Consider the following 61,850-nt stretch of genomic DNA (forward strand, 5'->3'; position numbering starts at 1 on the left):
GATTGGTCAGAAGGTGTTGATTAGTACTCTACAATAGCTGCTCTGACTCAAGCACAGCTTTATATTAATGCAGCTTATCGTTTCTATAGTAACAGCTCATTCACAAGGACACGTCGGATGGAAACTCCACATAAAGGCATAAAAAAGTAGGAGGAGTCTCCAGCGTCTTTTTCTTCTTTCTAAATGTTGATGTGCGCAAAGCATCATGGGATTGTAATATATTTATATGGTTTACTATACTATACACACACTGTGTGTATTACACACGCTCTTTCACACACACACACACACACACACACAGCTTCCTCCTCCTACAGCCCCTGTTTAATGCAAATCTGAAGAGATTCCTGAATAATTCATGAGGTGTGCGACTCAATTATCCCCACGCTGAAGAGAGATTGACTTTTTTAAACTTTCCAATTACACAGCATCGATGGAACAGAGTCAGAGCTGCGACAGACTGCGTTTCTGATCAAGAGCTACAAGTCTTCATGTTGGTGTACTCTGTAACATTCGCCTGTGTGTGTGTGTGTGAGATAAATCACAAGGGATGAGAGATCATTTATTATTAAAGAAAGATCCAAGGAGGTAGTGAAAATTTTAGCGCCCCAGTGTCATGTTTTACAAGAGCGCTAAGAGTTGTTGCTGTTGTTGTTTTGTTGTCATGGTGATGATGTAAACTCATGTTTAAGAGACGATCAGGATGGCACGGTGTTATTATCACACCATCATCATCATCATCATCATCATGCATACATTATTTTTCCCATGATTCACTGCTGCATCAGTCAGGCTGTGTAGAGAATCATGTGGTGTTTATATCTCACTCCAATAAAACAACAGAGTTGTGTACTAACTTGTTTCCACGGTAACAAGCTCAATGTGATATGATTTGTTTATGTTCTAGTCTTCACTTCTTTGGTTTATTATCTGATTGTGTTCTGCATTAGTTTTAGTTCTGTGTCTCAGAGCATTTCCTCATTTAAACCCTCACCCATTTATCCTCGTTTGGACCCTCACCTGTTTATCCTCGTTTGGACCCTCACCCATTTATCCTCGTTTGGACCCTCACCCGTTTATCCTCGTTTGGACCCTCACCCGTTTATCCTAGTCTGAACCCTCACCCGTTTATCCTAGTCTGGACCCTCACCCGTTTATCCTAGTCTGAACCCTCACCCGTTTATCCTAGTCTGGACCCTCACCCGTTTATCCTCGTTTGGACCCTCACCCGTTTATCCTAGTCTGGACCCTCACCCGTTTATCCTCGTTTGTACCCTCACCCGTTTATCCTAGTCTGGACCCTCACCCGTTTATCCTAGTCTGGACCCTCACCCGTTTATCCTCGTTTGTACCCTCACCCGTTTATCCTAGTCTGAACCCTCACCCGTTTATCCTAGTCTGGACCCTCACCCGTTTATCCTCGTTTGGACCCTCACCTGTTTATCCTAGTTTGGACCCTCACCCGTTTATCCTAGTCTGGACCCTCACCCGTTTATCCTCGTTTGGACCCTCATCCCTTTATCTTCATTAGTACCCTCACCCGTTTATCCTAGTCTGGACCCTCACCCGTTTATCCTAGTCTGGACCCTCACCCGTTTATCCTAGTCTGGACCCTCACCCGTTTATCCTTGTTTGGACCCTCACCCGTTTATCCTCATTTGGACCTTCACCCGTTTATCCTCGTTTGGACCCTCACCCATTTATCCTAGTCTGGACCCTCACCCGTTTATCCTCGTTTGGACCCTCACCCGTTTATCCTAGTCTGGACCCTCACCCGTTTATCCTCGTTTGGACCCTCATCCCTTTATCTTCATTAGTACCCTCATCCCTTTATCTTCATTAGTACCCTCACCCGTTTATCCTAGTCTGGACCCTCACCCGTTTATCCTAGTCTGGACCCTCACCCGTTTATCCTCGTTTGGACCCTCACCCGTTTATCCTCATTTGGACCCTCACCCGTTTATCCTCGTTTGGACCCTCACCCGTTTATCCTAGTCTGGACCCTCACCCGTTTATCCTAGTCTGGACCCTCACCTGTTTATCCTCGTCTGGACCCTCACCCGTTTATCCTCGTTTGGACCCTCACCCGTTTATCCTAGTCTGGACCCTCACCCGTTTATCCTAGTCTGGACCCTCACCTGTTTATCCTAGTCTGGACCCTCACCCGTTTATCCTTGTTTGGACCCTCACCCGTTTATCCTCGTTTGGACCCTCACCCGTTTATCCTAGTCTGGACCCTCATCCCTTTATCTTCGTTAGTACCCTCACCTGTTTATCCTAGTCTGGACCCTCACCCGTTTATCCTAGTCTGGACCCTCACCCGTTTATCCTAGTCTGGACCCTCACCTGTTTATCCTAGTCTAAACCCTCACCCGTTTATCCTTGTTTGGACCCTCACCCGTTTATCCTTGTTTGGACCCTCACCCGTTTATCCTAGTCTGGACCCTCACCCGTTTATCCTCGTTTGTACCCTCACCTGTTTATCCTCGTTTGTACCCTCACCCGTTTATCCTCGTTTGTACCCTCACCCATTTATCCTCGTTTGTACCCTCACCTGTTTATCCTCGTTTGAACCCTCACCCGTTTGTACCCTCACCCGTTTATCCTCGTTTGTACCCTCACCCGTTTATCCTCGTTTGTAACCTCACCTGTTTATCCTTGTTTGTACCCTCACCTGTTTATCCTCGTTTGTAACCTCACCTGTTTATCCTCGTTTGAACCCTCACCCGTTTGTCATTGTTTGTACCCTCACCCGTTTATCCTCGTTTGTACCCTCACCGGTTTATCCTCGTTTGAACCCTCACCTGTTTGTCCTTGTTTGTACCCTCACCCGTTTATCCTCGTTTGTACCCTCACCTGTTTATCCTCGTTTGAAACCTCACCCATTTATCCTCGTTTGTACCCTCACCCGTTTATCCTTGTTTGTACCCTCACCCATTTATCCTCGTTTGTAACCTCACCTGTTTATCCTCGTTTGTACCCTCACCTGTTTATCCTCGTTTGTAACCTCACCTGTTTATCCTCGTTTGAACCCTCACCCGTTTGTCATTGTTTGTACCCTCACCCGTTTATCGTCGTTTGTACCCTCACCGGTTTATCCTCGTTTGAACCCTCACCTGTTTGTCCTCATTTGTACCCTCACCCGTTTATCCTCGTTTGTACCCTCACCTGTTTATCCTCGTTTGAAACCTCACCCGTTTATCCTCGTTTCTACCCTCACCCGTTTATCCTCGTTTGTACCCTCACCCGTTTATCCTCGTTTGTACCCTCACCTGTTTGTCCTTGTTTGTACCCTCACCCGTTTATCCTCGTTTGTACCCTCACCCATTTATCCTCGTTTGTACCCTCACCCGTTTATCCTCGTTTGGACCCTCACCCGTTTATCCTCGTGTGTACCCTCACCCGTTTATCCTCATTTGGACCCTCACCCGTTTATCCTTGTTTGTACCCTCACCCGTTTATCCTCGTTTGGACCCTCACCCGTTTATCCTCATCTGGACCCTCACCTGTTTATCCTCGTCTGGACCCTCACCCGTTTATCCTCGTTTGGACCCTCACACGTTTATCCTCGTTTGGACCCTCACCTGTTTATCCTAGTTTGGACCCTCACCCGTTTATCCTAGTCTGGACCCTCACCCGTTTATCCTCGTTTGGACCCTCATCCCTTTATCTTCATTAGTACCCTCACCCGTTTATCCTAGTCTGGACCCTCACCCGTTTATCCTAGTCTGGACCCTCACCCGTTTATCCTAGTCTGGACCCTCACCCGTTTATCCTTGTTTGGACCCTCACCCGTTTATCCTCATTTGGACCCTCACCCGTTTATCCTAGTCTGGACCCTCACCCGTTTATCCTCGTTTGTACCCTCACCTGTTTATCCTCGTTTGTACCCTCACCCGTTTATCCTCGTTTGTACCCTCACCCATTTATGCTCGTTTGTACCCTCACCTGTTTATCCTCGTTTGTACCCTCACCCGTTTATCCTCGTTTGTACCCTCACCCGTTTATCCTCGTTTGTAACCTCACCCGTTTATCCTCGTTTGTAACCTCACCTGTTTATCCTCGTTTGTAACCTCACCTGTTTATCCTCGTTTGTAACCTCACCTGTTTATCCTCGTTTGTACCCTCACCCGTTTATCCTCGTTTGTAACCTCACCTGTTTATCCTCGTTTGTACCCTCACCGGTTTATCCTCATTTGAACCCTCACCTGTTTGTCCTTGTTTGTACCCTCACCCGTTTATCCTCGTTTGTACCCTCACCCGTTTATCCTCGTTTGTAACCTCACCTGTTTATCCTCGTTTGTACCCTCACCCGTTTATCCTCGTTTGTAACCTCACCTGTTTATCCTCGTTTGAACCCTCACCCGTTTATCCTCGTTTGTACCCTCACCGGTTTATCCTCGTTTGAACCCTCACCCGTTTGTCATTGTTTGTACCCTCACCCGTTTATCCTCATTTGTACCCTCACCTGTTTATCCTCGTTTGAAACCTCACCCATTTATCCTCGTTTGTACCCTCACCCATTTATCCTCGTTTGTACCCTCACCCATTTATCCTCGTTTGTACCCTCACCCATTTATCCTCGTTTGTACCCTCACCCGTTTATCCTTGTTTGTACCCTCACCATTGTGTCATTGAAGTGTTAGTTGCTACTCAGCGGCAGTCTAAAACACAGGAACATCAGGCCACGCGCAGGAAAGTACTGGTCTGACATTTAAGAGCTCAGGACTAAACTGGTACTGGTCCTTCATATCCTCTAGCAGTGTATCACTCTCTGACAGAAAGGTGTCAGAGCGCATGTTGGTCAGCGTCACGCTTGGTCCAGAGCTGATTAGTGATGTCCAGCAGTGGATAATTACAGCAGTGTAACACAGCTACAGCTTCCACTCAGTGTTAATCAAGTGTGTCAAATTAACCTGCATCTGACTGCAGGACATGAATTTCAATTTAAAAAACAACCAGCTTGAGTTTTCACATCTCCACCACCTCTGCAGTTACAGTGACGGAAGGATGGAGGGACAAAACAGACTCAAACTGGCAAAGCTTCCAGTCAGCAGGCTGTGAGGCTTGACACACAAATCTGTTCGGATGTTTCTTTAAAAAGAATTTGCTTCTTTAACCATTAGCAGGACAATCTCCATAACGCTTCAGTTAACAGCTTTCACAACAGATTTCAATATTTTTTTGCAAAAGTTAATAGTTTAGAAAAAACGTGTTAATTTTTTAAAACATTATATACATTGTTATTCTGCTAACAATTTTTTAAATTACTTTTTTTAATTTAAATATTTAATTTTAGTTGTCCTCTGCTTCCCAATCCATTAACATGTTGTTTAAAAATACATTCATTTTTAAAATTATTTATTACATTTCTATTACATTTTTTTCATTTCTTTATCCTAATATTTATCTGCATGTTATGTTGTTTTGAAACGCTTTTAGCTACATTTTAATGTATGAAATATTAATTAAATAAAAATTAATATATTTAATTACTGAGAGAGAGAGAGAGAGAAAGAGAGAGAGAGAGAAAGATGGGGGGTGTAGAGCACAATGACAGGGGAAAAGAAAGGAAAGCGCCTGAGAGAGGGAGAGAGAGGGAGGAGTGTGACACTTCCTGTGAAAAGTAGGACAGGACTCCACCATTTTGTCAGGAAAACCCCAAACACCTCCTCCTCCTCCTCCTGCACTAACCCTATTTATCACTGACCTTCAGCTAAGGAGTCAAGGACGAGGAGCTTCTCTCTGTCTTTGATTAATTAGCTGCTGTTAATTGTGTCCCAGCGTCAGACTGGTACGTTATCACCAGACGTCTCTGGACTGTGTGCTGAATTTAGATATTTAATAGATCAGATAAAGGGTTTGTTTCATTTCCTGCTCATGGTCCTGCTGAGTGATGACTCTGTGAATTAAAGTGATGAAACCAGACGATGATGTGCTCTGTGTTTGCTCAGGAATGTTTATATTCCTAATCTTGCGTTTGTTATAAAATCACTGGTGAATAAAATAAAAAATAAATAAATAAAGTGTCTAACCGGCAGCGCAGTCCTCTTCATCCGCTCCACTTTCGCAGTCTTTTTCTCCATCACACCTCCACGCTGGAGACACACAGGTCCCTCTGCAGTCAAACTTGTCTGGAGGACATGTCTGTTTCACGGCTGAGGAGGAAAGACACACACACACACTAATGTTTAATACACATCATCTGTCTGAAACACACACACACACATACACACACACACACTAATGTCTAATACACATCACCTGTGGAGCTGAATAACCTGTGAAACATAAGAGTAAATAAGACGCTTTCCTGGGACTCACTAGCAGGCAGTGAGACGAAGCGCTAGACGGCGTGGGAGGAGGAGGAGGAAGAGGAGGAGGATTATTACGGGAATATAAAGGCTGGACGAGAGCGTGGACGGCGCTGAAAGGTAAAACGCGGCTCGGATCAGCGTTGACGAGTCCCTGAACACATATCAGAGTGTTTACTAACGCTGTCACCAAGCTGGAGCCGGAGCTCAGGGACATGCTAACAGGCTACGTAGTGCTGCACCTCCTTTTTTTTTAGCTCCTAATAAATAAAACTCTGATTCCACTGGATAAAAAGGTGACCTTTAGAAAAATTACACCTTCAGCATCGTCCATGCTCTTGGCTTTTACACAAACTCCTGTATCATAGATAACATTTCTCTACAGATGCAACAGATGTTTATGGATTTTTCGGCATCGATTGAATATCCTACTCATAATTAATTAATGTGAGATGTCACCTGATATCACCACCTGTGTCTGTATCATTATACCGGTGTTCCTATTATAGTGGCCAGTGAGTGTATATGTGTCTCTATATATATATTTACTGTGTGTGTGTGTGTGTGTGAGAGAGAGAGAGAAAAACAGAGTGAGAGAGAGAGAGAGAGAGAGAGAGAGAGGGGGTATCTATGTGTCTGAGTGGTGTGTGTGTGTGTGTGTGTGAGAGAGAGAGAGAGAGAGAGAGAGAGGGGGTATCTATGTGTCTGAGTGGTGTGTGTGTGTGTGTGTGAGAGAGAGAGAGAGAGAGAGAGAGAGAGGGGGTATCTATGTGTCTGAGTGGTGTGTGTGTGTGTGTGTGAGAGAGAGAGAGAGAGAGGGGGTATCTATGTGTCTGAGTGGTGTGTGTGTGTGTGTGAGAGAGAGAGGGGGTATCTATGTGTCTGAGTGGTGTGTGTGTGTGTGTGTGAGAGAGAGAGAGAGAGAGAGTGGGGGTATCTATGTGTCTGAGTGGTGTGTGTGTGTGTGTGAGAGAGAGAGGGGGTATCTATGTGTCTGAGTGGTGTGTGTGTGTGTGTGAGAGAGAGAGAGAGAGAGAGAGAGAGAGAGAGGGGGTATCTATGTGTCTGAGTGGTGTGTGTGTGTGTGTGAGAGAGAGAGAGAGAGAGAGAGAGAGAGAGAGAGAGGGGGTATCTATGTGTCTGAGTGGTGTGTGTGTGTGTGTGAGAGAGAGAGAGAGAGAGAGAGAGAGAGGGGGTATCTATGTGTCTGAGTGGTGTGTGTGTGTGTGTGAGAGAGAGAGAGAGAGAGAGAGAGAGAGAGGGGGTATCTATGTGTCTGAGTGGTGTGTGTGTGTGTGTGTGAGAGAGAGAGAGAGAGAGAGAGAGAGAGAGAGGGGGTATCTATGTGTCTGAGTGGTGTGTGTGTGTGTGTGTGTGTGAGAGAGAGAGAGAGAGAGAGAGAGAGGGGGTATCTATGTGTCTGAGTGGTGTGTGTGTGTGTGAGAGAGAGAGAGGGGGTATCTATGTGTCTGAGTGGTGTGTGTGTTTGTGTGTGTGTGTGTGAGAGAGAGAGGGGGTATCTATGTGTCTGAGTGGTGTGTGTGTGTGTGTGTCTGAGTGGTGTGTATGTGTCTGAGTGGTGTGTGTGTGTGTGTGTGTGTGTGTGAGAGAGAGAGGGGGTATCTATGTGTCTGAGTGGTGTGTGTGTGTGTGTGTCTGAGTGGTGTGTGTGTGTCTGAGTGGTGTGTGTGTTTGTGTGTGTGTGAGAGAGAGAGGGGGTATCTATGTGTCTGAGTGGTGTGTGTGTGTGTGTGTCTGAGTGGTGTGTGTGTGTGTGTGTGTTGAACTCATCTGATGGTGAGAGGGAACACACTGAGAGTCATATCTCTGAGGTGAAGCAGGTGGTTACCATGGAAACTGAGAGCCGTGTTTCAGTGGCACTGAAGAACTCCGGCGTCATTAGTGAAAATCTCCAAATGTGTCATAACACCATTAATAACAACCTGCTGCCTAATAATACACACTTAATAACACTTCTGACACACAACAATATCTAATCAAATAAACAACAAATATTCAACTTTTCCATAAGATTTTTGTGGAAAGAAATATTGTTGTTTAAAAATCAGGTTTAAATTTACATTAAATTGTTTAAATTGTTTCATTTACATTTATTATAATTACATTTTTTATATTTTATTTTATTTATTTACATTTTTCTCACTTTAAAAATGATTAATTAATTATAATTAATGAATTTACATTAATATTTATATGAATTTATATTTGAGTAAGTAATATTAAAAAGCAAGTTGAAATAACATTTATGTTAAAATATTAAATGATGTAAATAATCTAAAATCTTTTAGCTGTACTATTATTATTTTACTGTTTTGGTAAAACTTCACATCTTTCACACACATCTACTGCTGATATCATACTCATCCCCACACGAAGTGCACTAGGTAGTGTGCTTACTGCAGGTGGACTCTGCCTCATCCGATCCGTCCGAGCACTCGGGTTCTCCGTCACAGAGCCAGCGGCTGGACACGCACTGACCGTTCTGACACGCAAACTCCGCCGGGTCACATGTGCTCTTCACTACAGAGAGAGAGAGAGAGAGAGAGAGAGAGAGAGAGAGGGAGAGAGAGAAAGGGAGAGGGAGAGAGAGAGAGAGTGAGAGGGGAGAGGGAGAGAGAAAGAATAAAATGTACATACACATGATTTGAGTGTCCAGTCCTGTGCACTAGGAACAAATAATCAGATCAGGTATAAAAGTCCAACATTGTGAACTGGTCATGTGACATGTGATTGGTCATGTGACATGATGTGTAGTTTGTTTATGGATTATTAGTTAACATCATATGATGATTTCACAGAGCTACAAAACACCTGAGAGGAGCTTCAACAACCTGTTTCTGTACGTCTGTCTGTCTGCCTCTCTCTCTGTCTATCTGTCTGTCTGCCTCTCTCTCTCTCTGTCTGTCTCTGATTCATCAGTAGGTCTGAAGGCTGTGAGGGAACATGGTCTCTGACTGATGGATCAGAAGTGTCACCTGGACAGCATCTGGACTCTCACCTGACCTACAGGACATGGGTCACTCCCTCATCACTGTGAAGTCCATCTCTCCGATTGCTGCTTTATGTGTTCCTTTTATTTTTCTGCTTTCTATTCAAGGCTCAGAAGATGTTCATGAGATCTGATCCTGGTGTGTGTCCTCCAGCTCCATCTCATTCATCACCTTACACCCATGAAGGAAATGTGCTCCGTTAGCATGGTGCTGTATATTAGCATTAGCGACAGATCAGCAGGATGAAGGGAAACGTCAGTGTGGGCGGTTCGGTCTGTCCTTTATGTTTTACTGGATAATCGATGTCTGGTCTCTCTGGGAATTTAAGGCTTTCACTCAGGAAATGACTTCATTAAGAACAACAAACAGAAGGAGATGCTTTGAACATATCAGGGGATATTTATATAAACAGGAAGCTATCCATTGTGATCACTTATCCTACATTTTTTTGTCTGAACATCACAAAAAGTTTCTCTAAAAATCTCAAACAGGAAGTGATGACATTTCTCACATACCGAAACCAAGCTTGTCACTTATTATTTAATAACATGGTGTGATGTTAACAAACAAACAACGAGTTCATGTGCAACTCAGACGTGCAGCGGAAAGCAGGACGTTATAGCCATTTTCTCAACATGTTGCCATCAAATTTATCATAACTCCTTATCTGCATCAGAGCCAGAAAGTGCTTGGCCCCCTTAACTGCTGCTTGTTGTCACTGTCAGCTTTAAATACCGTCGTAGTTTTCTGACCCTTGCTCTGTAATAATGGTCAGATGTTCTCTGTGGTCAGAGAGAGAGCACACCATCTCCACGACAGCAGACATGTCTCAGTCCAGCTCAGCACTCCATCCTGTGTGATTTAGGAAGAAATCGGCCCTGATCACACTCTGTGCGAAAGTGTCGGTTAACAGAGAGAGAGAGACAGGAAGTGGAGTTCAATGCTCTCTTCTCAACATTAGCAGAGGAACGGAATGATCGTCGCCGCTGGATTCTCGTGTCTCGTATCTACAGTAGGTGATCTCTCTAATCTGCAAAGCTGAATAACTTCATGTCCACCACATCACTGCAGAATTCTGGATTCTGATCAGTCAGAAGGACTCATTTTCTGTAACAGTTAGTTTCTATAGTAACAGCAGGTTCATGTGGAGTATTTCAATGGAAGGAGTGTCCAGTGTCCAGAGGTGATTTCAAGCAACCTGAAGCTGTGTTATTGAAATCCAGTCCATCAGCATCATGTCTGCTCTTTATATAAGAACTTCAGCTCCACGTTCTCCAGAAGATGAATCAGCTCAGTCCTGCTTTTTGATGTCACACTCATCCTCCTCCTCTCTCTCTCTCTGTCCTTCACATCGCTGCTCACTTAATAATTTATTAATCACGACGGCAGTTTTGTTCTCTGCAGTTAGACGATCACAAAAAGCCATATAATTAACGTATTCGGTGTTTTCACTCTGCGGCGTTCACCTGCTGCATCACAAACGAGTGGTTTTATTATTATTTCTTATTTCTTTATTTTTTTGACAAATCACATTTCCAGTGACAAACCTATGAGGACGCAGGAATCCATCAGACGTTTCAAGAAGGTTTTTATTCAATTAGAATAACGACCCTCCGGTAAAGCTGAGAAACATCTTCACAAAAATAAGACTGTTGAAGCTACAAGTTAAAGCTGTAAAAGTCAAGAAGACTGACCACTCACTGGGTTTTTAAGACTCTGAATATTCAAAAGTCATCCCTGTTATTTAATGCAGTGTGTGTGTGTGTGTGTGTGTGTGTTACATGTGGTGACTGTACTGTAGGTGGATTATACACGTGAAAGTGAAGTGCTCGGACTCAAGGACTCTCTAAATGCTTTTATATTTCTCTCTCTCCCGGTGATTTAGCATGAACAAAACATGAAGTCTACACACACACACACACACACACACACCAGGTATGTGCCTTCAGAATAACTGCTGCTCTCCCACTATCATCATCCACTCGATCTTTGTGATATCTGCTGGAGTAAATAATGCTCATTGTGTTCTTCAAAAAACAAACCCTCTATGTGTGTATGTGTGTGTATGAGAGATGTCATCCAGGGCTGCATTAAAGCCAATCTATTTATATCTCTGCATCTAGCCAGATCATTTCATTTCCTCTCTCTCTCTCTCTCTCTCGGATGAATGAGAATGAAAGATCGTGAGATTTTAAAAGAATTCTGAGGTGATATCCAGTGTGTCCTGTACTGAAATTCCTTTTTACTGTATGCTATCGGATCAGACGCCTTTCCTAAACCGACAATCAACAGAATACGGAAGAAGGAAATCTTCCAAGAGCTTTCCTGTTTCTTCTCGGCTTAGAAGCTGGTCCATCTCCTCTCAAGGTGTCTTCCTCTTACCATCTAAGGGAGTTTTTCCTTGCCACAGTCGCCTCAGGCTTGCTTACTTGGGATAACATCTAGGACTGTTTGTCTGATTATATGTTTATATATTTTCTTATGTCGTTTCTCATGTAAAGCTGAGACAATTGTCTTTGAGACAATGCTCTTTGTTAAAAGTGCTATACAAATAAAACTGAATTGAATAGAAGCTAACTTTGATATTGTTGAATCTGGTTTGCTGTTAAGAATCTGGTTAAGTTAAGAATTTAACTTAAGAATCTAACTTCTGAGTTAGCAAACATGCCTTTTAGCACCATGTCCTCTACGACTTGAACACAAACAAAGAGAAGCACATGTCTTCAATTCCTCTCAGATTTGTGTATATAATTCCGCTCTAATTCATCCCAAAGGTGTTCTATGGGGTTGAGGTCAGGACTCTGTGCAGGTCAGTCAAGTTCCTCCACACTAAACTCACTCATCCATGTCTTTATGAACCTTGCTTTGGTCACTGGTGTGCAGTCATGTTGGAACAGGAAGGGGTCATCCCCAAACTGTTCCCACAAAGAGCATGAAACTGTCCAAAATGTCTTGGTATGAAGCTGAAGCATTAAGAGTTCCTTTCACTGGAACTAAGGGGCCGAGTCCCACCCCTGAAACACAACACCTGAACTCAATGATTTGGAGGGGTGTCCCAATACTTTTGGCAATGTAGTGTATGTTCAGTGATTGCATGATTAGCATCATTGGTCCACTGACAGGACAGTGACCTATACGGCTCTTCAGGAGTCGTGTGTGTTGGTGTGTTTTGTGTGTGCAGGTCACCGCCACTGTGGTGATGAAGAGGAGGAGGAATGAAGCAGGCGTGGGCGATGAGAGAAGCGAATGCCAGGGGATTACAGCAGAAGGGAAATGTCAGCATTTTGTGTAACAAGCTACAGGATACAGATCTGTGCTGATAAACTGACCACAAATCAGAAATCCATCAGCGAGCAGAAGCTGCAGAGTCCTGTGTGCTGCTCACCTGGAGGCCTAATTAACCAGGCTGAAGAGACGAGCTAATGAAGTGTGTTAATAGTGAAGAGTGTGGAAAATGAATGCTGTGTGTGTGTTTGTGTGTGTGTGTGTGTGTGTGTGTGTCAGCACAGTGCTCACTCTCTCACACACCGATGTTCTCGTCTGAGTCGTGGTGTTGAGGTGTTACCAGAGTGACCCATAACAACGTTTACTTCACTAACGAGTTTTGGAAATATTGTCTATCATCTGTTTAATTAATCAAAACTCAAAAACTCTAACGAATTCTGGAAGGCATTGTACGACATTGAGGTTCGCTCGCTAACTAGAATAAAGGTAATAAAAAATATATCAATTGTTTTTCATTTATTTTATAGATTTTTATTACTAAAGGTAATAATTAATGGATAGAAAGAACAAATAAAGTGAGCAGAAATAAACACGTAAATTAAGACAAATAAAACTAAGTTTAGTTTAGTGCTCACTTATTATTCTATTACATTATTACAGTATAATAGCGTTATTATATTGTACATATATATATATATATAATGAAATATTTCTATTGATACAGAAGTGAGTCAAAATAAGTTCCCCTTGTGTTTTTCCGTCTATACCCAGATCTCTCATCTCTCTCTGAGAACTTTACCTTTCATGGACATACAGAACTTTTTTATTTTATTTCAGATTTTACAATCAGGAATCTACACGTTTGCACACGACGACTGAGAAAACACGTCTGTCTCCTGATGTCTGAATAGTTTGGGCTAGTCTCAGATGTTCTGTTGGGTTTTTGAGAAGAAACAGATTATCAGTTAAAGAAGATGTTCAGCTCCCTGTACTATAACAAGCTGAAAAGCTGAACGTTTAAATGTCCACAAAGAAAAACATCATTCCACAGCAACAGGCAAAACCACTGACTAATACACATTGATTATAAAGGTTTATAAGGCTAGTGTCAGTTTAATTGCTGAGATGTGGAAAAGTGTGGAAACTGATCCTGCATGAATAGGGCTTTTTCTTTAACTGATAATCTGTTTCTTCGCAAAACGTTCATTAAGAAAGCTATTAGCAATCTGATGAATATTCATAAGCATAAGGGGATCTAAAGTAGAACAAATTTATCATTTCAAAATGTTTTTTCAGAATAAAAAGTGTTTAAGATGTGTTTCAGAGACAAAGAGAAGCGTTAAAGAGTGAGGTTCTTCTCTGAATGAGCTCTCCTGACACTATAATTAATCCAGGCAAAAATAAATAATAAAATAATCTCAGTGTAATGAAGAGGTCTGTTCGAGCTCGGGAAGATTTCCGTTCTTTTGTTTGTTTTTGTTCCAGAAAAATGTAGGCCACGTGCTCCAGAGAGGGCGAGTAGACGCAAGGACGTCTGAGGCTGAGTGCAAAATCACACGCGTCGCAATTATCACTTCACAATTAACGCTTTTCACCCCGAGGCCAGGACCGGCATCACGCCGACGTGCGGCACAAACACGGTCAGAGTCGGGAGAATACTCTCTGACCCACCAGTAATAAAATCATACTCCTTCCCCTGACATGAGCAGCTGAAGAGTAAGCGTGATTTCCTCCATAGCATTAGAGCTAAATGAGAACAGAGTGAATGCCAAAGCCATTACCATGACATTTAGTTTGATGAAAGCTCTTTAAACGGTTAAATAAGACAACGTGATTAACTTTACTTTAGAGAGAAAACGTTAAAATAAACTGGGGACTGATCTTCAACAAGAACGATACAAAACCTTCACATCGAGAGCCAAAATATTTGCTCTCACTTTTTGGAGAAATCTCTATGTTAGCTGAATAGACGTGAGTCCCGGTGTATAATACAGGACTAATGGAGCATTTGAACGTTTCATGATGCCATTAACACGTGCATGAGGAAGGTAAACGACTAACCCAACTTGAGGTCATGACGTCATGAGCCGAAATCAAAAGCTCAGAGCTTACACACCTAAACATATTTACTGACCCAGAACATCCAGACGGCTGCTACACAAAACTAAGAAGCTATCAGTAAGTGTTAAATGTGACACGAGAGGACTTTCAGACACGGAATGTAACATGGACTAAAAAGAAGTGAACGGAAACGTAAAAGACACGTTTTAAGACGCGTCACGTAACAATTCATTAATGGATGCGAGCAGAAACAAACACATAAATTACACAAGACCAATAAAACTAATAATTCAGTAAACGAACACCTCAGCAGACTGAAGATGTAGTGCAGCTTCTGTTATTAAACTATACACACCCCAATCAGGCATAACATTATGACCCCCTGCCTAATATTGTGTTTTGCTGCTGAAACAGCCCTGACCCGTCCTGCACTGTGTATTCTGACCCCTTTCTATCAGAACCAGCATTAACTTCTTCAGCAGTTTGATCAACAGTAGCTCGTCTGTTGGATCGGATCACACGGGCCAGCCTTCACTCCCCATGTCCATCAATGAGCCTTGACCATCCATGACCCTGTCACCGGTTCACCACTGTTCCTTCCTTGGAGCACTTTTGATAGATACTGACCACTGCAGACCGGGAACACCCCACAAGAGCTGCAGTTTTGGAGATGCTCTGATCCAGTGGTCTAGCCATCACAGTTTGTTCCTTTTGGTCAAACTCACTCAAATCCTTACACTTGTCCATTTTTCCTGCTTCTAACATCAACTTTGAGGACAAAATGTTGACTTGCTGCCTAATATATCCCCCCCACTAACAGGGGCCATGATGAGGAGATACTCAGTCTGATTCACTTCACCTGGCAAAAAGACAAAAAGATATTGTGGAGCAGTATTTTACTGATGGATAAACACTGCAAAATGATCATAAAGCTCCCATGGTACTGCTAACAAGATGCTAATGCAAAGTGAGACTCAGCCCAGGGGGCGGGGCAAAGTTCTAGACAGATGTCATTAAACTGTGCCAGGAAGTGACGAACACAAAAACCTTTTTTCCTGTCACACTGTTATCCCTAACTCTAGATGAAAACCCAGATCGTCATTCCCCGAGTCCTACACGCCTTCTGCGATTCACGTCACTAATCACCAATTAACTAATTAACACTAAAACTGTACAGCAAGCCAAGGATTTCCGGTGAATAACTGATATCCTGATATGAGGACTGTTCTATCCAGAGGTGTAATCAGGTTAACGCACACATCCTGCGACACTTACGACAGTCTTCCTCGTCGCTGTTGTCGGAGCAGTCGTCGTCGTCGTCGCATCTCCATAAAGTCGGGATGCACCTCTTGTTCTTGCACTGAAACTGTCCGTCCTCGCACTCCGACTCGGACCCTGCTCATTCAAAAAAAAAAAAAAAATTACACACAAACCCCGAAGAACAATCAATATTTCAATCAATCAATCAATCAATCAATTCATTAGATAATTTAATTACGACGCGGTTTTTTTTAGACTGAAAACGAGCGCACGCGCAGGCGCACGCGCGCAGCTACGGCGCGAGACCTCTCCATTCCACTACATAACGGTTTAGCTAACAGGCTAACGGTCATAATTTACCTCAGGAGCCTTCAGCGTAACCCGGTTAAAACACATTCCCGTTAAACTCACGCGTGACGGTAGATTACTAAATCACGGTGACTAAATCAAAACATTATACAAGCTTACGGATGTCATTTTTTTTTTAATTTTGTACAAATCTTTCCAGAAATTTCTAAAGAACAATAAACGTTTTAAAGTGTCAAATCACGTCAGGTGCACGAGCCCTGGGTTCAAGCGCATTAAGCACTATAAATAAAATACATTCATAATTATTTTTTTAAATAATTGAAAAACATTTGTTTTAATCATCACGTGTGTTGCAAGAAGCCAAAAAATCATTTTTTAATTTTTATTTTTTTTAACAAATCCTCTCATGAATATATTTCTTTTCCTGTTGCCATGATGAAAACGAACCTTTTCCGAAATAAGGCTGCATGGTGAGGAGGTGAAAAAATATTATTCGTCCTATAAAGGTCCACATCGCGGTATCACGGCGTTCATCCACAAAACAAAGGGAGAAATCCCGGATAGAGTGGACCTCCGTCTCCTCCACCTCTCTCTCTCTCTCTCTCTCTCTCTCTCTGTGCCAATTTGAACCCAGTGACGAGTGCGCCCGTGGGCGTGGCTTATCCAAATTCTCAAATCCTACGTTTTCAACGCCAAACGGTCGAATCCCAAACACCTCCCTGCTCCCTACACTATTCGCACTACACAGAGTTACATAAAGACGGTTTCCGCGCCCTACATAGTGCCCTATTTCTCGATTTGGATTTCAGCCCTGCTGTTAATATCTCGGAGAGGATTTTTCCAATAATGCTGCAAATGAGATGTGTAGGACATCACCGTGGTGCTTTTCCCATTAAACAGCTGTGTGCACCTTTTCATACAGTATATTTATTTTGCATACCAGTTATAAGTTTCACGTTTAATGTCACGTGCATGCAGCGTCTACACTATAATGCCAAAAGTATTGGGACACCCCTCCTCGGACTCGGACCCTTAGTTCCAGTGAAAGGAACTCTTAATGCTTCAGCTTCATACCAAGACATTTTGGACAGTTTCATGCTCTTTGTGGGAACAGTTTGGGGATGACCCCTTCCTGTTCCAACATGACTGCACACCAGTGACCAAAGCAAGGTCCATAAAGACATGGATGAGTGAGTTTGGTGTGGAGGAACTTGACTGACCTGCACAGAGTCCTGACCTCAACCCCATAGAACACCTTTGGGATGAATTAGAGTGGAGACTGTGAGCCAGACCTTCTCGTCCAACATCAGTGTCTGAGCTGATATCTACAGTGGTGTATTTGGAGATATCTACAGTGGTGTATTTGGAGATATCTACAGTGGTGTATTTGGAGATATCTACAGTGGTGTATTTGGAGATATCTACAGTGGTGTATTTGGAGATATCTACAGTAGTGTATTTGGAGATATCTACAGTAGTGTGTTTGGAGATATCTACAGTGGTGTATTTGGAGATATCTACAGTGGTGTATTTGGAGATATCTACAGTAGTGTATTTGGAGATATCTACAGTAGTGTATTTGGAGATATCTACAGTAGTGTGTTTGGAGATATCTACAGTGGTGTATTTGGAGATATCTACAGTGGTGTATTTGGAGATATCTACAGTGGTGTATTTGGAGATATCTACAGTGGTGTATTTGGAGATATCTACAGTGGTGTATTTGGAGATATCTACAGTAGTGTATTTGGAGATATCTACAGTAGTGTGTTTGGAGATATCTACAGTGGTGTATTTGGAGATATCTACAGTAGTGTATTTGGAGATATCTACAGTGGTGTATTTGGAGATATCTACAGTGGTGTATTTGGAGATATCTACAGTGGTGTATTTGGAGATATCTACAGTAGTGTATTTGGAGATATCTACAGTGGTGTATTTGGAGATATCTACAGTGGTGTATTTGGAGATATCTACAGTAGTGTATTTGGAGATATCTACAGTGATGTATTTGGAGATATCTACAGTGGTGTATTTGGAGATATCTACAGTGGTGTATTTGGAAATATCTACAGTAGTGTATTTGGAGATATCTACAGTGATGTATTTGGAGATATCTACAGTGTTGTATTTGGAGATATCTACAGTGGTGTATTTGGAGATATCTACAGTGATGTATTTGGAGATATCTACAGTAGTGTATTTGGAGATATCTACAGTGGTGTATTTGGAGATATCTACAGTAGTGTATTTGGAGATATCTACAGTGATGTATTTGGAGATATCTACAGTGTTGTATTTGGAGATATCTACAGTGGTGTATTTGGAGATATCTACAGTGATGTATTTGGAGATATCTACAGTGGTGTATTTGGAGATATCTACAGTGGTGTATTTGGAGATATCTACAATAGTGTATTTGGAGATATCTACAGTGGTGTATTTGGAGATATCTACAGTGATGTATTTGGAGATATCTACAGTGGTGTATTTGGAGATATCTACAGTGGTGTATTTGGAGATATCTACAGTGGTGTATTTGGAGATATCTACAGTTTTGTATTTGGAGATATCTACAGTGGTGTATTTGGAGATATCTACAGTGGTGTATTTGGAGATATCTACAGTGGTGTATTTGGAGATATCTACAATGGTGTATTTGGAGATATCTACAGTGGTGTATATGGAGATATCTACAGTGATGTATTTGGAGATATCTACAGTGATGTATTTGGAGATATCTACAGTGATGTATTTGGATATATCTACAGTGATGTATTTGGAGATATCTACAGTAGTGTATTTGGAGATATCTACAGTAGTGTATTTGGAGATATCTACAGTGATGTATTTGGAGATATCTACAGTGATGTATTTGGAGATATCTACAGTGATGTATTTGGAGATATCTACAGTGGTGTATTTGGAGATATCTACAGTGGTGTATTTGGAGATATCTACAGTGGTGTATTTGGAGATATCTACAGTAGGGTATTTGGAGATATCTACAGTGGTGTATTTGGAGATATCTACAGTGGTGTATTTGGAGATATCTACAGTGGTGTATTTGGAGATATCTACAGTAGTGTATTTGGAGATATCTACAGTGGTGTATTTGGAGATACACTATATTGCCAAAAGTATTCGCTCACCCATCCAAATAATCAGAATCAGGTGTTCCAATCACTTCCATGGCCACAGGTGTATAAAATCAAGCACCTAGGCATGCAGACTGTTTTTACAAACATTTGTGAAAGAATGGGTCGCTCTCAGGAGCTCAGTGAATTCCAGCGTGGAACTGTGATAGGATGCCACCTGTGCAACAAATCCAGTCGTGAAATTTCCTCACTCCTAAATATTCCACAGTCAACTGTCAGCTGTATTATAAGAACATGGAAGTGTTTGGGAACGACAGCAACTCAGCCACGAAGTGGTAGGCCACGTAAACTGTCGGAGCGGGGTCAGCAGATGCTGAGGCGCATAGTGAGAAGAGGTCGCCAACTTTCTGCAGAGTCAATCGCTACAGACCTCCAAACTTCATGTGGCCTTCAGATTAGCTCAAGAACAGTGCGCAGAGAGCTTCATGGAATGGGTTTCCATGGCCGAGCAGCTGCATCCAAGCCATACATCACCAAGTGCAATGCAAAGCATCGGATGCAGTGGTGTAAAGCACACCGCCACTGGACTCTAGAGCAGTGGAGACGCGTTCTCTGGAGTGACGAATCGCGCTTCTCCATCTGGCAATCTGATGGACGAGTCTGGGTTTGGTGGTTGCCAGGAGAACGGTACTTGTCTGACTGCATTGTGCCAAGTGTAAAGTTTGGTGGAGGGGGGATTATGGTGTGGGGTTGTTTTTCAGGAGCTGGGCTTGGCCCCTTAGTTCCAGTGAAAGGAACTCTGAATGCTTCAGCATACCAAGACATTTTGGACAATTCCATGCTCCCAACTTTGTGGGAACAGTTTGGAGCTGGCCCCTTCCTCTTCCAACATGACTGAGCACCAGTGACCAAAGCAAGGTCCATAAAGACATGGATGGCAGAGTCTGGTGTGGATGAACTTGACTGGCCTGCACAGAGTCCTGACCTCAACCTGATAGAACACCTTTGGGATTAATTAGAGCGGAGACTGAGAGCCAGGCCTTCTCGTCCAACATCAGTGTGTGACCTCACAAATGCGCTTCTGGAAGAATGGTCAAAAATTCCCATAAACACACTCCTAAACCTTGTGGACAGCCTTCCCAGAAGAGTTGAAGCTGTTATAGCTGCAAAGGGTGGACCGACATCATATTGAACCCTATGGATTAGGAATGGGATGTCACTTAAGTTCATATGTGAGTCAAGGCAGGTGAGCGAATACTTTTGGCAATATAGTGTATCTACAGTGGTGTATTTGGAGATATCTACAGTGATGTATTTGGAGATATCTACAGTGGTGTATTTGGAGATATCTACAGTGGTGTATTTGGAGATATCTACAGTGGTGTATTTGGAGATATCTACAGTGGTGTATTTGGAGATATCTACAGTAGTGTATTTGGAGATATCTACAGTGGTGTATTTGGAGATATCTACAGTGGTGTATTTGGAGATATCTACAGTGGTGTATTTGGAGATATCTACAGTAGTGTATTTGGAGATATCTACAGTGATGTATTTGGAGATATCTACAGTGGTGTATTTGGAGATATCTACAGTGGTGTATTTGGAGATATCTACAGTGGTGTATTTGGAGATATCTACAGTAGTGTATTTGGAGATATCTACAGTGGTGTATTTGGAGATATCTACAGTGGTGTATTTGGAGATATCTACAGTAGTGTATTTGGAGATATCTACAGTGATGTATTTGGAGATATCTACAGTGGTGTATTTGGAGATATCTACAGTGGTGTATTTGGAAATATCTACAGTAGTGTATTTGGAGATATCTACAGTGATGTATTTGGAGATATCTACAGTGTTGTATTTGGAGATATCTACAGTGGTGTATTTGGAGATATCTACAGTGATGTATTTGGAGATATCTACAGTAGTGTATTTGGAGATATCTACAGTGGTGTATTTGGAGATATCTACAGTAGTGTATTTGGAGATATCTACAGTGATGTATTTGGAGATATCTACAGTGTTGTATTTGGAGATATCTACAGTGGTGTATTTGGAGATATCTACAGTGATGTATTTGGAGATATCTACAGTGGTGTATTTGGAGATATCTACAGTGGTGTATTTGGAGATATCTACAATAGTGTATTTGGAGATATCTACAGTGGTGTATTTGGAGATATCTACAGTGGTGTATTTGGAGATATCTACAGTGGTGTATTTGGAGATATCTACAGTGGTGTATTTGGAGATATCTACAGTGGTGTATTTGGAGATATCTACAGTTTTGTATTTGGAGATATCTACAGTGGTGTATTTGGAGATATCTACAGTGGTGTATTTGGAGATATCTACAGTGGTGTATTTGGAGATATCTACAATGGTGTATTTGGAGATATCTACAGTGGTGTATATGGAGATATCTACAGTGATGTATTTGGAGATATCTACAGTGATGTATTTGGAGATATCTACAGTGACGTATTTGGATATATCTACAGTGATGTATTTGGAGATATCTACAGTAGTGTATTTGGAGATATCTACAGTAGTGTATTTGGAGATATCTACAGTGATGTATTTGGAGATATCTACAGTGATGTATTTGGAGATATCTACAGTGGTGTATTTGGAGATATCTACAGTGGTGTATTTGGAGATATCTACAGTGGTGTATTTGGAGATATCTACAGTAGTGTATTTGGAGATATCTACAGTGATGTATTTGGAGATATCTACAGTAGTGTGTTTGGAGATATCTACAGTAGTGTATTTGGAGATATCTACAGTGGTGTATTTGGAGATATCTACAGTGGTGTATTTGGAGATATCTACAGTGGTGTATTTGGAGATATCTACAGTAGTGTATTTGGAGATATCTACAGTGGTGTATTTGGAGATATCTACAGTGGTGTATTTGGAGATATCTACAGTAGTGTATTTGGAGATATCTACAGTGATGTATTTGGAGATATCTACAGTGATGTATTTGGAGATATCTACAGTGGTGTATTTGGAGATATCTACAGTGATGTATTTGGAGATATCTACAGTGATGTATTTGGAGATATCTACAGTAGTGTATTTGGAGATATCTACAGTGGTGTATTTGGAGATATCTACAGTGGTGTATTTGGAGATATCTACAGTGGTGTATATGGAGATATCTACAGTGATGTATTTGGAGATATCTACAGTGATGTATTTGGAGATATCTACAGTGATGTATTTGGATATATCTACAGTGATGTATTTGGAGATATCTACAGTAGTGTATTTGGAGATATCTACAGTAGTGTATTTGGAGATATCTACAGTGGTGTATTTGGAGATATCTACAGTGATGTATTTGGAGATATCTACAGTGATGTATTTGGAGATATCTACAGTGGTGTATTTGGAGATATCTACAGTGATGTATTTGGAGATATCTACAGTGATGTATTTGGAGATATCTACAGTAGTGTATTTGGAGATATCTACAGTGGTGTATTTGGAGATATCTACAGTGATGTATTTGGATATATCTACAGTGATGTATTTGGAGATATCTACAGTGATGTATTTGGAGATATCTACAGTGGTGTATTTGGAGATATCTACAGTGATGTATTTGGAGATATCTACAGTGATGTATTTGGAGATATCTACAGTAGTGTATTTGGAGATATCTACAGTAGTGTATTTGGAGATATCTACAGTAGTGTATTTGGAGATATCTACAGTGGTGTATTTGGAGATATCTACAGTGGTGTATTTGGAGATATCTACAGTGGTGTATTTGGAGATATCTACAGTAGTGTATTTGGAGATATCTACAGTGGTGTATTTGGAGATATCTACAGTGATGTATTTGGAGATATCTACAGTGGTGTATTTGGAGATATCTACAGTGGTGTATTTGGAGATATCTACAGTAATGTATTTGGAGATATCTACAGTGGTGTGTTTGGAGATATCTACAGTAGTGTGTTTGGAGATATCTACAGTAGTGTATTTGGAGATATCTACAGTGGTGTATTTGGAGATATCTACAGTGATGTATTTGGAGATATCTACAGTGGTGTATTTGGAGATATCTACAGTATTGTATTTGGAGATATCTACAGTGATGTATTTGGAGATATCTACAGTGATGTATTTGGAGATATCTACAGTGATGTATTTGGAGATATCTACAGTAGTGTATTTGGAGATATCTACAGTGGTGTATTTGGAGATATCTACAGTGATGTATTTGGAGATATCTACAGTGATGTATTTGGAGATATCTACAGTAGTGTATTTGGAGATATCTACAGTAGTGTATTTGGAGATATCTACAGTAGTGTATTTGGAGATATCTACAGTGGTGTATTTGGAGATATCTACAGTGCTGCATTTGGAGATATCTACAGTGGTGTATTTGGAGATATCTACAGTAGTGTATTTGGAGATATCTACAGTGGTGTATTTGGAGATATCTACAGTGATGTATTTGGAGATATCTACAGTGGTGTATTTGGAGATATCTACAGTGGTGTATTTGGAGATATCTACAGTGATGTATTTGGAGATATCTACAGTGGTGTGTTTGGAGATATCTACAGTAGTGTGTTTGGAGATATCTACAGTAGTGTATTTGGAGATATCTACAGTGGTGTATTTGGAGATATCTACAGTGATGTATTTGGAGATATCTACAGTGGTGTATTTGGAGATATCTACAGTATTGTATTTGGAGATATCTACAGTGGTGTATTTGGAGATATCTACAATAGTGTATTTGGAGATATCTACAGTAGTGTATTTGGAGATATCTACAGTAGTGTATTTGGAGATATCTACAGTAGTGTATTTGGAGATATCAACAGTAGTGTATTTGGAGATATCTACAGTGGTGTATTTGGAGATATCTACAGTATTGTATTTGGAGATATCTACAGTGGTGTATTTGGAGATATCTACAGTGATGTATTTGGAGATATCTACAGTGGTGTATTTGGAGATATCTACAGTAGTGTGTTTGGAGATATCTACAGTGGTGTGTTTGGAGATATCTACAGTGGTGTATTTGGAGATATCTACAGTAGTGTATTTGGAGATATCTACAGTGGTGTATTTGGAGATATCTACAGTGATGTATTTGGAGATATCTACAGTGGTGTATTTGGAGATATCTACAGTAGTGTATTTGGAGATATCTACAGTAGTGTATTTGGATATATCTACAGTGATGTATTTGGAGATATCTACAGTAGTGTATTTGGAGATATCTACAGTAGTGTATTTGGAGATATCTACAGTAGTGTATTTGGAGATATCTACAGTGGTGTATTTGGAGATATCTACAGTGATGTATTTGGAGATATCTACAGTGATGTATTTGGAGATATCTACAGTGGTGTATTTGGAGATATCTACAGTGATGTATTTGGAGATATCTACAGTGATGTATTTGGAGATATCTACAGTAGTGTATTTGGAGATATCTACAGTAGTGTATTTGGAGATATCTACAGTGGTGTATTTGGAGATATCTACAGTGATGTATTTGGAGATATCTACAGTGATGTATTTGGAGATATCTACAGTGATGTATTTGGAGATATCTACAGTAGTGTATTTGGAGATATCTACAGTGGTGTATTTGGAGATATCTACAGTGATGTGTTTGGAGATATCTACAGTGATGTATTTGGAGATATCTACAGTAGTGTATTTGGAGATATCTACAGTAGTGTATTTGGAGATATCTACAGTGGTGTATTTGGAGATATCTACAGTGGTGTATTTGGAGATATCTACAGTGGTGTATTTGGAGATATCTACAGTAATGTATTTGGAGATATCTACAGTGGTGTATTTGGAGATATCTACAGTGATGTATTTGGAGATATCTACAGTGGTGTATTTGGAGATATCTACAGTGGTGTATTTGGAGATATCTACAGTGATGTATTTGGAGATATCTACAGTGGTGTATTTGGAGATATCTACAGTAGTGTGTTTGGAGATATCTACAGTAGTGTATTTGGAGATATCTACAGTGGTGTATTTGGAGATATCTACAGTGATGTATTTGGAGATATCTACAGTGGTGTATTTGGAGATATCTACAGTATTGTATTTGGAGATATCTACAGTGGTGTATTTGGAGATATCTACAGTGGTGTATTTGGAGATATCTACAGTATTGTATTTGGAGATATCTACAGTGGTGTATTTGGAGATATCTACAGTAGTGTATTTGGAGATATCTACAGTGGTGTATTTGGAGATATCTACAGTGGTGTATTTGGAGATATCTACAATAGTGTATTTGGAGATATCTACAGTAGTGTATTTGGAGATATCTACAGTAGTGTATTTGGAGATATCTACAGTGGTGTATTTGGAGATATCTACAGTGGTGTATTTGGAGATATCTACAGTGATGTATTTGGAGATATCTACAGTAGTGTGTTTGGAGATATCTACAGTACTGTATTTGGAGATATCTACAGTGGTGTATTTGGAGATATCTACAGTGGTGTATTTGGAGATATCTACAGTGGTGTATTTGGAGATATCTACAGTGATGTATTTGGAGATATCTACAGTGGTGTATTTGGAGATATCTACAGTGGTGTATTTGGAGATATCTACAGTATTGTATTTGGAGATATCTACAGTAGTGTATTTGGAGATATCTACAGTGGTGTATTTGGAGATATCTACAGTAGTGTATTTGGAGATATCTACAGTGGTGTATTCGGAGATATCTACAGTGGTGTATTTGGAGATATCTACAGTAGTGTATTTGGAGATATCTACAGTGGTGTATTTGGAGATATCTACAGTGGTGTATTTGGAGATATCTACAGTATTGTATTTGGAGATATCTACAGTGGTGTATTTGGAGATATCTACAGTGGTGTGTTTGGAGATATCTACAGTAGTGTGTTTGGAGATATCTACAGTAGTGTATTTGGAGATATCTACAGTGATGTATTTGGAGATATCTACAGTGATGTATTTGGAGATATCTACAGTGGTGTATTTGGAGATATCTACAGTGGTGTATTTGGAGATATCTACAGTGGTGTATTTGGAGATATCTACAGTGATGGATTTGGAGATATCTACAGTGGTGTATTTGGAGATATCTACAGTGATGTATTTGGAGATATCTACAGTGGTGTATTTGGAGATATCTACAGTGGTGTATTTGGAGATATCTACAGTGATGTATTTGGAGATATCTACAGTGGTGTATTTGGAGATATCTACAGTGATGTATTTGGAGATATCTACAGTGGTGTATTTGGAGATATCTACAGTGATGTATTTGGAGATATCTACAGTAGTGTGTTTGGAGATATCTACAGTACTGTATTTGGAGATATCTACAGTGGTGTATTTGGAGATATCTACAGTGATGTATTTGGAGATATCTACAGTGGTGTATTTGGAGATATCTACAGTGATGTATTTGGAGATATCTACAGTAGTGTGTTTGGAGATATCTACAGTAGTGTATTTGGAGATATCTACAGTGGTGTATTTGGAGATATCTACAGTAGTGTATTTGGAGATATCTACAGTGGTGTATTTGGAGATATCTACAGTAGTGTGTTTGGAGATATCTACAGTAGTGTATTTGGAGATATCTACAGTGGTGTATTTGGAGATATCTACAGTGATGTATTTGGAGATATCTACAGTGGTGTATTTGGAGATATCTACAGTAGTGTGTTTGGAGATATCTACAGTGGTGTATTTGGAGATATCTACAGTGGTGTATTTGGAGATATCTACAGTGGTGTATTTGGAGATATCTACAGTAGTGTATTTGGAGATATCTACAGTGGTGTATTTGGAGATATCTACAGTGATGTATTTGGAGATATCTACAGTGGTGTATTTGGAGATATCTACAGTGGTGTATTTGGAGATATCTACAGTAGTGTATTTGGAGATATCTACAGTGGTGTATTTGGAGATATCTACAGTGGTGTATTTGGAGATATCTACAGTAGTGTATTTGGAGATATCTACAGTGGTGTATTTGGAGATATCTACAGTAGTGTATTTGGAGATATCTACAATGGTGTATTTGGAGATATCTACAGTAGTGTGTTTGGAGATATCTACAGTAGTGTGTTTGGAGATATCTACAGTAGTGTATTTGGAGATATCTACAGTGATGTATTTGGAGATATCTACAGTGATGTATTTGGAGATATCTACAGTGGTGTATTTGGAGATATCTACAGTGGTGTATTTGGAGATATCTACAGTGGTGTATTTGGAGATATCTACAGTGATGTATTTGGAGATATCTACAGTGGTGTATTGGGAGATATCTACAGTGATGTATTTGGAGATATCTACAGTGGTGTATTTGGAGATATCTACAGTGGTGTATTTGGAGATATCTACAGTGATGTATTTGGAGATATCTACAGTGGTGTATTTGGAGATATCTACAGTGATGTATTTGGAGATATCTACAGTGGTGTATTTGGAGATATCTACAGTGATGTATTTGGAGATATCTACAGTAGTGTGTTTGGAGATATCTACAGTACTGTATTTGGAGATATCTACAGTGGTGTATTTGGAGATATCTACAGTGATGTATTTGGAGATATCTACAGTGGTGTATTTGGAGATATCTACAGTGATGTATTTGGAGATATCTACAGTAGTGTGTTTGGAGATATCTACAGTAGTGTATTTGGAGATATCTACAGTGGTGTATTTGGAGATATCTACAGTGATGTATTTGGAGATATCTACAGTGGTGTATTTGGAGATATCTACAGTAGTGTGTTTGGAGATATCTACAGTAGTGTATTTGGAGATATCTACAGTGGTGTATTTGGAGATATCTACAGTGATGTATTTGGAGATATCTACAGTGGTGTATTTGGAGATATCTACAGTAGTGTGTTTGGAGATATCTACAGTGGTGTATTTGGAGATATCTACAGTGGTGTATTTGGAGATATCTACAGTGGTGTATTTGGAGATATCTACAGTAGTGTATTTGGAGATATCTACAGTGGTGTATTTGGAGATATCTACAGTGATGTATTTGGAGATATCTACAGTGGTGTATTTGGAGATATCTACAGTGATGTATTTGGAGATATCTACAGTAGTGTGTTTGGAGATATCTACAGTACTGTATTTGGAGATATCTACAGTGGTGTATTTGGAGATATCTACAGTGGTGTATTTGGAGATATCTACAGTGGTGTATTTGGAGATATCTACAGTGATGTATTTGGAGATATCTACAGTGGTGTATTTGGAGATATCTACAGTGGTGTATTTGGAGATATCTACAGTATTGTATTTGGAGATATCTACAGTAGTGTATTTGGAGATATCTACAGTGGTGTATTTGGAGATATCTACAGTAGTGTATTTGGAGATATCTACAGTGGTGTATTCGGAGATATCTACAGTGGTGTATTTGGAGATATCTACAGTAGTGTATTTGGAGATATCTACAGTGGTGTATTTGGAGATATCTACAGTGGTGTATTTGGAGATATCTACAGTAGTGTATTTGGAGATATCTACAATGGTGTATTTGGAGATATCTACAGTAGTGTGTTTGGAGATATCTACAGTAGTGTGTTTGGAGATATCTACAGTAGTGTATTTGGAGATATCTACAGTGGTGTATTTGGAGATATCTACAGTGATGTATTTGGAGATATCTACAGTGGTGTATTCGGAGATATCTACAGTGGTGTATTTGGAGATATCTACAGTGGTGTATTTGGAGATATCTACAGTGATGTATTTGGAGATATCTACAGTGGTGTATTGGGAGATATCTACAGTGATGTATTTGGAGATATCTACAGTGGTGTATTTGGAGATATCTACAGTGGTGTATTTGGAGATATCTACAGTGATGTATTTGGAGATATCTACAGTGGTGTATTTGGAGATATCTACAGTGATGTATTTGGAGATATCTACAGTGGTGTATTTGGAGATATCTACAGTGATGTATTTGGAGATATCTACAGTAGTGTGTTTGGAGATATCTACAGTACTGTATTTGGAGATATCTACAGTGGTGTATTTGGAGATATCTACAGTGATGTATTTGGAGATATCTACAGTGGTGTATTTGGAGATATCTACAGTGATGTATTTGGAGATATCTACAGTAGTGTGTTTGGAGATATCTACAGTAGTGTATTTGGAGATATCTACAGTGGTGTATTTGGAGATATCTACAGTGATGTATTTGGAGATATCTACAGTGGTGTATTTGGAGATATCTACAGTAGTGTGTTTGGAGATATCTACAGTAGTGTATTTGGAGATATCTACAGTGGTGTATTTGGAGATATCTACAGTGATGTATTTGGAGATATCTACAGTGGTGTATTTGGAGATATCTACAGTAGTGTGTTTGGAGATATCTACAGTGGTGTATTTGGAGATATCTACAGTGGTGTATTTGGAGATATCTACAGTGGTGTATTTGGAGATATCTACAGTAGTGTATTTGGAGATATCTACAGTGGTGTATTTGGAGATATCTACAGTGATGTATTTGGAGATATCTACAGTGGTGTATTTGGAGATATCTACAGTAGTGTGTTTGGAGATATCTACAGTAGTGTATTTGGAGATATCTACAGTAGTGTATTTGGAGATATCTACAGTGGTGTATTTGGAGATATCTACAGTATTGTATTTGGAGATATCTACAGTGGTGTATTTGGAGATATCTACAGTAGTGTATTTGGAGATATCTACAGTGATGTATTTGGAGATATCTACAGTAGTGTATTTGGAGATATCTACAGTGATGTATTTGGAGATATCTACAGTGATGTATTTGGAGATATCTACAGTGGTGTATTTGGAGATATCTACAGTGATGTATTTGGAGATATCTACAGTGGTGTATTTGGAGATATCTACAGTAGGGTATTTGGAGATATCTACAGTGGTGTATTTGGAGATATCTACAGTAGTGTGTTTGGAGATATCTACAGTGGTGTATTTGGAGATATCTACAGTAGTGTATTTGGAGATATCTACAGTAGTGTGTTTGGAGATATCTACAGTAGGGTATTTGGAGATATCTACAGTGGTGTATTTGGAGATATCTACAGTAGTGTGTTTGGAGATATCTACAGTAGGGTATTTGGAGATATCTACAGTGGTGTATTTGGAGATATCTACAGTGGTGTATTTGGAGATATCTACAGTATTGTATTTGGAGATATCTACAGTGGTGTATTTGGAGATATCTACAGTAGTGTATTTGGAGATATCTACAGTGATGTATTTGGAGATATCTACAGTGATGTATTTGGAGATATCTACAGTGGTGTATTTGGAGATATCTACAGTAGTGTATTTGGAGATATCTACAGTGGTGTATTTGGAGATATCTACAGTGGTGTATTTGGAGATATCTACAGTAGTGTATTTGGAGATATCTACAATGGTGTATTTGGAGATATCTACAGTAGTGTGTTTGGAGATATCTACAGTAGTGTGTTTGGAGATATCTACAGTAGTGTATTTGGAGATATCTACAGTGATGTATTTGGAGATATCTACAGTATTGTATTTGGAGATATCTACAGTGATGTATTTGGAGATATCTACAGTAGTGTATTTGGAGATATCTACAGTGATGTATTTGGAGATATCTACAGTGATGTATTTGGAGATATCTACAGTGGTGTATTTGGAGATATCTACAGTGATGTATTTGGAGATATCTACAGTGGTGTCTTTGGAGATATCTACAGTAGGGTATTTGGAGATATCTACAGTGGTGTATTTGGAGATATCTACAGTAGTGTGTTTGGAGATATCTACAGTGGTGTATTTGGAGATATCTACAGTGGTGTATTTGGAGATATCTACAGTAGTGTGTTTGGAGATATCTACAGTAGTGTGTTTGGAGATATCTACAGTGGTGTGTTTGGAGATATCTACAGTAGTGTGTTTGGAGATATCTACAGTAGTGTATTTGGAGATATCTACAGTAGTGTATTTGGAGATATCTACAGTATTGTATTTGGAGATATCTACAGTGGTGTATTTGGAGATATCTACAGTAGTGTATTTGGAGATATCTACAGTGATGTATTTGGAGATATCTACAGTGATGTATTTGGAGATATCTACAGTGGTGTATTTGGAGATATCTACAGTAGGGTATTTGGAGATATCTACAGTGGTGTATTTGGAGATATCTACAGTGGTGTATTTGGCGAAATCTACAGTATTGTATTTGGAGATATCTACAGTGGTGTATTTGGAGATATCTACAGTAGTGTATTTGGAGATATCTACAGTGATGTATTTGGAGATATCTACAGTGATGTATTTGGAGATATCTACAGTGGTGTATTTGGAGATATCTACAGTAGTGTCTTTGGAGATATCTACAGTGGTGTATTTGGAGATATCTACAATAGTGTGTTTGGAGATATCTACAGTGGTGTATTTGGAGATATCTACAGTGGTGTATTTGGAGATATCTACAGTAGTGTGTTTGGAGATATCTACAGTAGGGTATTTGGAGATATCTACAGTGGTGTATTTGGAGATATCTACAGTAGTGTGTTTGGAGATATCTACAGTAGGGTATTTGGAGATATCTACAGTGGTGTATTTGGAGATATCTACAGTAGTGTATTTGGAGATATCTACAGTGGTGTATTTGGAGATATCTACAGTAGTGTATTTGGAGATATCTACAGTGGTGTATTTGGAGATATCTACAGTGGTGTATTTGGAGATATCTACAGTAGTGTGTTTGGAGATATCTACAGTAGGGTATTTGGAGATATCTACAGTGGTGTATTTGGAGATATCTACAGTGGTGTATTTGGAGATATCTACAGTAGGGTATTTGGAGATATCTACAGTGGTGTATTTGGAGATATCTACAGTGGTGTATTTGGAGATATCTACAGTAGGGTATTTGGAGATATCTACAGTGGTGTATTTGGAGATATCTACAGTAGGGTATTTGGAGATATCTACAGTGGTGTATTTGGAGATATCTACAGTGGTGTATTTGGAGATATCTACAGTAGGGTATTTGGAGATATCTACAGTGGTGTATTAGGAGATATCTACAGTAGGGTATTTGGAGATATCTACAGTGATGTATTTGGAGATATCTACAGTAGTGTATTTGGAGATATCTACAGTAGTGTATTTGGAGATATCTACAGTAGTGTATTTGGAGATATCTACAGTAGGGTATTTGGAGATATCTACAGTGATGTATTTGGAGATATCTACACATAGATAGCAGATTCATTTGGTTTATTGATTTTTTTTTCACAGTGGATCTGGAGAATATTCATTCCTGTCTGTCTTGTCCAGAGCTTCCTGTTCTTGTCGTGTCTGTAATATCCTATACATTTCCTCCTGTCCACTCTCCTGACCTCTCTGTTATACTCTCCATAACCGCTTGTCCACATCCTGTTTGTTCCTTCACGCCTTTATTTTGTTGTCCAGTCTGTTGTATCTGTCCGGTCAGTCTTGTCCAGTCTGATCTGTCCTGCAGCGAAGGCGGTGAGATCTGAGCTGTGTGTTGATTACAGACTGAACAGCAGGTTCGACAGAGACAGACAGAACATCACACATCTGGATCTGCTCATCTGTTAAAGTGTTTATTCCTCCATATGGAAATGCCACGCTCACGTTCTTTTCACATCATGGCACTTTAAGGTTCGCTCCACTGAACAAACCATCATCTCCAGGCTCGGTTAATTGGGCTGGTCTGTGGTTTGGGAAATGAAATCTCCTGCCCTTTAAATCGACCATGCAGAAAGTACACTCAAAAGTTTGTGCACCCCATTGTTGGTGGAATGGACAAATAAATGGGTTTAAACTAAAATAAATAAGTTTGATCGTCAGACGTGAAATATATAAAGAAGTGTATGTTACATGTGTTTTATACTTAAGAGTGAGCTACTAAAATGGTGAGTGCATGTAGATAGTACGGTTAACCAAGCTAGTACGGGATTGTGGTCAGGATTATGGTCAGGATTGTGGTCAGGATTACGGTCAGGATTACGGTCAGGATTATGGTCAGCATTGTGGTCAGGATTACGGTCAGGATTACGGTCGGGATTGTGGTCAGGATTGCGGTCAGGATTACGGTCAGGATTGTGGTCAGGATTGTGGTCAGGATTATGGTTAGGATTGTGGTCAGGATTATGGTCAGGAGTGTGGTCAAGATTACAGTCAGGATTATGGTCAGAATTACAGTTAGGATTGCGGTCAGGATTACTGTCAGGATTATGGTCAGGTTTGTGGTCAGGATTATGGTCAGGATTATGGTCAGGAGTGTGGTCAAGATTGTGGTCAGGAGTGTGGTCAAGCTTACAGTCTGGATTGTGGTCAGAATTACAGTTAGGTTTGTGGTCAGGATTACAGTTAGGATTGTTGTCAGGATTACGGTCAAGTGGTGTGTGTTTATTGGTTTTGATAGAGTACACTTGGTATCCTTCTCCATGTTAGAAAGATGCTCAGTGTGTGATGTTTCTGAATGTTGTTGTGTTACTGTACAACAGTTTATTTAATCTCATTAAAATCTCTTATTTTATTTTTATTAGCACTTTTTCTCTCTTTAGAGAGGTGCCATGAAGCTGGAAATTCCCCTCAAATCTCTTAGACTGACCACACACACACACACACACACACACACACACACACACACATATATATACACACACACACACACACACACACAAACACACACACATATATATACACACACACACACACAAACACACAAACACACACACACATATATACACACACACACACACACACACACACACATATATACACACACACACACACACATATATACACACACACACACACAAACACACACACATATATATACACACACACACACACACACACACACACACACACATATATACACACACACACACACACATATATACACACACACACACACACACATATATACACACACACACACACACCTGGAGTTTAATTGCCCTGGGAATTTCAGCCCCTCAGTGGTCTCTCAAGCTCGCGCGCGAAAAACCGATACAATGTTTAGTGTGACGTCACGTCTCGACGTTAACCGTCGCGTGACTAAGTGATTGACAGGTCGCTTTGGGGGAAAAAAGAGTGATCCGACTTTAAACTCTAAACTGTCTCAAGCTTCATTCACTTTAAATGGAAACCGTCTCCAGCCAGAAGGTCTCGCGGAGCCCCAAGTGCGCGCGCTGCCGCAATCACGGCTTCGCGGTGGCGCTGAAGGGTCACGCGGGCCGGTGCCGCTTCACGCAGTGCAGATGCTGGAAGTGCACGCTCATCGCCGAGCGCACGAGGATCATGGCCAGGCAGAGGGGGGTCAGAAGGGGTCTGCGCGCAGAGGAGCACGAGAGAGGGGCAGGACACGGGGTCGGTGACCCGGCACCGGGTGTCAGACAGCGCGCGACGCGCAGATCGCGCGCGGAGAGTGACACGTGCACCGAGCTCGAGGTGACGGAAATAACGGAGAGCGGCGCGTGCGCTCCGACTGCCGATCCGGAGGTCGTCCAAACGTCCTCTGATCACCGCGTAGTACCTCGAGATAGCGCCATGTTCAGAGGTAAAGATTAGAGCAGAATACATCACCGATAAAGTCGATTATAAGTGTGGAACTTTAAAGAAAGCCAGACGAACGGGCCGGTTGGGTCACGCGCGCACACGCTTTAAATACAGCTAGCATACAGGCTAATCCGTCAGTCATGAGCTCACGACGCTTTCTGACTGAACTCGACTTCATTTCCTTTTTTACTCTCTAACCAGATTTATGAAATAATTTTATCTTATTTTGTTAGGATTACTATTTAATTCTCATCCAATGATAAAAAATATTGATTAAAAAAATTATTTATATATATATATATATCAACCGACTTGTTTTTAGTGAGCCACGTAACACACACACACACATTTAGAACTTTATCTAAGTCTATGAAACTGAATTGAATTGTTTTTGTAAACATGTTTTAAATGATTCTTTAAATTATTGTTTTATTCAGAGCCTCTTTTCATCAAATCTAATTTAATATTGAATATAATTTCAGTTCAGATGTGTTTTTTCTAGCAGTTTGTTTACATCATTATCTGTATGAGATTCTCTGTATTATTTCTCAGAGCCTTTGCCGTGGGAACACTTCGTAACAGAAATACCCCAAAACACGGTGTACTCAGGTGATCTGCCCATGGCGACGCCCTTCTACCTGCACCCTCACTACCCCAACGCTTACCCACCTCCACCGGTCCTGTACGGCTTCGGAGCGCCCCCACTCGGACCCCTGGGCTTTCCTCAGGTTACTCAGGCGGCGCTGATGGAGAACAGACAGGTGAAGGAACTTTATATCACAGTTTATGAAACATTCTGTACCTCTCACTTACCTTATAGCAGCTGTAAACAGTCGTTCCCTCACCAGCCTCATGCTCTTTCTCTCTATTGACGTTAATAAGACAAAAAAATCCTACAGTATGTCCATGTTACCCAGAAACCACACAACTGTCAGAGGTGCTGTTAGAGACAACTAATCAACACCTTCTGACCAATCAGAGAGTCCAGAACTCTCCAGATTAACGGCTCAATCACTGAAACACACCAATCGGCCATAACTTTATGACCACCACCAGGTGCCGTGAATAAGACTGAGTATCTCCTCATCATGGCCCCTGTTAGTGGGGGGGATATATTAGGCAGCAAGTCAACATTTTGTCCTCAAAGTTGATGTTAGAAGCAGGAAAAATGGACAAGTGTAAGGATTTGAGTGAGTTTGACCAAAAGGTCCAAATTGTGATGTCTAGACCACTGGATCAGAGCATCTCCAAAACTGCAGCTCTTGTGGGGTGTTCCCGGTCTGCAGTGGTCAGTATCTATCACAAGTGGTCCAAGGAAGGAACAGTGGTGAACCGGAGACAGGGTCATGGGCGGTCAAGGCTCATTGATGGACGTGGGGAGTGAAGGCTGGCCCGTGTGATCCGATCCAACAGACGAGCTACTGTTGCTCAAACTGCTGAAGAAGTTAATGCTGGTTCTGATAGAAAGGGGTCAGAATACACAGTGCAGGACGGGTCAGGGCTGTTTCAGCAGCAAAAGGAGACCAACACAATATTAGACAGGTGGTCATAATGTTATGCCTGATCTGTGTATATAGTTTAATAACAGAAGCTGCACTAAATCCTCAGTATGCTGAAGTGTTTAAAAAGCGTTAATTGTGAAGTGATAATTGCGACGCGTGTGATTTTGCACTCAGCCTCAGACGTCCTTGCGTCTACTCGCCCTCTCTGGAGCACGTGGCCTACATTTTTCTGGAACAAAAACAAACAAAAGAACGGAAATCTTCCCGAGCTCGAACAGACCTCTTCATTACACTGAGATTATTTTATTATTTATTTTTGCCTGGATTAATTATAGTGTCAGGAGAGCTCATTCAGAGAAGAACCTCACTCTTTAACGCTTCTCTTTGTCTCTGAAACACATCTTAAACACTTTTTATTCTGAAAAAACATTTTGAAATGATAAATTTGTTCTACTTTAGATCCCCTTATGCTTATGAATATTCATCAGATTGCTAATAGCTTTCTTAATGAACGTTTTGCGAAGAAACAGATTATCAGTTAAAGAAAAAGCCCTATTCATGCAGGATCAGTTTCCACACTTTTCCACATCTCAGCAATTAAACTGACACTAGCCTTATAAACCTTTATAATCAATGTGTATTAGTCAGTGGTTTTGCCTGTTGCTGTGGAATGATGTTTTTCTTTGTGGACATTTAAACGTTCAGCTTTTCAGCTTGTTATAGTACAGGGAGCTGAACATCTTCTTTAACTGATAATCTGTTTCTTCTCAAAAACCCAACAGAACATCTGAGACTAGCCCAAACTATTCAGACATCAGGAGACAGACGTGTTTTCTCAGTCGTCGTGTGCAAACGTGTAGATTCCTGATTGTAAAATCTGAAATAAAATAAAAAAGTTCTGTATGTCCATGAAAGGTAAAGTTCTCAGAGAGAGATGAGAGATCTGGGTATAGACGGAAAAACACAAGGGGAACTTATTTTGACTCACTTCTGTATCAATAGAAATATTTCATTATATATATATATATATGTACAATATAATAACGCTATTATACTGTAATAATGTAATAGAATAATAAGTGAGCACTAAACTAAACTTAGTTTTATTTGTCTTAATTTACGTGTTTATTTCTGCTCACTTTATTTGTTCTTTCTATCCATTAATTATTACCTTTAGTAATAAAAATCTATAAAATAAATGAAAAACAATTGATATATTTTTTATTACCTTTATTCTAGTTAGCGAGCGAACCTCAATGTCGTACAATGCCTTCCAGAATTCGTTAGAGTTTTTGAGTTTTGATTAATTAAACAGATGATAGACAATATTTCCAAAACTCGTTAGTGAAGTAAACGTTGTTATGGGTCACTCTGGTAACACCTCAACACCACGACTCAGACGAGAACATCGGTGTGTGAGAGAGTGAGCACTGTGCTGACACACACACACACACACACACACACACACACAAACACACACACAGCATTCATTTTCCACACTCTTCACTATTAACACACTTCATTAGCTCGTCTCTTCAGCCTGGTTAATTAGGCCTCCAGGTGAGCAGCACACAGGACTCTGCAGCTTCTGCTCGCTGATGGATTTCTGATTTGTGGTCAGTTTATCAGCACAGATCTGTATCCTGTAGCTTGTTACACAAAATGCTGACATTTCCCTTCTGCTGTAATCCCCTGGCATTCGCTTCTCTCATCGCCCATGCCTGCTTCATTCCTCCTCCTCTTCATCACCACAGTGGCGGTGACCTGCACACACAAAACACACCAACACACACGACTCCTGAAGAGCCGTATAGGTCACTGTCCTGTCAGTGGACCAATGATGCTAATCATGCAATCACTGAACATACAAATACACCGATCAGCCATAACATTATGACCAGTTCCAGGTGAAGTGAATAACGCTGATTATCTCATCATGGCACCTGTTAGTGGGGGGGATATATTAGGCAGCAAGTCAACATTTTGTCCTCAAAGTTGATGTTAGAAGCAGGAAAAATGGACAAGCGTAAGGATTTGAGCGAGTTTGACCAAAAGGAACAAATTGTGATGTCTAGACCACTGGATCAGCTAATTATTTGCACTTCGAAATGCACTTCTGGTTAGATGCTAAATGTACTTTGTTGCCTTGTACCCACATGTGCAGTGACAATAAAGTTGAATCTAATCTAATCTAATCAGAGCATCTCCAAAACTGCAGCTCTTGTGGGGTGTTCCCGGTCTGCAGTGGTCAGTATCAAAAGTGGACCAAGGAAGGAACAGTGGTGACCCGGTGACAGGGTCATGGGCGGTCAAGGCTCATTGATGGACGAGGGGAGTGAAGGCTGACCCGTGTGATCCGATCCAACAGACGAGCTACTGTTGATCAAACTGCTGAAGAAATTAATGCTGGTTCTGATAGAAAGGGGTCAGAATACACAGTGCAGGACGGGTCAGGGCACTAACACCATATTAGGCAGGTGGTCATAATTTTATGGCTGATCGGCGTATAATCATGAATCCTAACTGGGAAATTTCCACTCACTATTACTATTAATATTTTTGTTTATTTATTTATTTATCATAGGAAGGTCCCGGTTTCTTCTACATGCCGTATCTCCTTCATCCGAGACCCGATTACTACCAGCACCACCTGAGGGTGGACAACGGAGGCGAGGTGTCTCCTCTACAACACGAGCGTGACTCGGGTCCGAGTGATCAGTCAGTCAGACGTCACCTGAACCCTGCATTCTCTCTAGAATGAATGACGATGAACGAATATTCACGTCATGAATCTTCCTCATTTTTATGCAAATTAGTTACGATATGAACCCAAATGATGGGCTTTAGTAAATTCCTCATGCTTTGAAATATAATCTATAATAAACAATCCGGCGCTGTGTTCATTAGAAGCGAGGGAACTGGTTTATTATTACTGCAAACTCTGGAAGTCATGAAATCTATCACCTAAAGCTCTGCAGTGCTGATATTTCTCCCAGAAGAAAATTTGATCATTATTTGCAGGAAGTAAAGATTAGGCTTGGGTTTTCTGTTGTTCCTGTTATTTCTACACTAATATTTTAGAGTTTGTTGGTAAACATCTGTTGATGACCAGTTAAGGGGATTTAGTGCAAATGTTTTCTATTACAATGTTAAGCACTGTGAGTTTATAAAGTTGTTCTAATAAATTTTTCATTTTGCTTCATGCGTTGTTCTGAGTTTTAAACACATTTCCTCTTAAAGTGAAGTTACAGCCATCTTCACAGCAACTTTTACAGCTTCACAAAACCTAAACAAAGTGTACTGTCAAACATGTAGCCCCCCAAAAACCACACACTCATCAGATCAGATTTAATGTTCAAGACTAATCGCTTCACCTTTTTGACCACCAGATGTCGCTAACGTGCTCGATTCAGTGAATCAGGTCATTTGACTCACCGAGACGAACCGACTCTTTCGCTCTTAAACGGCTCATTGGCTTCTAATTTTTCACCTGGGATTAATTTTCACTATTTTCACTTATGCTGCTTCTTTTTATCTATGAATTGTTACTAGAAATGAATTAAAATAAGATTTATACACATTACATTTTTATGAAAAGTCAAATGGATCCTACGTGAGTCGTTTCCATGTTAATATCATGATGAAATAACACCTAAACATCAAAAAAAGAAAAAAATGAAGATATTCCAAATACATTCCTACAAGACGACTCTTATTGTTCACTGAAAAGAGTCGACTCGTTCGTGAAGAGTCGACCCTGCTTATATGAATCATTCATTCTGATGTTTATTTTTTTAAATTATAATATATATAACATAATAAGCTATTTCTAGCTACAGTCAGAGAAGGAATAATAATAACAAACAATAATAATAATGATAATAACAACTAGTTAATGATATTGGTTTCTGAAGAAAGGGGGTATTGATTCATTTAGGAGTCAAAAGGAGTCGATTCTTAGTAGTGAGCTGAGTCAAATAACTAAATCAGTTAAATAAAATGTGTGCAGTTTCATTTGAAAACCTCATTTTATTTCATTTCTCGTGGCCATCACTGGTCACCAGAGAAACACTGTGTACAGTCACAGGACACGCTACGACACTGACCGAGCGAGTCCTCGGTTCTGATCCGTCTGAGTCGCTGTGTTCTGTGGAACATCTCTGTAACTGGAAAACCACACAAACGGCGGCACGTAGAACAAACAGTGGAGAGTTACAAAAATCCTGGATAGAAAATTAACCAACCAACAAAACCTTTATCCAATCAGAACATCATTCACACATCTCAACAAATCATGAAACATAAAAATATTAAAAATCCAAAAGCTTTTTCTGTGAGATTCACCAGAAAGAATCACCACCACGAGTCCCTGTTTAAAGTCCTCCTCAAAAATCACGCACACTGCAGTCGGCTTCCACTGTGTGTGTGTGTGTACAGTGGAGCAGCTCATGCCAACATGCAGATCCATGTAAAGATGTTCATCACGACTCATTTCCGCGCCTTCATCTTACGCCGGGTTTCCTTTCCCGGCCGCTTCTGTTAGAAACATGGAGGACAAAAGTCAGCTTTCTGACCAATCGAGTGGTCAACGTTAAACACATCATCCTCCTGAGGGATAATATATAATATAAATATTCACATTCATGCTGTTACAACTAAATAAATAAACAGCAACCAGGAGTCTTATTTATCCGTGTGTAAGCTGTTTCTGTGTAGAGAATGAGATTTATCAGCTTTAAACCCAAAATCTAACATGTTCCTGTGATTAACAGCTCTGTAGTGTTATACAGGGTCTACAGAGGTATTATAGAGGGTCTATAGAGGTGTTCTACAGGATCTGTAGAGGTATTATAGAGGGTCTATAGAGGTGTTATACAGGGTCTACAGAGGTATTATAGAGGGTCTATAGAGGTGTTCTACAGGATCTGTAGAGGTATTATAGAGGGTCTATAGAGGTGTTATACAGGGTCTACAGAGGTATTATAGAGGGTCTATAGAGGTGTTATACAGGGTCTACAGAGGTATTATAGAGGGTCTATAGAGGTGTTATACAGGGTCTACAGAGGTATTATAGAGGGTCTATAGAGGTGTTCTACAGGATCTGTAGAGGTATTATAGAGGGTCTATAGAGGTGTTCTACAGGATCTGTAGAGGTATTATAGAGGGTCTATAGAGGTGTTCTACAGGATCTGTAGAGGTATTATAGAGGGTCTATAGAGGTGTTCTACAGGGTCTGTAGAGGTATTATAGAGGGTCTATAGAGGTGTTCTACAGGATCTGTAGAGGTATTATAGAGGGTCTATAAACGTGTTATAGAGGTGTTCTACAGGGTCTATAGAAGTGTTATAGACATTAGACACTTTATACTGTCAATAAAATTCTACACACACTGGACGGTTTACAAACACTTGTTCAAACAGGACATGTTTCAGCGTTACATACGCAAACTATTTCAATCCCACACTGTTTACACTTTACAGTCTTATTGCACTACTCATACTGCTGCTATTGTACATGCTGTTCTTTTTGCATCTAACTTTTTGAACGTTTACATTTATCTTCATGTATACCTTCATGTTTACATCTATCTTCAGCTTATTTGCACCTTAAAATATATTTGTATATTTAATAGAATTCACTGTTTACACTTACTCAGATATATATTCATTCAGACATATATCCATTCTATTTATTATAAGTATACTGCTGGTACCGTCACAAAAATCTGTTCTTTGTTGCACAGACTGAGATTATAACTAATACTGACGAGAAACGGTATTTCGATTCCTCTGTACGTCTGCACATATGGTGGTATTGACAAAGAACCTTGAACCTATAGAGGTGTTATACAGAGGAGTTATAGAGGTGTTATAACTGGCTAAAACCTATACATTGTTAGGATATCACATCACAAGCTCAAATTTTCTTTAACACAAATTTTCTTTAACATAATGTGTAAATAACAAGAAAGTAGAACATTCGAGTCACTGATGCAGTGAATACGGTCACCTAGAGGGAGAAAAGTTTCGGATTTTTTGCTCAATCAACTTATGCCGCATTTTTATTCTGAACCAAACCAGGTGAAAAGCTCCTTACATTCTTCCCTCCTTTGCTGAACTTCTTGCCCGCTTTGCCGTGAGCGACTTTGGCCCGGAATCCCGACACGTCGTCGTAGCTCTCCTTCGTGTTCCACTTGGTGCCTTTCTTTTTGCCGCCGAACCCGAACTTCGAGTCCTTGAACTTCCTCTTAGCGTTAGGGCTAAAAACAGAGCGCGGGATTTTTAATTTAGAGTCAAAATTTTTTTTGGGATTTTAAAGCAACAGGACTGGAGAAATAAAAAAAAAAATCTGAAACAATATACACATTTATTTTTAAGCCCCTCCTACTTTAGGCCCCGCCTCTAAAAGTTACAGTATCTCGGCCTGCTGTGACTGACCCTTTCTTGTTAACGTGCGGTTTGGATGGTGCTCCTGCTCCTGCTCTCTTCCCCTGATCATCTCCCTCCAGGAAGTCCAGTTTATCGCTCATACCTGAGTAAACATCATCACTCCATCACTCTACTGGATTATAACACAGAGAGAGAGATAAAGAGGAGGATAAATCAGAGGAACAGAGACGGGACCTTTCTGATATTTCTTCACCGCCGTCATCATGTTCTTCTTCTCCTTCTGCCTCTTCTGAAGAACCTGGACCTGAACCTGGAGAGACAGATCACAAATGATGACATGATGACCACCTCACTCATATCTGATATCATCAGAGCTCACATAAATCATGAATAAATAGAGAGAGAGAGAAACAGAGAAGGAGAAAGAGAGAGAGACAGAGAGAGAAAGAGAAGGGGGGGGGAGAGAGAGGGAAAAAGAGAGACAGACAGACAGACAGACAGACATATAGATAGATAGATAGATAGATAGATAGATAGATAGATAGATAGATAGATAGATAGATAGAGATGTGTTTGGAGTAAACAATCACCTTCTTGCTGAACTTCCTCTGTTCTCTCAGCTTCTTGGCTTTCTCTGATTTCTCCATCGCCATCTGCTTCTGGATCAATTTCTTCCTGATCTACACACACACACACACACACACACAGATAAGTGAATACACTTTAAACTCTATCGCCAGAGCTGTAATTTCTAATTGTGCTGATTTAAAACGAGCTAATATTACTAATAAAATACACACACACACACACACAGACACACACCTTCTGCATGTGCTGGTCAGATTTGGCCATCTCTGCGAAGTAATCCTCTGGCCGTTTGGTGGGAATCTGTAACTTGTTTAATTTGGGCAGTGCAGCGAGGACAGTGGCCTGGGCCTGACGATAACTGCAGCACATCAACAACAACAACATCCAGAGTCAGAGAGAGTTGAGAAGTGTCTAATGACCTTAATAACCCAGTTGTACTTCACATTTCACATCACATTTCCTCTCCACTAACTGATTCAGATGGACAGGCATATAGAGAGAATTACTGACAGCCAATCAGATCACAGTGTTCTGGAGTGGAGGTGAGGTGTATGCTACTAGAGGCTCATTCTAATGGACTAACGCTGAGCAGCCTGAATGATAAACAAAAACAAGAGTTCTTTCCAGTGTTGAGGACGAATTTATTCGTATTTATCTTCATTTAGGATTGTTGTTAGCTCTGTCCAGAAGATCACAAGGAGCCACAACCGAGCTTCTGACACCAAATCAAACACTCACAAGAACATCTCCCTCTGAAAGTCGTCGTCTGCGTCGATCTGATCTCCGCCCTGGCTCAGCTCCGCCCTCCCCTCCGCTTTAGCCACGATATCTTCAGCAGGAGGATTGGTGAGGTCCAGCCTCTCCACCCAGGCCAGATTCCTCTTAAACTCCGCCAGACATTTCTTCAAACCCTCCTGGAGACATGGAACAGAGCGGTGTTAAAAAGCTCCGGCTCCGATTCGAGCTCCGGCACATCAAACATCAAAACATCTCCATTAACTCACCACATTGTTCGCGGCTTTCTTAGGTTCTTCTAGAGGAACGTTCATGCCGGGTTTGAGGAGCCCTTTGGTGAAGGCTTCTTGAAGCTTTTAGATTAAAAAAAAAAAAAGAGATCTCAGGTTTATACGCAAACTAGGAGCCATGTACCGTTTACAGAGAAAACACAGAGTGTGTTATAGAGTATACAAATGTCTAAATGAACGGTTTTAAATCGTGACAGAAATGATGACAGGGTTTATAATAAAGTTTATACATTACACCCATTGTGTTGGAGATGTGGAAGACTTTAATGAGATTCAATGTGAATGTCATCAATTACAAAAGAAAAGAAAAAATGCTGAAGATTGATTCTAACACACCACGACACTACTATATAAGACATTATAATCTAACACAACAACACGATATAACGCGTTAATAACACAAAGTGAAGTTTATAAAATAAAACCAATGACCCCCCCCCCACCGAGAGGCACTAAATGTTCACCTCTCCATCAGAGAGCTCACAATCCTCCTCTTCTGATTCCGCTCCCAGCTGACAATCCTCTTCTAAATCCGACATCTTTAACAAAAACTAAAAAATATATATATTATTATTAAAGTTTTCTCCCCCTGTTTCCGATTCTCACGTGCGTCTCCTAGTCGTGGCTTGCTCTGTGCACGCGCAAAACAAACCTCCGGGTAGCGCACTATTTTGTCGAACAAACGTTCCGGCCAACAGCGCGTCACACTTATTATCGATTTAATCGTTTATAAACGTTATTAACAAAATAAAGACGATTGTAAAAAAAAAGTGATAAAACGTTTTACATACATTCTAAGATTAAATATTCGTATTCTGATTTTATTTTAAGATTAAACAGCGAGTAATATTATTATTTTAGCTACCTGTAATGGCGGTGGGGGTGGAGTTACACACGGTTTGCCGTAACCATGGTTACTGTACACTTTGGAGGGATTTGTAAAAGAACACGGGTTCTATCGTCTATGTAAAGAAATTATCACGAACAACAAACTAGACCTAATTATTTTAGTAGTTGCAGTTAATCGAACTATTCGAGTCTTTAATATTAATAAATATATGACTTTATAATTTATTGTGCAGTTGTTTATTTCCTCCTCTGGCGTTTCCTTGGAGTTTGCCAGAAGATTGAGGACTAATGGCTGAAGTGGAGGTTCACCTGCACCACGTTTTCGGTCTGCGAGCTGCGGTGAAGAATAACTTGTTCTTCCTTGACGAACAGACGGTGGTGTTTCCGTGCGGCAACAACTGCGCGCGCTACAACCTGCACCAACGATCCTACAAGTTCATTGCAGGTGTGTGTGTGTGTGTGTGTGTGTGTGTGTGTGTGTAATAAGCAACTAATAAAACAAAGTGTTTGATGAAAACACTATACAGAGTATTTGTTGCCAGTGGTGTTTTATTCCTTTTATACCGCAGCATCATTAAACACGACAATGTTTCTTTTATCCGATTATAGTTCCATTTAACGTTGTGAATTGTGTGGAAACAGTCATTTTCCCTCACCAGACTCTCGTTTATGTCTCCGTGTTTAATAAGTGAAGTTACTGAGAAATCACAAAGAAGCGTAAACTTGAGACGAGACGCTGACACTGGAGACTCCTTCTCTAAATCAATAACAGAAACTCGTCATAGCAGCCAACTGCTACACACCTGTCTTAATCCGTTCGTGTGGATCGTCGGCCCCGTGACTCAGCTGTTGCCATAGAAACAATTACGTATTAGTATATGTTCTGGGGTTTAACGTCACCGTTTAATTGTAGAAAGTCCTGGAAAACTTTTTTTTTTCTGTTAAAACCACTTCCCAGGTCTCGGTGTCCACTTTTGCTGTTGGCTAACAAAGTGTCCACGAGATAGCAGAAGTATGAGAAACTGTAGACATTCAGAGATGTGTTAGAGAAAATTTACAGAAATTATGATGCATTTAGTGAGAAAATGAAGGTGGGAGAAAATTTAATGGAATTGTACATTAAAGATGTTTTTGTATGTTGCCCCCCCCCCACAAAAGGAACGGAGAGGAGCCGGGGCATGCAGGCCCTCGCCATCAGCCCCAACTGGAGATATCTGGCCGTGTCAGAGCGTGGTGAGAGAGGGACCATCACCATCTACGACCTTCAGCACGAACAGAGCCGTAAGAGGAAGGTGCTGACCGGCGGCGACACCAGTGTGCAGGAGTTTGTGTCTATTACTTTCTCTCCAGACACAAAGTACCTGCTGGGCCAGGGTGGTGGACCCGAGTGGACCCTCATATACTGGCTGTGGGAAAAGAATAAAGTCATAGCTACAGTGAAGAGCACAAACCTTGGCCCTGTCCATCAGGTATCAGAGATATTGTATGTCTAGACACCCAAAGTCATTGTGAGTAGACTTGTGTTACAGCTCTGCTGCTCATCCAAACTTCTTTATCAGTTCTGCTGAAGTTCTCTGATGTTTAAACAATGATGCATGTCATGTGAGTACCTTGAAATGTGGTGCATTGAATTTACCCCCCTTTTCAGGGATGGTTCTTCAAAGATGAACAAAGATCTCAGCCTTAACATATCATTTAAACACATTTTTACCTATAAGAGTGCCCTCCTTGCCTTTTTGGACCTGATAGACCACAACCTTAGCAAGTAATGTGACCTGTCAGTCATGGGAAAAGAGCTGTGACCGCTGTATCTGTCAGCTCCAATGAAGTACGTGTGGCCTTTCTGATTGTCAGTCATGGTTAAGTAGGTGTGGCTGTTGGTCCTCTCAATCTCAATGATCTGAAGGTGACATGGCCACAGTCCTGATGAAAGAGGTGTGGCTTCTGTGTCTGGGGAACTGGGTTACCTAAACCTTACACATTTGAACAAACACTGCAGACTCTTGAGTCTTGAGTGTCATTAAGTCTTTAAAAAAATCAAGCATTTGTACAGATCATTTTCTTTTCCCACTTGTCCAGGTCAGCTTTAACCCACTGGACAGTACACAGGTCTGCGTCAGTGGGAATGGCGTGTTCAAGCTTTTCCGCTACGTTGACGGTGCTCTGAAACAGACCAACTCTGCAAAGCTGGAGACTCAGAACATCCTGTCTCATGCGTGGATGTCTGAGGAGCGCATCATCGCTGGAACGGAGACAGGACGACTGCTGGTGTTCGAGTCAGGAGACCTGCGCTGGGAGATGAGCATGACCAACAAGATAGCTGAACAGGAGAAAAAGAGGTAGAGAATCAAGATGTCCTGTAGTTTCTATTTATCTTTGGCAGAAACTCTCTTTCTTTTTGTCATGTTTACGGGGCTTTCATTTCCTCACAGACAGACGGAGGACGAGACCCAATCAGCTCCAGCCTCGATGCCACGAGTGACTGTCATCAAGGCTTATTCTAAAGGTTTTGCATGTTCAGCTGGTCCAGGAACTGTGTATCTGTTTGAGAAAACAGAGGAGAAGGAAAGCTACAGACAAATCAGGGAAATAAGGGTGAGGACAGACTAATTCTATCACCTCAAAAGAATCTGGTCAGTGCTGGTCACGCAGTGGGTAGTGGGGGGTGACTAATAGTGTACGATTGCAAAATGAGTCTGTATAAAATTTACCTGATAAAACTACAAATACATGAATATGTTCAGCTGTCTGGTTGGCCTCTGGTGCTCGAGACATAGAGGTAGAGTTAACCCTGTTCACCACAGGCTAGGAGAATGTTAGCATGTGGCTCAACATTAAATTGTGTTTAAATCCTGTCCTGCTGCTGGAGATTTTTTATTTAGTTCTCAATGAGCTGCCAGCTGGGGTCAGTCCTATAGATCACATCCTTCCAACTGTGTTTGTTCTCAGATCCCGCTTGTTGTAATCCAGATGTTCCTTTGCCGAGGCAGTCCACTAGTCCAGAGGTGGTATTGAAAGTCCTCTGTTCACTTAATGATAGTTACTGCTACTGTTTAGACCTGAAAGTTGGGGAGGCTAAGGAGAACATATTGAAGATAACATGTCTACACCATAGTCCAGGTCTGTCCAGTTGTCTCCAGAAAGGGCCACTGTGTGAGCAGTTCCTCTGGTCTATACTAACACCTAATCCAAGACATGCACATGTATGGTTCTTTTTAGTTGAGGAAACTTCCTGATAATCTCCTCCTGCAACAAGCTGCAGCCAGTTTTAAACTTCGAGTGTTGCCTTCACAGTGCAGTACAGTGTTTGTACCCAGCTCTTTAAGTGGAGGGTCATGTCATCTGTGTAGGTTGCAGCATGTCTGAAGATGCTATGAGGTATTGGAAGTAACCACCAGTAGATTCTATGGTGGTGGAAGTTGTTTTGAACCGAGCCTTCCTTTCAAGCAAGATGTCAACCTTCTTTTGTGAGGTCATGCTCAGTGCTTGACTAGCTTGTCCACTTGAAGCACTGGGTAGAGCTTGGGTCCGGGTTACTGAATAATCCACATCAGAAGGCACAAGTATAGTCAGAAAAATATCCAAGGAAAAAATATGACAGATCTAAGTGGAACATCCTGGATGAAGGAGAGAAGGAAAAGATAAACCAGAACGAATGATTAGAATCAGAAACAACAAACCAAACCTCACAACACACATGTGATCGTGACAGTGGAATAATAAGAGGGAAACAGGAAGAAGGCGGATATTTTAGCAAACAACCAAACAACCAATGAAAGGCCAGAGGCGGAGACAAGACCAGGAATCACAACTGACAGTACAGTTTTAGGATGTTAATGATATTTTATTTCCCTCAGATACCTCCGGACCCGTGCAGCAATGAGCCAGGTCAGTTGGAGCAGCAGGAGATCACCTGCATGTGTATCAGCCCATCAGAGGAGACTCTGGCCACCACCACAGACCGGGGTCAGATCTACCTCATTGCTCTCGCCTCGGCTGAGATGAGCAAGGTACCTCCATGAGGTCGTTAAGTTGTCTTTATTTGTCACATATACATCACTGCACAGTGAAATTCTTTTTTCACATATCCCATCCTTGGGGATTGGGGTCAGAGGGCAGGGTCAGTCATGATACAGTGCCCCTGGAGCAGGGTGGGTTGGGGGCCTTGCTCAAGGTCTTAAAGGTACCCAAAGGTTCCTCAGGGACCCAAAAGCAGTAGTGCCCCAGGTGTGGAGGATTTAACTCTTATGAAGTTCACTCTACTGATGATGGTTCCTATGCTGTGTGTGTTATCAGGGCATGCAGGCTCACTTTGAGTTTCTTTCCCATTCTTTTCACTCGGACATCATCACTGGACTGTCCGTCTGCGTCCGCAAACCGCTCATCGCTACCTGCTCCATGGACCACTCCATACGCATCTGGAATTACGAGACCGGGTAATTCCATCCTTTATGTGTATCCTTCTCTTTGTGTTTACAGCAGACCACACATATACCACCAGACTGTATCATCATCATCATCATCATCACTGTTACAGTGCTGTGAATGTTTTGACCCTGAATGACCCTGAATCATATAGTATGTTTTTTTTTTTACCTCAGTGCTCTGGAGCTGTATAAGGAGTTTCAGGAGGAGTTACACAGTGTGGCCCTGCATCCGTCCGGCCTCTTCATCCTGACCGGCTTCTCTGACAAACTCCGCCTCATGAACCTGCTCATCGACGACATCCGCACCTTCAAGGAGTTCACCGTACGCAGCTGCCGAGAGGTGTGTGTGTGTGTGTATGTGTGTGTATGCAGCATACATCAAATTTAAAACCTTCTCCACTTATAATGCCTGTTCTCTTTAATAAAAGAGATTTAATGTGAAAGCTGCGTGTGAAAAATTGTATGTAATTGTATCAGTTCTGTCACTATTTGAGATTTCTGTATAGATATTACATCTGAATTATGTACACATTAATGCAAAAAAAGAAAGAAAGAAAGAAATGGAGGTGTTGTTTGCAGTCGTGTTCTGCAGTAAAACACTGGTTAGTAGAGGAACCTCTTAGATCTAATGTGAAGAAATAGTGTGTGAAATAAAGTGTGTGACGGTGTGTATCCTCAGTGTGTGTTCAGTCACGGAGGTCACATGTTCGCTGCTGTTAACGGTAACGTGATTCATCTCTACTCCACCACAACCTTCGACAACATCCTGAATCTGAAAGGTCACAGTGGCAAGGTCAGTGCAGCTCGAGTGTCCCCTGTCAGCATGCTAACTAAAAACATTCTTCTGTAAAAGATTGCCACGTGATTACATGAGGTCATGATGATAAGTAACAAACCGAGGAGTGACCGCCTGTGTCCGGTCAGGTGCGGTCAGTGGTGTGGAGTGCTGATGACAGTCGTGTGGTGTCGTGTGGGATGGACGGAGCCGTGTACGAGTGGAATGCCCTGAGCGGCCAGCGCGAGTCCGAGAGCGTGTTGAAGTCGTGCAGCTACACCAGCGTGGCACTCTCGCACGACACCAGGAGCATCCTCGCTGTGGGCAACGACTGCACACTGAAGGAGATCCAGGACTGCCAGGTGAGTCCAGATGAGTGACACCTATACTTCAGTCATAGCTGTCTGATAGGTGACAGTTTTTTCATTTGGTAGAGTAGTTTATAATTGAAAGGGGCGTGGCAAGTGCAGCTCGAAGTGTGGGCAGAAACCAGTGCACAAGAATTGAGTCCTTTGTGTAGAAAGCTCCATATTTGCTGTTGTCTGAATGTGAATGAAGGCTACTTGTATTGTTATTTTTTGCATTTAGGTCCTGAGGGAAGTCTCCTCAGATGATGTGATCTACACAGCCATCATCATGACTCGCTCAGGCCGAGCACTCTTCACCGGGACCTCCAGCGGCACCATAAGGGCCATCAAGTACCCTTTACTTATGCAGAAAGACTGGACTGAGTACCAGGCCCATTCTGCTCCCATCACTAAAGTATGTATGAGGTGATGATATGCTGAAATAAAGATAGTTTCACTGTTAATGATATTTTATTAAGAGAGGGAGAGAGAGAAAATTTGAGAAACCAGAAAAAGTAAACTCCTCTGTCCTGAAACTTTACATCTGACAGTTACAAAGCTCTGGTACCGGAGACTCCTTCCACATATATAAAACTTCACCGTTTCAGCAGTTAGACATCCTGCTCTTTGTTAGATAAAAGTGTCGATTAGTTTAGGATGACTAGATTAGCTGAGAAAATGAGAACAGTAATATTCCTACTCATCCACGCTGGTGTGTGTTCCTTTAACACCTCCACAGATGGTGATCACGATCGATGATCAGTACCTCGTGAGCGCTTCAGAAGATGGCTGTCTCTTCATCTGGAAAATCTCTGAGCAGGAAGGACGAGTGCTGAAGAGGGACAGAGAGATCTGCTATGCTGAGGAGATTCTCATCACCAGGTCTGATCTGGAGGAAAAGGTAAAAACCTGAGCAAGATATTCTCTATATATTCTACACAAATGTACGATAAGTGCTAATGTTTTTCACATTCTCAAAATCACACACACCTAATCTGATCCGTAACCCAAACCTGGTGGACAGCTTCATTTATCCCTCATGCTCCATTTATTCTGGAGCTCAGCTCCTGAGTCGCTCAGCAGAAAAGCTCTCACCGTGACATATGTTAACTCATGTCTATTTTATAAATCAGCCACAAGAGTTTACTGTGATAAACCTCCATCACCATCTAGAACCAAGTCATGCTGGAGCTTAAGAGCCGGGTGGAAGAGCTGCAGATGGAGAACGAGTACCAGCTGCGTCTTAAAGAAATGAACTACAACGAGAAGATCAAGGAGCTCACTGAGAAGTTCATCCAGCAGATAGAGTCGCTTACCAACCAAAACCAGGTCAGAGCTTCTGGATTCCTCTCCTTACTGATAAAACATGAACGATTTTACCTTTCTCTTTGTTTCATCTCATATCCCTCGATTGTCATGATAGTGATAGTGAGTTAAGATCAGATGTGTTTTTAATGTAAATAATGTCTTAAATATCTTGATGATTGATGGAAAATAAATAAGACTGGAGTTATAGATGCTGTATCTCACACTTCAGGTGCTGAAATCAGAGAAGGAGAAGCAGGAGATCACACAGCAGGGGGAGCTAAAGGACATTACAGAGAGAAATACTAAAGAGCTGCAGGATCTGGGTAAATACATTTGGTGTCGTCCTCCGGTTATTGAACCACATTCAGGATACAAACATAAATATTTTAATATTCCCTACTAGTTGTATATTTGTATGTACTTTAAGGATTCTTAGCTTGGCCCTCTAAATGAACTCTGAAAGTTCTCATCATCTAATTCTTAGCATTACCCCAGAACCTTTCAGTATGAAAGACAAAGAATGTAGTTTACATTCAAGCACAACTGCTGTGGCCTTTGATGACTCCACCCTTTTTCTTTCTACGACAGCAAACATTAATACTAAGTGACACCATGCTGTATTTTAACAGTGAGACTGTCTGAACTTGCTCTCAGAATCCACCAACAACCAAAAGCTGTTGCTGGAGTATGAGAAGCACCAGGAGATGCAGCTGAAATTGCGTAAGGTGCAGGAGAGCTATGAGGAGAAGCTGCAGGATCTGGAGGAAGGGCATGTACGTGCCCTGGAGGACATGATGCAGTTCTACGAGGCCAAGCTGCAGGAGAAGGTGCTCGAGCTGGGCCAGGTGAGGAACCCTAACCAAGCTGCTAAACTTAAGCTATAAGGTCAAACATAAACTCGTTGCTTTAAGAGCAGAGAGGTATAGTCAGAGATTTACAGTCTGTTTTTATCTCGTCAGTGTCAGGACGAGTCTCAGCAGCAGCTGCGAGAGTTTGAGGAAATAAAAAAGCAGATAGAGGAGGATGCTGATCTCGAGCTCCATGACATCCGAGCCAAATACGAACGCAAGCTCTGGGAAGAAAAGGAGACCAACTTGAAGCTCAACGGAGAGACGAGAGTCATGAAGAAGAAGGTGTTCATTCCCTCCAACACCATCATCACTCCATCCAGAGCTCTAACTCGGGTTATAACGGAGTGACGTGTTTACGTGTGTCTGCAGTTCACCAGCCTGCAGAAGGAGATTGACGACCGCAACCTGGACATTGAGAAGCTGAAGGTGGAGCAGCAGAAGCTGCATGGGGTCATCAAGGCTCTGGAGAAGGACATCATAGGACTGAAGAGGGAGACCCAGGAGAGAGATGAGACCATCCAAGACAAGGTGGAGTCTGGATCTGTGTAAAGATCAGTGTGGCTCTGTGTTTTACAATATTCCCTAAACTACTCCGTAAATAAACTACTCCATAAGTTTTTGATTAAATTAATCTAGAATGCATAAGAGGTTACATAAGTAGTGTAGACTTTGGGGGTTTTGTAATTATTGGTGCCCCAGCCCAATTACGATGCAGTGTTTGTGACTCACAGATTTTTCTGAAGCCAAAGATAAAAGCAAGTCTCTGGTATTGAAGGTTCTTTGGTGTTTCTCATGTCATTCTACTGATGGAGGAGAAACTACTTTTACATCTCTGCCGCTTCAAAGTTTTACCTCTTACCTTCTTGTGTCCTCTGGTGTAATCCATACATTAATTAAAGACGGATGGATCGGTCAGTACGATCAGATAGATGTCTGTTCTCTTCTCTGCAGGAAAACCGCATCCACGATCTTAAGAAGAAGAACGAGGAGCTGGAGAAGTTCAAATTCGTGCTGGATTATAAGGTGAATGAGCTGAAGAAGCAAATCGAGCCACGAGAGAATGAAGTCAAGGAGATGAAGGAGCAGGTCCATGAGGTGAGGAGTGTAGATTTACACCTACACACTGGGGCAGATGTACAGTCTGTATGGTATATTCCTTTTTGATCTTGGACAGGCCTTCTAAACTGACTAAGATCTGCATTAGGAGCAATCTGCTGCTTAATAAGTCAAGACTCTTATTTATATAAAGACTCTGGCTGAGTAGATAATAAACCACTGTAACTGAAATCCTTCTCTTTCAGTCATTTTCCTTGTGCTTCTAAAACATCTGAAAAACCGACATAGTTTTACTGTGTTTCAGTGTCAATTACACATTTTATATGGTTTCTCTAATGTGAAATACTTATTGAGAATTAGTTTTGCTATAGAACTAGTTTATGTTCTAAATCTGACACACTAATGTCGCAGATGCTCAGTGATTATGATGCAAATCTGATCAGAGGTTGTGCTTGATTCAGATGGAGGCTGAACTGGAGCAGTTCCGTAAGAAGAGCACTCAGCTGGAGCTCACCATCTCCCAGCTGAAGCTGAAGCTCAAAGCCACGGATAAGGAGAGGCAGAAAGAGACGCAGAGGGTTTGTCCGTTTCTCATCGTTATTCTTGTTTATTTAATAAGTAAAGCTGTTAAAGGTGTCAAGTGACATCAGATTTCACTTTTTTAAACCTCTGGATCAATGAGGTTGTGTGTATTTTTTTTGTGAGATTCATCTTTCCATCTGTAAGTGGACTTTAACAGCAGGACTTTATCAGCCAATCATTTTACAGGGTTAGCACTAAACAACTGGTATGAAGTAAAGGTGAGTCTGTGGACTCTCTGGTGTTCTGTGCAACTTGGAAGCTGGTCACTGGGGGTGCTGTTGGATAAGAGTGCTTGGACCCTGCAAATTGCACTGCTTGTTATTATCGTTATTGAGATTATAGTGTGATGGAACTGCTGTGAAATTGTTGTTGTTAGATCACCCACTTCCTGTGTGCAGCAGAAATAGCTCATTTCCATTAGAGGTAATGGCTATAAGAGCTAAACCGTAATCTTAGGGCTGTATCTGTGAAAACATGCTTGAACGCACACTCAGTCAAACAGAACCCCCCCCCCCTCTATTGCACATGCGCTGTCTCTCTATTAAGATTCTGTCATGTCATACAGCAGTCTACCACTAGGGGGCGGAAATGAAGTTCACCACACGCCAGCCAGTTTAAACAATTAAACCATGAAAATAATCAGTTCTTACAGCACTTAAACATTTTAACCTTTAACAATAGTTAACGTTAGTTAAGTTTAAAATGTAATAAACATGGTAATTGCAATATTTTTTTGCTCGTCAGAAGCATTTGAGATGATAGTTTATTGAATATAAATGAACAGCTCCGTAGATTTCCTGTGAGCTAACGCTAATGATCTGTAAAATCTCCCTGTCAGGGGTGTTGTCATGAATATATTCAGGCAATTATCGAGAATTAAATCCACAGTTTTACTTCGCTGACCGCTGTGTTTCTTCTCCCTCAGGTCCATGACGCAGAAGCTGTCCTGCACAGGCTGAAGACCGATCTTCACAACTGTGTGGCCTTCATCCAGGAGCCGAGGAAGCTGAAGGAGAGCATTCGAGAGATTTATGAACGTCATGTCCATCAGTCAGATGTGGTGAGATGGACACACACACACACACACACACACACACACACACACCTGACTGAGGATGATGAGTGTGACAGGTGGAGATAGCGGGAGTGGATGCTGATGTTCAGCGTGAGCACAGCAGGCAGCGGGAGCACATGGAGAGGAACATGGAAGCACTCAGAAGGAGACTAGCAAAGGACATCAAAGTGCCTGAAGCAAAGAACATCAAACTCATGAAGGTTGGGATTTATTTTTATACAACACGTTATCCACCTGGTCTGTATCTCATTTGTAATGTCACAAAATTTCTATTTATGTAGTGAAAATTAACTGCTAATATACTGTAGTGTGTAAATCTAATCTAAAAACCAATCCCAGTGAGGTGAAGATGTATAGCATGTCCACATGACCGGACCCATCTTCTGCCTGTGTGTGTGTGTGTGTGTGCTGTAGGAGAACGTCTCTCTTATCAAAGAGATTAATGACTTGAGGATGGAGATGAGGCTGATGCGAGTGCAGATCCACGACTACGAAACCCAGAGCAGCTTCAATAAGAACAAGTCCAAGAGTGCAATGTCCATCAAACGTGAGTCACAGACACTTTTATCCACTTATATTAACAACTCACTGTCTCTGTTCTATCAGCTATAAACACTCATCCCCTCAGCAGTCTCTCTTTATTCTCTCTCTCTCTTCAGCTATAAACACTCGTCCTCTCAGCAGTCTCTCTTTATTCTCTCTCTCTTCAGATATAAATACTCATCCCCTCAGCAGTCTCTCTTTATTCTTTCTCTCTTCAGCTATAAACACTCGTCCCCTCAGCAGTCTCTCTTTATTCTCTCTCTTCAGCTATAAACACTCGTCCCCTCAGCAGTCTCTCTTTATTCTCTCTCTCTTCAGCTATAAACACTCGTCCCCTCAGCAGTCTCTCTTTCTTCTCTCTCTTTATGTTAATAAGAGAAAAATCTCAGCTGCTCATGTTACTGAGAAACCGTAATGAAGTGTAAACTCCTCTGTCCTGAAGATGTGGAGAACTTCATGCTCCAGCTTCACCTCTGACTGATACACAGCACTGATACTGGAGACTCCTTACACACACACACACACACACACACACACACTGATACACAGCACTGATACTGGAGACTCCTTACACACACACACACACACACACACAGCACTGATACTGGAGACTCCTTACACACACACACACACACACACACACACACACTGATACACAGCACTGATACTGGAGACTCCTTACACACACACACACACACACACACACACTGATACACAGCACTGATACTGGAGACTCCTTACACACACACACACACACTGATACTGGAGACTCCTTACACACACACACACACACACACACACACACTGATACACAGCACTGATACTGGAGACTCCTTACACACACACACACACACACACACACACTGATACTGGAGACTCCTTACACACACACACACACACACACACACTGATACACAGCACTGATACTGGAGACTCCTTACACACACACACACACACACACACACACACTGATACACAGCACTGATACTGGAGACTCCTTACACACACACACACACACACACACACTGATACTGGAGACTCCTTACACACACACACACACACACACACTGATACACAGCACTGATACTGGAGACTCCTTACACACACACACACACACACACATACGCACTGATACACAAAACTGACACTGGAGAATCCTTCCTTACACACACACACACACATACACACACACACACACACACAAACATACACACACATACGCACTGATACACAGCACTGATACTGGAGACTCCTTACACACACACACACACACACACACACTGATACTGGAGACTCCTTACACACACACACACACACACACTGATACACAGCACTGATACTGGAGACTCCTTACACACACACACACACACACACATACGCACTGATACACAAAACTGACACTGGAGAATCCTTCCTTATACACACATACACACACACACACACACACACACTGATACACAACACTGATACTGGAGACTCCTTCCACACACACACACACACACACACACTGATACACAACACTGATACTGGAGACTCCTTCCACACACACACACACTGATACACAACACTGATACTGGAGACTCCTTACACACACACACACACACACACACACTGATACACAGCACTGATACTGGAGACTCCTTCCACACACACACACACACACACACACACTGATACACGGTACTGACACTGGAGACTCCTTCCACACACACACACACACACACACACACACTGATACACAGCACTGATACTGGAGACTCCTTACACACACACACACACACACACACACTGATACACAACACTGATACTGGAGACTCCTTACACACACACACACACACACACACACTGATACACAACACTGATACTGGAGACTCCTTCCACAAACACACACACACACACACACACTGATACACAGCACTGATACTGGAGACTCCTTACACACACACACACACACACACACACTGATACACAACACTGATACTGGAGACTCCTTCCACACACACACACACACACACACACACTGATACACAGCACTGATACTGGAGACTCCTTACACACACACACACACACACACACACACACACACACTGATACACAACACTGATACTGGAGACTCCTTACACACACACACACACACACACACACTGATACACAGCACTGATACTGGAGACTCCTTCCACACACACACACACACACACACACACACTGATACACAACACTGATACTGGAGACTCCTTCCACAAACACACACACACACACTGATACACAGCACTGATACTGGAGACTCCTTCCACACACACACACACACACACACACTGATACACAGCACTGATACTGGAGACTCCTTCCACACACACACACACACACACACACACACTGATACACAGCACTGATACTGGAGACTCCTTCCACACACACACACACACACACACACACTGATACACAGCACTGACACTGGAGACTCCTTCCACACACACACACACACACACACACACACACTGATACACAACACTGATACTGGAGACTCCTTACACACACACACACACACTGATACACAGCACTGATACTGGAGACTCCTTCCACAAACACACACACACACACACTGATACACAACACTGATACTGGAGACTCCTTCCACACACACACACACACACACACACACTGATACACAACACTGATACTGGAGACTCCTTCCACACACACACACACACACACACACACTGATACACAACACTGATACTGGAGACTCCTTTCACACACACACACACACACACACACTGATACACAACACTGATACTGGAGACTCCTTCCACAAACACACACACACACACACACTGATACACAACACTGATACTGGAGACTCCTTCCACACACACACACACACACACACACACTGATACACAACACTGATACTGGAGACTCCTTTCACACACACACAAACACACACACACACTGATACACAACACTGATACTGGAGACTCCTTCCACACACACACACACACACACACACACACACACACTGATACACAGCACTGACACTGGAGATAAATTGGAGAGTAAATGACAGAACGCTTCACCGGATCATCAATTACAAATTGATTTGCTCTGTACGTCGCACTGAATGAGCCGTTACTATAGAAACCGTAACATATTAGTACACATTAATCCTAAATAAAGCTGTGCTAGTGTGAGCTGCTGTTATAGAAAACTAATCAACCCCTTTTGACCAATCAGAATCCAGAACTCCACAGCTCTTTTAATTTAAGGCTGAGCTCTGGGGTGTTAAAATGTTTATTTAATTCTCTGTAAATCTCTGTTCTCTGTTTGTTCCGGCAGCTTCGTCCTCGGCGGCGTCACGGCTGAACTTCGAGGGCGAGGCCGAGCGCATCATCCAGCAGCAGCGCCTCGAGATCCAGCGGCTGAGGCAGGAAATATTCGCTCAAGGTCAAGATGAAGGACAGGATCAAAGCCTCGTCCTGCCGAGTCTGTCGAGCAACATCAAACTACCGGCCCTCACCACATAAACACTCATTACACCACATACACACTCATCACACACTCATTACACCACATACACACTCATCACACACTCATTACACCACATACACACTCATCACACACTCATTACACCACATACACACTCATCACACACACATTACACCACATACACACTCATCACACACTCATTACACCACATACACACTCATCACACACTCATTACACCACATACACACTCATCACACACTCATTACACCACATACACACTCATCACACACACATTACACCACATACACACTCATCACACACTCATTACACCACATACACACTCATCACACACACATTACACCACATACACACTCATCACACACTCATTACACCACATACACACTCATCACACACTCATTACACCACATACACACTCATCACACACACATTACACCACATACACACACATTACACCACATACACACTCATCACACACTCATTACACCACATACACACTCATCACACACTCATTACACCACATACACACTCATCACACACACATTACACCACATACACACTCATCACACACTCATTACACCACATACACACTCATCACACACACATTACACCACATACACACTCATCACACACACATTACACCACATACACACTCATCACACACTCATTACACCACATACACACTCATCACACACTCATTACACCACATACACACTCATCACACACTCATCACACACACATTACACCACATACACACTCATCACACACTCATCACACACTCATTACACCACATACACACTCATCACACACTCATTACACCACATACACAGTCATCACACACACATTACACCACATACACACTCATCACACACTCATTACACCACATACACACTCATCACACACTCATTACACCACATACACACTCATCACACACTCATTACACCACATACACACTCATCACACACTCATTACACCACATACAAACTCATCACACACTCATCACACACTCATTACACCACATACACACTCATCACACACTCATTAAACCACATACACACTCATTACACCACATACACACTCATCACACACTCATTAAACCACATACACACTCATCACACACTCATTACACCACATACACACTCATCACACACTCATTACACCACATACACACTCATCACACACTCATTACACCACATACACACTCATCACACACTCATTAAACCACATACACACTCATCACACACTCATTACACCACATACACACTCATCACACACTCATCACACACACATTACACCACATACACACTCATCACACACTCATTACATCACATACACACTCATCACACACTCATTAAACCACATACACACTCATCACACACTCATTACACCACATACACACTCATCACACACTCATTAAACCACATACACACTCATCACACACTCATTACATCACATACACACTCATCACACACTCATTAAACCACATACACACTCATCACACACTCATTACACCACATACACACTCATCACACACTCATTAAACCACATACACACTCATCACACACTCATTACACCACATACACACTCATCACACACTCATCACACACACATTACACCACATACACACTCATCACACACTCATTACACCACATACACACTCATCACACACACATTACACCACATACACACTCATCACACACTCATTACACCACATACACACTCATCACACACACATTACACCACATACACACTCATCACACACTCATTACACCACATACACACTCATCACACACTCATTACACCACATACACACTCATCACACACTCATTACACCACATACACACTCATCACACACTCATTACACCACATACACACTCATCACACACACATTACACCACATACACACTCATTAAACCACATACACACTCATCACACACTCATTACACCACATACACACTCATCACACACTCATCACACACACATTACACCACATACACACTCATCACACACACATTACACCACATACACACTCATCACACACTCATTACACCACATACACACTCATCACACACACATTACACCACATACACACTCATCACACACTCATTACACCACATACACACTCATCAC

The 61,850-nt window shown here is 41.3% G+C and overlaps 4 protein-coding genes across 5 annotated transcripts in view; 2 read left to right on the forward strand and 2 right to left on the reverse strand.

Annotated features, from left to right (window-relative positions):
- The window catches only part of LOC131355934 (low-density lipoprotein receptor-related protein 8-like), a 31,024-nt gene extending 14,239 nt beyond the window's left edge, over positions 1–16,785 (reverse strand). Inside the window, exons 1-4 of one of the 2 annotated variants that reach the window (XM_058394549.1) lie at positions 16,628–16,785; positions 15,887–16,006; positions 8,733–8,855; positions 6,036–6,158 (exon numbers count right to left, since the gene is read on the reverse strand). In XM_058394549.1, the coding sequence (XP_058250532.1) occupies positions 6,036–6,158; positions 8,733–8,855; positions 15,887–16,006; positions 16,628–16,694 (433 nt within the window). In that variant the 5' untranslated portion in view covers positions 16,695–16,785. Of the gene's footprint in view, positions 1–6,035; positions 6,159–6,264; positions 6,339–8,732; positions 8,856–15,886; positions 16,007–16,627 lie in introns of those variants that run through there. The other variant, XM_058394550.1, reaches the window with a different exon arrangement.
- Positions 16,786–34,482: 17,697 nt separating this feature from the next.
- Positions 34,483–39,311, forward strand: LOC131355878 (doublesex- and mab-3-related transcription factor 1B-like). Its single transcript, XM_058394427.1, has 3 exons — positions 34,483–34,900; positions 35,452–35,660; positions 38,986–39,311. The coding sequence occupies exons 1-3, from the start codon at positions 34,483–34,485 to the stop codon at positions 39,160–39,162; spliced, it is 804 nt and encodes a 267-aa protein (XP_058250410.1). The 3' UTR covers positions 39,163–39,311.
- Positions 39,312–40,410: 1,099 nt separating this feature from the next.
- On the reverse strand, positions 40,411–45,054 carry ebna1bp2 (EBNA1 binding protein 2). Its single transcript, XM_058393809.1, has 9 exons — positions 44,868–45,054; positions 44,383–44,466; positions 44,117–44,292; positions 43,613–43,736; positions 43,381–43,470; positions 43,025–43,100; positions 42,839–42,932; positions 42,498–42,660; positions 40,411–40,937 (listed from the first exon to the last, which is right to left on the reverse strand). Exons 1-9 carry the CDS (start codon positions 44,940–44,942, stop codon positions 40,890–40,892), a joined length of 930 nt encoding a protein of 309 aa, XP_058249792.1. The 5' UTR covers positions 44,943–45,054; the 3' UTR covers positions 40,411–40,889.
- Positions 45,055–45,331: 277 nt separating this feature from the next.
- On the forward strand, positions 45,332–59,838 carry cfap57 (cilia and flagella associated protein 57). Its single transcript, XM_058394131.1, has 22 exons — positions 45,332–45,697; positions 46,411–46,721; positions 47,332–47,591; positions 47,685–47,847; positions 49,110–49,262; positions 49,549–49,688; positions 49,854–50,019; positions 50,359–50,472; positions 50,604–50,816; positions 51,043–51,216; positions 51,541–51,702; positions 51,975–52,130; positions 52,339–52,432; positions 52,764–52,954; positions 53,069–53,242; positions 53,330–53,488; positions 53,912–54,055; positions 54,478–54,594; positions 55,524–55,658; positions 55,730–55,873; positions 56,088–56,220; positions 59,553–59,838. The coding sequence occupies exons 1-22, from the start codon at positions 45,541–45,543 to the stop codon at positions 59,738–59,740; spliced, it is 3,648 nt and encodes a 1,215-aa protein (XP_058250114.1). The 5' UTR covers positions 45,332–45,540; the 3' UTR covers positions 59,741–59,838.
- Positions 59,839–61,850: the final 2,012 nt, after the last annotated feature.

This window comes from Hemibagrus wyckioides, linkage group LG07 (assembly GCF_019097595.1).
Source record: "Hemibagrus wyckioides isolate EC202008001 linkage group LG07, SWU_Hwy_1.0, whole genome shotgun sequence".
NCBI lineage: Eukaryota > Metazoa > Chordata > Actinopteri > Siluriformes > Bagridae > Hemibagrus > Hemibagrus wyckioides.

Coding starts and splice junctions, on each gene's coding strand:
- cfap57 (XM_058394131.1), top strand. CDS start 45,541: ATGGCTGAAGTGGAGGTTCACCTGCACCACGTTTTCGGTCTGCGAGCT. Junction 49,689..49,853: donor ATCTGGAATTACGAGACCGG/GTAATTCCATCC, acceptor TTTTTACCTCAG/TGCTCTGGAGCTGTATAAGG. Junction 56,221..59,552: donor GAGTGCAATGTCCATCAAAC/GTGAGTCACAGA, acceptor TTGTTCCGGCAG/CTTCGTCCTCGGCGGCGTCA.
- LOC131355878 (XM_058394427.1), top strand. CDS start 34,483: ATGGAAACCGTCTCCAGCCAGAAGGTCTCGCGGAGCCCCAAGTGCGCG. Junction 34,901..35,451: donor AGATAGCGCCATGTTCAGAG/GTAAAGATTAGA, acceptor ATTATTTCTCAG/AGCCTTTGCCGTGGGAACAC. Junction 35,661..38,985: donor CGCTGATGGAGAACAGACAG/GTGAAGGAACTT, acceptor TATTTATCATAG/GAAGGTCCCGGTTTCTTCTA.
- ebna1bp2 (XM_058393809.1), bottom strand. CDS start 44,942: ATGTCGGATTTAGAAGAGGATTGTCAGCTGGGAGCGGAATCAGAAGAG. Junction 44,293..44,382: donor AGAAAGCCGCGAACAATGTG/GTGAGTTAATGG, acceptor CCATGTCTCCAG/GAGGGTTTGAAGAAATGTCT. Junction 42,933..43,024: donor GGTGAAGAAATATCAGAAAG/GTCCCGTCTCTG, acceptor ATGTTTACTCAG/GTATGAGCGATAAACTGGAC.